This window comes from Hibiscus syriacus, unplaced genomic scaffold (assembly GCF_006381635.1).
Source record: "Hibiscus syriacus cultivar Baekdansim isolate YM2019G1 unplaced genomic scaffold, ASM638163v2 tig00110462_pilon, whole genome shotgun sequence".
NCBI classification, from domain to species: Eukaryota; Viridiplantae; Streptophyta; class Magnoliopsida; order Malvales; family Malvaceae; genus Hibiscus; species Hibiscus syriacus.
The window spans coordinates 1,147,859-1,201,489 of NW_024062747.1; the positions used below are offsets into that span (position 1 = coordinate 1,147,859).

Genomic DNA, 53,631 nt, shown 5'->3' on the forward strand with positions numbered 1-53,631 from the left:
CAGTATCAGTAAGACATCTATGATGTTTCTTTTGACGTATAGTGGCATGTATAATTATGTCAGTAGTTTCTAATTATCGTATTTATTTTAAATAAATTGTAATAGTAAACTAGAACTATTTTAGTTTATTTTACTTAGTTTAGTTTTATCGGTAACTATGTATGACAAGAATTTATTTCATTATTATGTTTTTAAAAGGTTTTACGAAAAGACATGGTTTAGTAAAATTACTGAATAAATAATGAATTTATTTTCATGTAATAAAGAAATAAATTATAATCTGAAATATACTTTAAAATAGATTTTTAAAGTTAGAACAAGAGTATTTTCAAAAGAAACAAATTTTTACGGAAATTTCAGTTCAGTAAATGTTTTTAGTTTGATGTGACATCTTTAACTTGTATATCGAGACATATACGGGTTAAGGGTGTTACATTTATTGGTATTAGAGCTATAGATTTAGCCGATTCTCGGCCTAAACCGAGCCTATAATATGTCAAAAATATGCACATGCCACTAGGATGTCGAAATTACTGACATGGTATGGTATGATGATTTTATTTATGATGCTGCTACTTACTAACGTAAATTTGTGCTTTTGTTTAGATGTCGGGTTCGGAAGGCATAAGACAGGCCACCGAACAAGAGGTTCCCAAGGGAACTGGTAGTGGGAGTAATAACGAAGTAGAGCACGTACCTCAACGTCAGGGAGAGCATGTACATCAAGGAGTACCCGCTCCAGATCAGGGAACTTTCTTACAAGCTCTAGAGGCTATACTAGCTCGATATCAGCCGACAGCAACACCTCATCTTCTTCCGCCTCCACCTCTTCCTCCAGTTCCGAGAATATCGGTTCCGAAAGAATTAAAAAGTTTAGGAGCTGTAGAATTTAAAGGCGAAGCAAACGAAGGCCCAGTAGAAGAAGATATGTGGTTGAATGATGTGAAATTAATGTTAGTTAGTCTTTACTGTTTCGATGATGAAAGATTGGAGGAGTAGTTTCATTATTACAAGGTCAGGCTCGTATATGGTGGACGAACGTGACGACACGTGTTCCTCCAGATCAGATCATATGGCGGTTTTTCTTAGAAGCATTTCAGAAGAAATATATTGGAGAGTAGTTTATTACTAAGATGAAGCATGATTTCTTTAATCTGATTCAGGGTGGTAAATCGGTGTATGAGTATGAATGTGAGTTTAATAAACTTGCTCGATATGCCTCAGAGATGATTCCCACTGAAAGAGACATATGTTAGAAATTTATTCGAGGTCTTCGTCCCAGACTCAAGGAACTTCTGTTGGCTGCAAACTTGACCACTTTTCAGGAAGTAGTGAACAAAGCAAAAGATTTGGAAATGGCACAAAATGAGAATTTTCTGATAGAGCAGAGAAGACAATCTAAAAGATCCGGAGCATCATCATCTATAAAAAATCTAAAAGTGGTCAAGGTTTCGGTTATCGATATCAAAATAAAACTGAAAGTGGTGCTTCTAGTCGTAAAGGATTTGAGGCAAAAAAAAGGCCGACAGACTCAGATGATAGTTTCAGGAGCCAATAGATCAGCTCGATCACAGGATCAGATATTGCCATGTTAGTATTGCAGTAAAAATCACCCTGGAGTTTATAGAATGAAGACTGAAGCTTGTTTCCATTGTGAAGATACCAATCACTTTGTCAGAGATTGCCCTTTAATTGGGGAGAGATCAGTGCAGACCGAAAGGTTTGTAGCAGTATCTCAGAGAGGCGGTAGAGGCAGAGGTAGAGGGAGGGGATATTCTGAGACAGTCTCCCAGTCCGACGTTCGTGCTCCAACGAGAATTTATAACATGAAGACTAATGCTGATCGTGACGACCCAGAGATCATAGCAGGCACTTTCTATCTTTATGATGAGCCTATATTTGTTTTGATTGATTCGGGTTCTACGGGTTCCTATATTAGTTCAGAATTAGTTAAAAATAAGAATATTCTGTTAGAACCCATCAATAGTGATATGATAGCTATAAATCCACTGGGTCATAGTGCTAGAGTCACAAGGATTAGTAGAAATTATCCGCTAAAGATTCAAGGGGTTATATTCCCAGCGAATCTTTTGGAGTTACCGTTTGATGAGTTTGAGATAATATTGGGCATGGATTGGTTATCTCGGCATTATGGTTGGGTAGATTGTCGCATGAAGCGATTATTTATAAAGGATGTAGAGGGTACCGATATAATAGTAATTGGAGAAAAAGCGGGGTCTTTGCCTAATGTAATATCAGCCTTTACGGCAATGAAAATGATGGAAAAAGGTTGCACATCTTTCTTAGCAAATGTGCTTGATACCCGGACATCTGAAATTCGATTAGAGAATATTCCGACAGTTCGAGAATTTTTAGATGTATTTCCTGATAATTAACCTGGATTACCTCCTGATCGAGAAGTGGAGTTTAAAATTGAAGTTTTCCCGGGTACATCTCCTATTTCAATGGCTCCATATAAGATGGCTCCAACGGAACTCAGAGAACTAAAGGCGCAATTACAGGAGCTATTAGATCGAGGTTTTATTAGACCAAGTGTATCTCCTTAGGGTGCACCAGTACTTTTTGTTAAAAAGAAAGATGGCTCGATGCGATTATGTATAGATTATCGTAAACTGAATAAGGTGACGATGAAGAATAAATACCCTCTTCCGAGGATCGATGATCTGTTTGGTCAGCTCAAGGGTGCTTCAGTATTTTCGAAAATTGATCTTCGATCAAGGTATCATCAGCTAAAGATAAAAGAGAAAGATATTCCAAAGACGACTTTCATAACTCGATATAGTCATTATGAGTTTGTTGTGATGCCGTTTGGACTAACCAATGCTCCAACAACATTTATGGATTTGATGAATCGAGTCTTTTAGCCGTATTTGGATCAATTTGTGGTTGTGTTCATTGATGATATTTTGGTGTATTCTAAGACTATGGAAGAGCTCGACACACATCTTCTTATCGTGCTACAGACGTTGTGAAATAAAAAGTTATATGCTAAATTATCAAAATGTGAATTTTGGTTGTCAGAGGTTACCTTTCTGGGTCACGTGATTTCAGCAGAAGAATTAGAGTAGATCCTAAGAAAGTACAAGCGCTAGTAGAGTGGAAACCTCCGAAAAATGTTTCTGAAGTCCAAAGTTTCTTGGGGTTAGCTGGATATTATCGGAGATTTGTGAAGAATTTTTCAATAATTGCATCTCCACTTACCAAACTACTTTGAAAGGGTGTACCATTCCTCTGGAATGAAAAGTGTCAAGAAAGTTTTGAGAAGCTTAAAAAGATTCTGACTGAGGCACCAGTATTAGTACAACCAGAGTCAGGAAAAAATTATGTAATCTACAGTGATGCATCCCATAATGGTTTGGGATGTGTTTTAATGCAATAAGGTAAAGTGATAGCGTATGCTTCAAGGTAGTTAAAGACGTACGAGCGGAATTATCCGACACATGATTTGAAGCTAGCAACTATAGTGTTTGCTCTGAAGATATGACGCTACTATTTATGTAACATCCCAAATCAGGGTCAGTGACTAAATTGCAAATTTTGTAAACTAGGTGCTCGATTTCGAAATAAGTTAAAAGTTCATGGATTTAATTGAAGAAAGTTGATGTTGGATTTAATGATTAAGTTTGGAAATATTAAGGGTACTATGGTAATTTTTCAGGGAAGATTTTTATTTCCCTTTATAAAGGGTAATAAGCACGTAGGAAGAAGAGTCCAGAGCATTCTTCAGTCTTCTTCTTCCTCCTCTCAACCGTGAAGCCTGGTATAAGGTAAGTGGGTCTTTAGTTGGTTAATTATTTCGTTTTAAAGCTTGTTTTGATTCTTGGGATATTAAGAAAGATTAAGGAAAGCTTTAGGTGGCTTAAACCTCAAAGATTAACAAGTTATGAGAAATTAAGAAAAATGAGTTTTTAAGTGAATTTTTGATATGGAAGGAGATAATAGATTGTGAAGTTGAATTTGACTTGTCAAGGGTTAAATTAAGAGATATGAAGTGATAGAATGGGTTTTAGAACATGTTGGAAATTTAGTGTGATTCTTGAATGCCATGTAAATGATAGAATTTTGAGTTTAAAGAAGTGATTATGGAGTAGAAATGAGTTTAAGTATGTGTATGAAAGTTAGGAATATTAAAGGGAATGAAGTATGATGTGTTAAGCTGAAAATGAAGGATTTTCGAGCTCAAAATATGATTTCTGGGCAAGGGGAATCGGTACCCATTCAAGGGGAACCGATACCCCTTCAAACGAACAAGAATTTCCAGTATGTCATGGGGGAATCGATACCCCCATAGGGGGGAACCGATTCCCCCTAAAGGAAAATTGGGAATATGGGTTTAATAAGTTCGTTTAAGTTGCTAGTATCAAATTACAAGGTGTAGGTATCTAATAATTGCCTTAAAATGTATAATTATGTAGATTCAGAGCTTAAACGAGTTCCGGAACCATTGACAAGTAAGATCGATCAAGGGGAAAGATAAGAGATTGGAATTGACTAGTGAGGCCAGGTGAGTGCATACTCAATAGTATACGATGTGCGATGGGAATAAGACTTGCGATGAGTCTATTTCCTAACGTGTTACACATGAATTCATGATTAAAGGCATGAGTGGAATATGCATGTATGTATGTTTGATTATATGGATTGATCTGTTCTTTTATGTGTTAGATGATAAAGTATAAGTAATTACATAATAAAGGTTATGAATTATATGAGATATAAACTATGTGATCATAGTAAAATATAATTATATTATTATATGATAAGTGAAATAAGCTGGATAATATTGATCTATAGGATGAAGTGAGAATAGTACACTAACTAGGAGATTTGAACATAAATGATAAGATGAACATATAAGATAAGCTAGATGGGAAAGATTCATATGTTTAAATAAAACTATAACACATGGGTTGTATGATAGAAATTTATGAAGCTATATGAGAAGATTATAGGAGTTATATGAAATTGAATTAAGTAAACAGATTAGATTATATATATATATATATATATATATATATATATAGAAATAATAGAAGTGAGATGTGTTTATAAGTCTGCCCTAGATGAATATGAATAGGAATTATAAGAGTGTTATATGATTTATATTAGGATAAATCTTGAGGATATATATATATATAGATAGAAATGAAATGAAATGAGTTATATGAATACATAATTATGTGATGAAATGGTGGATTACCTGAACATGTGAATATATATATATATATGTCTAATGGAAGGCATAAGATTAAGATATAAGCAATGTGACTATAAGTATATGTGCTCTAAGTGATATGACTTATAGGTATTTATATTATAATGTTACATGATATGTTATGTATGTTAAATGAATTATGTGATGGTATAAGAAATGATATGAAATATATATATGTGAAAACAAGTATATGTTATGAGATAAGACCTATGACTATAAGCTACGTGAAAGTGTTCTAGGTGTTCCTATATGTTATATGAAGTATATGATCTTATGTGAACAAGATAGGATAAGTATGTTTACATGAATAAAGGTGATTGGGTGAGAAATGATACAAATTATATGAAAACATGATATATGTGACATGTGAATTATATGGAAATGATCTACGTGTAAGTGAACTATGTGACTATGTGATAATATGAAAAGAAGCTATATGATACGTGATATGTGAAGGTGAATTACAAGTTTATGTGAATATTTGAAATGAAATAAATGATAACGCCCATGTTATGTGTCATGAGAGCTAGGGGTATAGTTGGCATGCCAAGAGTCGAGGGTCTACGCGGTCCTTCGGGACATATGTATATTCTTTGGAACATGTGTGAAGTCTTGAAAGACACATACTTGATCCCTAGTATATGTATATGATTCTTAAGGAATAATATGTGGTTCTTATGGACATTATTATATGGCACTACGGTGCAATTCTACGCGGTCCTTCGGGATATATATATATTCTGTGGAACATGTGTGAAGTCTTGAAAGACACATACTTGATCCCTAGTATATGTATATGATTCTTAAGGAATAATATGTGGTCCTTATGGACATTATTATATGGCATTACGATGCAATTCTACGATGCACTTCGGTGCAATTATACGAGCTGTGGTGACAGCATTAGTGCACAACCTCTATAGACTCACATATCGATAGTTCTCACATATGTACATGGGCTAATCCAGAGATATGAACAAATATAAGTTAGTGGTATGATAAATGCTATAGAAATGATATGATGTTGTGTGTGTATAGTGTTGGATTGAAAAAGTATGCGATTATATGATAAACTGTTAATGATGAATTATGTGTATGTATGTATTTACTGCAATTAATCTGATATGATTTTATACGATATGAAAAATGCATGGAATTGCTATAACATGATAGAACAGAACATCCATGTATCAATATATGTTTTAAAGTGCATTATAAGTTGTTATGCCTCACTAAGTCTTCGACTTAGCGTGTGATTGTTTCACACATAGGTTTCGAGAAGAGTAAGGAGTGATGCGGAGCAAGACATGTCAGTTTTCCTTACCAAAAGATCAGATCAGAAATATTTGACAAAGTATGTATTTGGTTATGTATAAAGTGTTGGCATGTAATAAGTCATTAAGTACGAGCACTCTGATAAAGTCTTTATTTTGATTTAAATAAAGTTTTAAATTTCTCGGGATTTTTCTTAAGAGTCAAGGTTTGAAAAGTCAATGTGACACTTCGGACTCGTATCCGGGTCGGATACGGGTTGGGGTGTTACAATTTATATGGTGAGCGATGCTATATTTATACAGATCATAAGAGTTTAAAATATTTGCTCACTCAAAAAAAGTTAAATATAAGACAAAGGAGATGGATTGAGCTTCTCAAAGACTATGATGTGATTATTGATTATCATCCTAGGAAGGCTAATGTGGTAGCTGACGCACTTAGCCGAAAAACCTTTGCTGCTATGAGAGCGTTAAATCACGACTATCAATGGAAGATAATGGTGCATTGATTGCAGAATTGAGATTGAAACCTGTCATATTGGATCGTATCAAGGATCTTCAGAATAAAGATATGAAGTGTTTAGATAAAATGGAGCAAGCAAAGAAAGGAGAAATGACATATTTTGAAATTAAGTCTGATGGATGTTTGTATTATCGGAATTGAATTTGCATACCCGATGACGAAGAACTGAAGAAAGATCTTCTTTCTGAAGTTCATTATAATCATTTCAATATGCATCCAGGAGGAAACAAAATGTATCAAGATTTAAATAGTCGGTATTGGTGGGCAGGTATGAAAAGAGCTATCCCGATGACGAAGAACTGAAGAAAGATCTTCTTTCTGAAGCTCATTATAGTCCTTTCAATATGCATCCAGGAGGAAACAAAATATATCAAGATTTAAATAGTTTGTTTCTAAATGTCTAACCTGTCAGCAGGTAAAAGCAGAACATCAAGTACCTTTGGGGTTGTTGTAACCTATCTCAATTCCTCGATGAAAATGGGAACGAGTTACCATGGATTTTGTGACAAGTTTACCTTTGACGCCTAGTAAGAAAGATTCGATCTGGGTGATAGTGGATAGATTGACAAAGACAACACACTTTATCCCAGTTCGAGAAGATTATTCTATGAACAAGTATGCTTAGTTATATATTAGAGAAATAGTACGACTTCATGGAGTACCCATTTCGATAGTTTCCGATAGAGATCCGAGATTCACTTCGAGATTTTGGAAGTCTTTGCATGAGGCATTGGGAACCATACTAAATTTCAGTACATCTTATCATCCTCAGACAGATGGTCAATCTGAAAGAACTATTCAAATACTTGAAGACATGCTAAGGGTGTGTGTTATTGATTTCAAAGGATCATGGGAAACGTATTTGCCTTTAGCAGAGTTTTCTTATAATAACATTTATCAATCAAGTATCAAAATGGCTCCTTTTGAAGCATTGTATGGAAGAAAATGTTGAACGCCACTGAATTAGTACGAATTAAAAGATCGAGATGTAATTGGTCCAGATCCAATTAAGGAGGCGGAAGACAAAGTGAAAGTAATCCAAGATAATCTCAAGATAGAAACAGATAGACAGAAGTCTTATGCTGATTTAAAAAGAAAAGAGATTGAATATCAAGTAGGTGATAAGGTATTTCTTAAGGTGTCACCTTGGAAAAAGATTCTAAGATTTGGACGAAAAGGGAAATTGAGTCCAAGATTTATCGGGCCATACGAGATTGTAAAGATAGTTGTACCAGTAGCTTATCAGTTGGCGTTACCTCCAGATATGGACAAGATTCATAATGTATTTCATGTATCGATGCTTCGAAGATATCGATCAGATCCTTCACATGTAGTTAAACGGGAGAAAATTGAGATTTAGCCAGATTTATCATACGAAGAGGAGCAAGTAAAGATTTTAGCACACGAAGTCAAAGAACTAAGAAATAAGACGATTCCATTAGTAAAAGTTCTTTGGCGGAACCATAAAGTTGAGGAAGCAACTTGGGAACGAGAAGAAGACATGAAGAAAAAGATTCCTCATCTATTTAATTCAGGTATGTAAATACATATGGAAAATTCGAGGACGAATTTTATTTAAGAGGGAGGAATTGTAATACCCCAAAATTTGACCAGTGACTAAAATGTAAGTTTTGAAAGTTTAGTGGCTAAAGTATAAACTTTGAAAAGTGTAGGGACTAAAATTTGTAATTTTTAAAAGTTATATATATTTTAGCCTGTAAATGAACAGTTTGGCCGAAAACAAGGATTTTAGTGGGAATCATATTTTCGGTACGAGATTTGTGTTAAAGGCTATAAAGCGGTAAAGTTCGGTATTAAATTGGATAATCAGATCGAATCAAAATTTCACAAAAATGTGAAGGATGCTAGATAAAGGTTGGAAATATTATTTATATATTTTAGAAAAGTGAAGTTTAACATGGATAAATGGAATTAAGGTCGATTTTCCATGTTAAGCCAAAATTTTGGAATTAGGTGACTAAATTGCAAATTTCAAAAATTGCAAGGACAAACATGAAAAATTAGAATCAAGATATTTTCTAAATTTGATGATGTAAGTGATGATGACATAAGTGGCATGGATGAAATTATTAAGTTTTATTAAGGGCAAAATGGTAAAATGTATTAAATGAATTTTAAATTCATTTATATTTTGTAGTGACAAGTGTATTAAGGGATAATGTTTAGTAAATTGAAGAAAATCTCAGCTTCTTCTTCTCCAGAGAGACCGAAACTTCAAGTTCAAAAAGGTAAGAACTCTAGTTTTATTTTTGGTCTATTTTTATTAGAATTTTATGTTAGGTTATTAAGGATAAATAACCTACATGAAATTCTCTTTCATTTGACATAAATATTGTTATGGTTTATGTTTAAATTCATCTTGAGTTGATGAAGAGGATGTTGAGTTCTTGTGTTTTAGGGATTATGAAGAGTTAAGTGATTTTAAAGAATTGGTTGTAAGAATTGATGAAGAATTTAAGGATGAAGTTAATGAAAACAGTTTAGATTTTGAATTTGGAAGTGAGTTTGAAAATTCACCAGAAATTCTATAAAAATTATTTGGAGGTGATTTTTATATATTATGTTATTATATTAATCTAGTTTTGTTTAAAACAAACGGTGATCAATTTAAGGGTGTATAAAAAATATATGATTTTTTAACCGATGAAAGGTCAGAAAACGGGCAGCAGATTATGCACAAAACAGGTTCTGTCAGTCAACTTTGAAAATTCACCATAAATTGTAAAGAATGAATTAGAATGAATTATTTATATGGATAGATTCGTATTCGAGTCTATTTTTCAATGGAAGAAACGGAATTAAATTTCAGTGAGTATATCAGTACAAAATATTGATTCTTTAAAGATAGTACAAGTTGTCTGAATATGAAAATTTTTAGAATTTAAGTTGAAATGGATTAGAATATGAAGAATAATGTTTAAATGTTGAGTATATTTTTGGATGCTTGGAATTGAAGTTAAATGGCAAGAGACCATTTTGAATAAATTGGAAATGTTGAGAAGAATTCTAAAAGAATTCATTTTAATGGTTAGATGGTGGAATTCGAAAGGTTCCAAAACTTTGGGGACTTGTTTACAAGTTCTTAAATGAAGAAGTATTATTTGGGTATTTTATTCAAGTGCTGGAATTTTAGTAATTAATGTACAATTATCATAATGGCGAAGGATCATTATGAATTAAAGGAAAAGCTGAGTTGAATTTTAGAAAGAATTCAAAATATGTGGGTTGAAGTTATAATGAAGTTATGAGTTAGGTTGATATCGATTTAGTTATCGATTTTATTCTATAGATTTTCAAATGTCAAAAAAATGAGTTTATGTTAGAATGATACTAATATGTAGTTTAAATATTTTGTGTTATAATTTGGTATTGTCAGATTACAATAAAACTAGCAATCCGAACAATCTGAAAGGAAATGACAAAGCTTGTGACTAGTATTATCGTATACAAGTTCTGTAGTGAGGCAAAGGTGAGTGCAGTTTATTTATTTAATTATTTGATCGAGGATGACTTGCAATAAGTCAACCTCACATTAGTTATTTCAAATATATGAATTATGTTTTGACTATGGAAGTATATCCGTAATATTGTTAATAAGTTTTATGAATGATTTTGGGTATGAACTGCCCATGTCATATTTTACGAATGTGAATTAAATATATTTCTGATTATGATATGATTTTTTTATCAAATGATTACGAAATGACTAAAAAGCCCACTGTATGTTATATGGAGAGTCATAGGTACAATTGACATGCCATGAGGTGGAGTGATTATATGTTCTGATTTTGATATACTGTGGTGTACCAAAGTGTACACTAGTATATATATTATGGTCTGAATGCACTTGGTGTGCATATTGTTTTTTCCGATGTTATAGCACTGTGTGTGCTTATCTGTTCCGACTCTGATGATCTGAGATCTGTATTGCGCACACTTGTCTGACTCACGTATCTTATATTCTCTTAAAATATACTTTGGGCTATAAAAATGAAATAAGAAAGTTCTGAAAAGTGTCTGACTACAAAGAATTTATGAACTGATTATTCTGTCTGATCTGATTATTTATGATCTTGTGAAAATTATCAGATGATTATTTTCAGGTTTATGATAAAGTTCAACATGAGATATATGGTTTGAATGTTCTGAAGAATTTCAGTCTGTTTTATTTTAATGATTTTATATATTTTGATATTTTATTTAATTATTCTCACCTTTAGTATTATTGCATCACTAAGTTATACTTAGCGCATGATTTTCATGCGTAGGTTCTAATAAGGATAAGTACGATCAGTAAGGAGCTATCAGAGCATCTTTTGGAAAGACATACATATCATCAGTATCAGTAAGACATCTATGATGTTTCTTTTGACTTATAGTGGCATGTATAATTATGTCAGTAGTTTCTAATTATCGTATTTATTTTAAATAAATTGTAATAGTAAACTAGAACTATTTTAGTTTATTTTACTTAGTTTAGTTTTATCGGTAACTATGTATGACAAGAATTTATTACATTATTATGTTTTTAAAAGGTTTTACGAAAAGACATGGTTTAGTAAAATTACTGAATAAATAATGAATTTATTTTCATGTAATAAAGAAATAAATTATAATCTGAAATATACTTTAAAATAGATTTTTAAAGTTAGAACAAGAGTATTTTCAAAAGAAACAAATTTTTACGGAAATTTCAGTTCAGTAAATGTTTTCAGTTTAATGTGACATCTTTAATTCGTATATCGAGATATATACGGGTTAAGGGTATTACATCTTACATTACCAATAGTGAATTTTTGGGGGTATATTACCGAGAATGTCATTAACTCCCTTTTCTTAGGTATTGTTGGATTACCTGCATTTTGGACTAAAATACCCTTTAATTTTTTTTCTTCAAAAATATCCTTATTCTGTCATTGAATAATAAAAATTCTACGAAGGTTAAATTACAAATTTATCCTTAAACTATTTTAGATTTATAAAAAAATTATAATTATAATTTTATATAAAGTTTAAGGGTTAAAATAAAATTTTACCCTTTTATTTAACCTTTTTATATTTTCAATTTTGTAAAAAATATATATAAATTTTATGAATTTAAATTTTTTAAAGAAAATATATAAATATTTTTCAACTTGTTAAAAAAAATAAATATATAATAAGGATAATTTGGTTAATATATATTCCAATAATCTTTTATTCTTTTAACCAAATACGGTAATCTTACATTCCTGCTAAACCAACCAAACACAAAATATAATATTCCCAGTAATCTTATTCTCTGATAATCTTTTATTCCCACTGATAATCTTACATTCCGTGAACCAAACACACCCTAAGTACGTGACAAATTGTATGTTACCTTACTAATGGTAGAAGTCAAGAAGAATAGAATCTAGAAATTGTTCATGATGTTTGTTAGGTACACCAAATTGTCCAGTCCTGTCCTGTCCTGTCCGGTCCGGTCCAAAACTTAAGTATCCAAGAAAAAAGCAAAAGAAAGAGGCAACAAAGAATCCAAGACAAGACAAGCTATTACTTGTGATTGATTCAAGCAAAGCAAAGGCAATTAATCCCAATGTCTGAAATACATTATTTCTTATTACTAATTAACAATACTCCACCAAACTATCATAATACCATTGTAACAAGCAGCATTGGAATATAGATAATCATTTCATAGCGACATACATGGATGTTGAATTGATTAATTTGATCATCTATTAGAAATCAATACTCATGGTTTGTCTTTGTTTATTTTATATAAATTCTGACATGCAATTTAAATTTTATGGTTCAGTTTATAAATTTAATTTGGATATTATATTAACATTTAATTATTAATAATACTTAATTAATTATCACAAATTGATTTAATTATTGATGTCTAGTATCAAAGAAACCTAACACGCCATTATTATTTATTAATCTATGGCTTTGCTTTACTTAGGCCTTACACAATATATACTACTATGTTATATGCTCCTATTATATGTATTATAGTATTATAGTATTATTGATTGTAATATAATTTCATTTGCCGATGGGGACCCGGTGGGCTACACCTCCAATCAAATCTGTATTTTAATTGTCACCATCTATTTTTAATCATAAAAATTACAAGTTCTGAAACAATTCATTCATAATTGTAGTAGAAATAGTGTAATGTTTAAGTAGATAAATAATACTATAAATATTAGTTTAAATTGACTAAATATTACGTTTTATCTTAAATGACATTAATTTTTAATTTTAAATATAAAATATAACATTCATATATAAATCTAAATATTTACATTAAATAACATATTTTATTCATTGAAAAATATCTTTCAGAATAATAAATACAAACAATTATATTTTCAAATATATAATATCATAATTCAATGTTATAATTATATCACATAATCATAAAAAAAACTTGAAATCACTAGGAAGCAACAAATATAAAACCGTAAAATTATTATAATTATATTAGTCCTTTAACTTGTTCATTCTTTACATTTATATTGGTACCAAACTTTTTTACTCACATTAGAGTACAAAGACTAAAATTACAAAATTAGAGTACAAGGACTAAAGCCACAATATACATACACTAGAAGGATTAATATAAGCATTTTAAATAAACTTTAATAATATAAGTAAATACCCAAATAAAAATTCCAAGTCAAAGTCAAAGAAAAAAACATGCCTTGTTGCCAACATAAGCCGAGAAGCGCATTAAGCACCGTCAAGCGCCATAAGCCAACGATTTTTTTCTCTGTTTGTCCATTTCTTCACCACTTTTCAAAGTTTTATCCTTTCACCTTTTGTACTTTTATTTATTTATTTATTTTCTATTCCTTTGATTTGGTGAGGAGCACTGAGCAACCACTTGACTTTCCCTTCCTCCCAACAAAGACATGAAAGAGAAATCAAGATAGATTTTTTTATGATACGAGTGAAGATTAAAAGAAGAGAAAATCATGAGAATGGAATGGGAAGGTGAAGAACGTCATCAAGAGAATCAAACCCAGAGAGATATCGTGAATGTAAATGTGAATAATGGTGGAGTAATGTATGTCAAAGTGATGACCGATGAGCAGTTGGAGACTCTCAGGAACCAAATTGCTGTTTATGCCTCCATTTGCGAGCAGCTCGTTGAGATGCATAAGAATCTCACCGCCCAGCAAGATCTTGCAGGCCTCTCTCTAATCCTCTCCCCCTTGTATCCATTATATGCTTGTCAAGCTCTTATTTATGGCTTCTCTCATCTCATATCATGGCCTTTTTCTCTTCCTTTTTGTCATCATCTAAAAGAAATTTGCTCAAAGGTCTTTCTTTTTTCCACTTGGATCTTGTGTTCTAAGTGATGGTGGAAATGGCTTGGCATTGGCTTTGATAGAAGACTTTTCTTCTGTATTGGTTTGGGTCAATCAGCACTGCTTTGGTTCACTTGGGTCAATTTCTTGTGAGTTAAAATACCCATTTAATGCTTTCTTTGTGAAGAACAATGATTCTTCAAATAAGATAGGGCCAACTACTTTTGTTACTTTTGAGGTTGCCAATGATTGATTCTTCTAGTATCCACTTTCTGATTTGTTTAATGACAAGGATGTTCTTAGTCTAGCTTCTTTGGTTGTCTCCTAACAATTGATGGGCGGTGTTGTATGTGAATATGTTTTTGTTTAACCTTCATAGCAATTTTGAATTTCTGGGAAATGATGGTTATGTTGTTTAACTCGGATGCTTGATCGTCTCTCTCGCAGGTGGCAGGCTGGGAAACCTGTATTGCGACCCTTTAATGGCATCTGCTGGGCACAAAATTACGGCTAGACAGCGGTGGACACCGACTCCGGTGCAGCTCCAGATTCTGGAACGTATCTTCGATCAGGGGACTGGAACTCCGAGCAAGCAAAATATCAAAGAGATAACCTCGGAGCTGATCCAGCATGGGCAAATTTCCGAAACGAATGTCTATAACTGGTTCCAAAATAGACGGGCTCGGTCCAAAAGGAAGCAACTGGGGTCATCATCCAACAATGCTGAATCAGAACAAGAGACGGAAGTAGAGTCACCGAATGAAAAGAAGAATCTTCTCTCTCAGCAGAACCATGCACCAAGTGCTGAAGATCTGTGCTTCCAGAACCTTGAGATATCCCCCGAATTGCATTTCTTGAGTGTCATGTCCAATCCAAATGCATACGATGGTAAGCACCGAGACTCCTATCTAAATGATGCTGTTCATGGTCGATTCTGCAGTTCTGCTACTGCTAGCTTGTAAGCACTGGTTTCATATTACATCCCTATGTAATGATGCAGGAGATGAACACCTGTCTGGAAAAATGGGAATGCCGGGGAACTACAATATTTATGACCAGGCAGAAGACTAACGCATGGCAGGGTGAGACTCGGATTGGTGGGCTAGGGTCGACAGTGGAGACGAAGAATTCGGTTTAATCATGGAACACGACCATGCTTAACATAGTAAAGCTAATACTTGTAGTTTGAACATGAGATGAGCCAGTTAAGCTGGAAATAGACTTCTTAGTATGATTTCTGTAGTGTGCCATTGTGTTTTGTCTTTGTTTCTTTTTGTTGATAGAAGGAACCCCATGAATGTTTTGGCGAGTTCATTGAAACTAGGATCATGCTTGATTTTGCCTTAGTTGATGATTCTTCGGTTTGAATTTGATAGTTGAACTTTGGACATTTTAACATATGTTGGTTGGATAAATTTGTGTAGATACATAAATGGTCACAAAATAAATAAACAATGAAGAGATTATATATATATAGAAAAAACATTAACGGGACACAGTTAGTTGATCAATTGCTTGGATATCGATTCATGCTTAGATTATATTACATCTCTAAGGAATGACGCAAGAGATGAACAGTTGTCAGAAAAAACGGGAATACCTAACGTACGGAGACCATTGCTTCCAACACATATATTCATTTTTTCCTCTCAATTTTATTTCTTTACAGATTGAGTCATGTCGCAAACTTTCTGAGTCGGATTAAGACGAAATTCGGGTTACGAAGTTCCAACACTAATATTATTAATTATTATTAGTTTAGCAAGATAAAGCATTATCATGTTTGAATCTTTATGTTATGCCTAAAATAAAATAAATTAATAAAATTATCTTATAATAAATCTTTATATCCGTCAATTTAAATAAATTAATTAACAAATCAAATCCATGTGATTACAAAACAAAATATACTTACGGGGAAGTCTCACGTCAGACAACCTAATATACGACTAAGGAAAGGCGGTACCGGAAATATTATTATTATTTTTAACATTTATGGTAAAAAATTACCTGAAACATTATTTTTTTCTACCAGAAATGTTATTATTGGACGCTTTATCGGGTTTGTTAACATATCCGGTAAAGCGCTACCTAAAATATTATTTTTTCTATTAGAAATGTAAATATTGGACACTTTACCGAAAATATTAAAAAATATTAATGTTTTAAGTAAAAAAATAATGTTTCCAGTAATTTTTTATCGAAAATGTTAAAAAATAATAATATTTCCGATAACGCATTTTTTTAACCGTATATTAAGGACTTATGACAGAATTTCCCATATACTTACATACCTTACTTACCTAGACTTTATTTTCTTAATTAGTTTTTCATTTTTATCCTTAGAAAAATTTAAGGGTAAAATAGAAATGAAAATCCAAAAATCTCATCCTCAGATTAAATCAATCTTTATATTTTATCATTCCTTTATATTTTATCATCCCCTTCACTTTCTCATTCCCTGTACCTCCTTCGGCCCGGAAACCATTTATCTCCAGAACCTTGAAATACCTTTTGGTATTTCAAATTTCCCCACACAAAAACAAACCCTAATTGCTATCTCCTCAACTCTATCTTTATCTACAATCCTAAAACAAAACTACTTTCTTTATTTTCCGGATATATACATATAGTCAGGTATTTCAATCAAAATTCAGTCATTTTACATTCCCTCTTTGTTTTCATTTACATCTCATCGTTTTCATTACTAATACTATTACTATATTACATCGTAATCATCCCTCTACAAACCCCGGATTTACGTTGTTTGCCTCTGTGTCTTTGTTTTAATCGCTCAGCCTTCCTATTTCAATTTGGCTATTCATGGTAATTGCGAGATCATCAAATTTTCCATTGGTTTTACTGGTAATTCTACAAAAGAATCTTTAGATAGGGTTTTCAGGCTTTCATTCATTATGTCATTATCAACGAATGAAGCATCTTTCAATGATCACCTGCTCGCATTTATGCTATTTCCAAACTGGGTTTTTATTTATTTATTTATCTGGGATTCTTTTTATTTGTTTTTTGGCCTTATAATTCAGATTTTCTTTTTGGGTTTTGTTTACCATTTAACACTGAATCCATGATTGTTGATGTTATAGAATCAATGTGAATTTGAGCGGTTGGATTATCCTTGTAAATAATTTACTCATTCTCTTGTACTTCAGATCATATAATAAGCTGGATTTAATGGAGGCTAACATTTGTGAAATTAATCACTTGGATGCCGATGTCCTTTTGCCTCCTCGGAAGCGCCTGTTGGCAGGTTTTAAGAAACAGGCTTCGAATGCAAATGCCACTTCAGATCAGCCAATAGCTGCTTCTTCCACTTCATCTCCTTCACCTCCTTCACCACCTTCACCATCATCTGCTACGTCATCAAGTGATGTTGATGCTCATCTTAATAACTTATTGAGTCCCCGTTTGAATAACCCTAACCTTTCTCCAGAGGAGATTTTCGAGGCCTCGAGAACAGCAGCTATTGCGGCCGCCAAGGCTGCTGAAGCTGCCAGAGCTGCAGCAGAGGAGAAGGCTGCAATTGCAGCTAAAGCTATCGCTGCGGCTAAGAGTGCATTGGACATGGTAGCTACATTTTCTGAAGATGCCGGTAGTAAGGATAGATACCTTAAAAAGAATAAGATCAAGAAGCATGTCCCAGTTCAAGTCTTATACAAAAAACACCAACCGATTGAGAATTCTAGGGTAGATGAAGATTTAGCCCAAAGGTTGCACCGAGCAATCAATCGTTCTTCGAGAATCTCAAAAGGTTCACCAATTTCTGAATGGAAAGGTCATCAACACAAAAGGCCTAAGAGCTTGCCAACTCTTGAGAGCACAAAGGTCCCCAATGGGGGCATTGTGTTGAGAGGAAGCCCCTCTTCCACATGCAATGGAAGTACTATGGAAGCCGAAATCAATTCTGATGACTTGGTTAGGGAGCATGTAAAGGTAGCCAATGAAGGAAAATCGGGGCAGTCGGTGTTGGATAATGGTGAAGCAGAATCGGGTTATTCAAAGGAAAAAGCTTGCAAAGAAGCATATCCTTCCGGTAAAAAGAGGGGAACATTAAAGCTCAAGAAGTTGCCCTTGAGCGTTTGTTCTTACAGGGATCGAGTGAATCACAAGGAAGAGATGATTACTGAGAGCTCCCCGTTGATGGAAAAGAACATGGGTAATCCGACCGTTGTTGTTAAGCCCGTGTTTTCCTCTGGAACTCTCTGCTGATGGTTTAATTTCTATTGAAGATACACCAATGTGGAAATACCAGGATTTCAAGGCCCCTGCATTTATCGAACAAAGCAAAGTCATGCAATCGTAGTGATCGGTTCGATTCTCGTACCGTTTGGCTACAATTTTAGAGCTGCAATAGCTGAGGTAGGATTCTCAATTCTCTTCTTATAGAAATGAGTTTTACTCCACTTTTATCTTTTTCTGCTTATCTTTGGTTTTGTAAGGAAGTTGAATTTGGCAGAATGTACATTTGAATGCTCCAATTGCTTGCCTTGAAATAGAATAACACCCAATAATTGAAGTTGAGATAAAGAGGAATGCAATGCAATAAGAATTAGATGGTTCTTTCCTGGTTAATTTTTGCGTATCCATCCTGCTTTCTGGGACGATACATAGATGTACTGAAACTTTAATGCCTTTGGTATTCCTTTTTCAGCAATAGATGTACTGAAACTTTAATCCCTTATTGTTGTTTATTGGATGCACAAATAATTCATTATCTAACGAGTTTTTTGAAGTTGATAATGTCTTTTTGATGGAATTCAAACGTTTCGACATGTAATTTCCCGGTTTTGTCCACGAAAACCCGGTTTAGTGTGAACAGGAGTCATTCAAAATGGTAAAAGATTCGAACAAGTTATTGTAATTATAAAGTGGTTCAGCCAAACTTCCAAATTTCGTGATTTTACGTATGGTCTGTGCACATGTTTCCAGCTGGGGCAAGTGGGTTGATCTGCATTCTACTCTGTGCTGTCCATTCCCTTTTTTCTATTCTGTTTCAGTTTATACATATGTAAGTCTAACTTCAACTAATCTGACTAATCAATTATCTATCAAACAATTGTTTAATTTAACCAATCATTAACCCATAATTAAACAGCATTAACCAAGTCTTAACCTATTTGTCTATGTTACTTGAATGAAACCTAATTTATACAACTTTGGTCTAACACAAATCGAGTTTAATGGATTAATGCTATTTGATGATTAAGCAAATTAAATAAGCCCGTGACTTAATAACTAAAAAGATTAAAAAATAAAATTAGAAAATCGATTAAAACAGTTGAATATAAATTAAATTAATAAACGACGGCTAAAATCTACAGTTGATTAAATTTTAATTCAATTAATATCATCGTCAATATTATTGTGTTTTTAAAGATTATATAGGTTCGAATATGCTTAAACATGTAATAAATTTTGAGTAACAATTATAATATATTTTGCTATTAGAATTTTAAGTAACTCGGAATATCGCTTAGTTTTTTCTTTGATGAAAGAAAAAAAAAAGATTAACTTGAAATGGAAGGAGGAAGGTGTGATTAATTGGCTGTCAAATAACTATCCAAAACCAGAATTACTGGGGCATTCAGTAATATAATCCCGACGACGTTGCTTGCAACATAATCCAATATCGGACAGTCGGTAATATTAATGGTAATTAATTAATCTTAAATTTAATTAATAATTTATAAAAAAGTATTTTTATATTTTTTTCAACACGGTATATGTCCGGCTCATGACAAGTTAATGGGCAGAAAACTCAATTAACAAAAAGACAAATAATCATAAATTATTTAAAAATAATATATTGTTAATATGTCATCTAAACTTTTCCTAAAATATATTTATAATTCATTAGCATGTAACCGCCCACAATTCTTAATTAACTTGCACATTAGCTTTTGTTAATAATTAAATTACCTAATATTATTTATTGGTTAACTGATATCAGTTGTGAGAAGAAATGCTATCTTTTTCTAATTAAAAACGAAATAAATAATTTTATATACAAATATCTTATCATCCTACTTATCATTATTTATTAAATAATTTAAAAAAATAATATTTGTATAAAATATTTTATTTATGTATATCATACATATACGTGATAAATTTATTCTTTTTAAAATATAAATAATAATAAATTGTTTTATGAATCCTTTCTATTACATTGTTTATGAACTCATTATTTGAAATCTTTAAACTCGTTTTTTATATATATTTGATAAATTATAACTTTTAAATAATCAACTACCCATAAAAAATTAAATGTGAAAAAGTAAAATGAATGATTTTAATTAGTAAAAAATATAAATGTAAATAAAAAACGTAAAATAAACGATTTTAGTTATAAAAATTATACATGATGTAATAATAATGAGAATAGATGAAAAAATAATTTTTGGTATATATATATATATATATATTAATGTATAAATTCTATAATAAATTTTAAACTTAATATATATTTTCCCGCAGGGGACACATATTCTAGTTTTAATAATTTTATCTATTAAAAAAAAGTTTTACTAATAATTTTATCATGACCATTTTTTTTCCTCCGGTGCACTGGGGCTGAAACAACAAACAACGAAAGCCAAAAGGGAAAAAAAAGATAGACATAAAAAAGAAGAGAAAAAAACAAGGGAAAAAGCAGGCAACTCTCCATCGTATTTGGCATCGACCTTTCAGGTTTCACGTTCCATGTTTCAAGTGTGGAACTGAATGGTCTATGGTTATTATTTCGATTTTGTTTCAGCTATTCGTGGATTTGAATACAGATTGAAATTCAATTTCCAGCATAAAATATTCGGGTTGACTGGAAATTGAAGAATGGCGGCGCAAAACCAGACCGATCTGTTCGATGCTTATTTTAGGAAGGCGGATTTGGACGGCGATGGCCAGATCAGTGGAGCCGAGGCTGTTGCCTTTTTTCAAGGCTCCAATTTGCCCAAACAAGTTCTTGCTCAGGTCATTTCCGTCTTCTCGTTCGTATTTTTTCATACATATTGACAACTTACCTTTCTTCTTTGGTGGCTCCTAAGGCATAAATCAGATTTGATTTTTTTCTTTCTTTCATTCCGCCAAATTTACAATGTTTCTATTTTATTAGGGTTAGGTGCTATTAATTATTGAAAATGTTGGAGTTCTTCAGATTTGGCTCTAATCGATCGCTTAACTGCTCAGTGGAATCTTTTCCTTTCAATCTGTTGCTTTTAGATGCTAGCAAACTAACTGGCGATTGAGAGAAAAGTATAATGAAAAACACACAATTGACATAGGGTTTACACTAATCTTAACAGCTCAGTGTGTGATTTGAATTCGTAATTGTTAGTGATTTTCTGTCTTTCCTTTTAACTGTCAAATCTGTTGAAATCTGAAACAAGAAGCAGGGTTTTGGTAGTTTTTTTAACCCGAGAATTCTTGTATCTGCTTTGCGTAGGGAGATCTTAGTATGTGGAAACATGGCTTTTTTCCTAGTCGTGTTTTTGTTTATGTTCTGTTCCGTGCAGGTGTGGATGTATGCTGACCAGAAGAAACTGGGTTATCTTGGTAGGCAAGAATTTTATAATGCCCTTAAACTTGTAACTGCGGCACAAAGTAAGCGAGATCTGACACCAGATATGGTCAAAGCTGCACTGTATGGTCCTGCTTCAGCTAGGATTCCTGCTCCACAAATAAACGTTGCCGCCACACCTACACCACACCCAAGGGTAGCAACAGTTACTTCGCAGTCCAGTGGCAACTCATCTGTGCCTTCCCAAAATTCTGCCCTCAATGGGGCACCTGGTCTTGGCAATTTGGGTGTAAACCAGCAGTATGCCCAACCATTGCAAAATCAAGTTGTGAGGCCACCTCAAGCCATGCCTCCCGTCACTTCATCACAAATACAACCAGCACTTGCTGCAGAAGGCGTGCTGAGAGGTGGTAACATGGTCGCTCCTCCTCGTCTTCCAACATCAAACTCCTCAACTAATTGGCAAAGTGGAAGCTCAGGTGGATTCTCAACGGGTATCAGTAACCAAGCTCAAAACCGAAGTGCTAGTCCTTCTGAAGGCCAAGGATTTGGACTTACAGCTTCGGGGTTGACACCATCTATGCAACCAATACCACAAGCAACCCCTGTGCAGATATCCTCTTCTGCTCCAAAACCGAAAGATTCATCCATACCATCCAACAAGTTAGGAGCAGGGGATTCCAAGGCATTGGCGGTTTCAGGAAATGGATTTACCTCTGATTCTCTTTTTGGTGATGTCTTCTCTACAACTTCATCGCAATCAAAGCAAACTTCTTTGGCAACCACATCTTCTGCAACTGACTCCATTGTCTCATTGACCTCTGTTCCAGCTTCTGGGCCCCATTCTTTTGCAAAGTCAAGCCCAGCTCAGTCTTTGCAGGGTACACTTTCTCAACAACCTGTGGGCGGCCAGTATCACCCAGGTCATCCAACAGGGAGACAGCACCAGCAGGCTGCAGCTCAAAACAATGCTGCATCTAGTTCAACTGGGTTTCCCGCTGGACCTGGGAACTTGTCTTCTGGTCAATCAACTCAGTCTCAGCCCCCATGGCCAAAGATGACTCAGTCTGATATACAAAAGTATACAAAAGTATTTGTACAAGTTGACACTGATAGAGATGGAAAAATTACTGGTGATCAGGCTCGCAATCTGTTCTTAAGCTGGAGGCTTCCAAGAGGTAGGCTATGAGCGACTGTCAGCTTTTGGTTTATCATCTAGTAGCTCAATTGTGTTGGTTAAGATAATATTTTCTTATTTTTGAAATCTTATGGTGATAGTGCAATAGATCATGTGGACTCTGCATGGATATAACTGGCAGAGCATTAAGTTTGTATTATGTTTTTTAGTTACTTTTTTGAACAGTTAGTCACAATCTTTTTAACTACCTTTAAGTAGAAAGATGAGCTATCAATGGACATAGCTTTTTTCCAGGCACTACCTATACAAGTACTTCTAATCTTGGGACTATTCTTTTTGTTTCTTTAGAGTGAATTTCTCCTTAAAACCTGAAACAAAATTTTTAGCATCTTTCAAATTTTATGACAGGTATTCATGGTAGAAGTGAACTAAAAACTTTGATGAAACAGAAACATGGTAAAATGAAAATCATGATAGTGAGACCAATGGAAAACAAGAGTTCATGTTGAAGTAATAGAGCCCAAGCCAATTGTAGGTCATAGAGAAGTAGATTTTGTGTGTAAACTTTTTCTTTGTTTCTTTTGAAAATTTCAAAATGAAGAATAAAGAAATATTAAAATTTGAAGCGCAGTTATTCTTAAACACATGGTAAGCTGGTAGGGCCGTAGGGGTGCTTGTAAAATAATGAAATCTATTATTGATTGATGAATTTTTAATCTATTAAAGATAAGCTAATCTCTTTGGTTTACATTAATCAATTTTATTGTTAGAAGTTTTATTGATCAATCATTAAGAACATTCAATGATTTGTGCGTCTTGTGTGTTTCCTTCATACCCTTTGGTTACTCAGTTTGGAAACCATTTTAACAAATTATTTTCATTGAATATTTAGTTAGCAATTTAATGTATTTGAAACCAGTTTGGTTCATTTCTTTTCTATTTTTAATTTTTTTACTACATTAACCTTTTTTTCTCCGTGTAAGCAGTTACAGCTCATTTTTAGAATCCTATAGCTCTCTTAAATTCAGAAATAATTTTGTGTTCCTTTTATAAGGCAATTGCTGTGCCACCTTATGACACAATGGTCATTCTGAAATTATTATTGGTGTTTCAGAGGTCTTAAAGCAGGTGTGGGACCTATCTGATCGAGATAATGACAGCATGCTTTCTTTGAGAGAGTTTTGTACTGCTCTTTATTTGATGGAACGCTATAGAGAAGGCCGCCCTCTTCCTTCAGTGCTCCCAAGTACTCTCGTATCTGATGAGACTCCATCCACTTCTGGTCACCCTCCAGTTCCATATAGAAATGTAGCTTGGGGGCCTGCTCATGGTATTGTTTTCCTATTGTGTCATATTTATGCCGTATTTTTCTTTTCCGTGTTTTCTTCATGGATAAATCTCCTTTTACAAAACATCTTTTATAGGTTTCCTGCAACCACAAGCTACTACTGCTCCACGGCCACTTTTACCTTCTGCTAGGGGAAGACCACCAAGGCCAGTGTCAGTTTCTCAGACTGATGCACAGATGCCACCCGCTCCGCAAAAGTCCAAGGTTCCAGTTCTGGAGAAGAACCTTGTAGATCAACTTAGCCAGGAGGAGCAAGATTCTCTTAACTCAAGGTTCAAAGAGGCAACAGATGCTAATAGAAAGGCATTTCCTCTTCTCTGAGACTTTCTATGAGAATTCCCATGAAATTTCTTTTATTTTTATTCTTCTTTTTCCCAATCAATGCTATAGATGACATCTCAGGTGTAGGGCTGCCATGTATGAAGTCGGTTAGTTCATCTTCATTTTTCGCTATTCCGAGAGATGGTTAAAGTAACCTAGTCTAGGCAATTGCTTGTGAAATGTGATATTATATTAACTGTTACCATTTTCTTTTCTTTTTAGGCTTTATTGTCTCTGAAGTCTGAAGTGCATGGTATTATCTATTGTAGAAATTTGAGTCAGCATCATTTTTCTTTTTGAAGGTTGAGGAACTGGAAAAGGAGATACAAGATTCAAGAGCAAAGACTGAATTCTTTCGTGCTAAGATGCAAGAACTTGTAAGTAAGCTCCTTTTGACTTTATGATTATTGCAAGGCCTTCATCATTCAATTACAGTTGACCTCTTTGGGATTAAAAAAACCCTGCTTTCTGTAATGCTAGTTTGCTAAAGACATAAGAATGCCTTAGACGGGAATCATCTTTGAACTAAATTCTTGTTAAAATGGATAATTTTTGCTGTCTTTGATGTTGCATCTTCAGACCATTGATTTGTTGCCCTTTTTATTTCCACTTGTTGCCACTCGGCAATAGATTTTATATAAAAGCAGATGTGACAATCGACTTAATGAGATTACTGAAAGAGCCTCTGCTGACAAAAGAGAGGTACACTGCCTTTTATTTCTATGTTCCACAATTCAATTCTACTTTCCCCGTGGTGTTTTTTGTTGTTGAGCAGTTGAATTATCCTGTATTTCAGGTTGAAGCATTGGCGAAGAAGTATGAAGAGAAGTACAGGCTGTCTGGAGATGTAGCCTCTAGGTTAACCATTGAGGAGTCCACATTTCGTGATATTCAGGTATTTAGGAGTTTTCTATGTTTTGAGTGATAGCTAATGGTTGATTGGCTTGATGGCCAAGCTTCAATTTCCTTTTGCTGAAAATTTCTTGTGCTTTGCTTTCATTAGAAATTTCTGTCAGATTGACTTGAATCACTTGCAGGAGAAAAAAATGGAATTGTATCAGGCAATAGTCAAAATAGAACAAGGAGACAATAAGGATGGAGCTCTCCAGGTATATCTATTTGTAAATAATTAGATTTGGTCATGGATACTGAAACATGTATGTAAGAGCGTAATTTCTGTTGGCTTGTGCAGGAGCGTGCTAATCAAATACAATCAAGTCTGGAGGAATTAGTGAAATCTCTTAATGAACGTTGCAAACAATATGGATTACGAGCTAAACCGACTTCACTGGTTGAGCTTCCATTTGGTATTATTTCCACTGTCTATGCGTGTGATAATTATTTTATGATGTATGGGCTTTCCCCTATGCTTTGGAGACAAATCACTAGAAACTCGGGGGTTTAGCTTGAGCTAATCAAAGATGGAGTATATAGAGTGTACATTTAGTAAAAGAAGGACAAACTTATAGATGTGGATATTCCGTCCCCAAGTTGGACAGCTCCCATAGACAATAAGGTATGGCGACTTAGGACACAAATTGAGGGATGCATATCTTAGAAGGATAGAGCAAACTATTGCACAGGGTAAAAGGTTGAATTGGAGACCAAAAAAAAAAGAGTTAGAAAGCTTGAATGCAGATCGAGGGCAAATGTTAAGATATGACCACATCGTTTGGAGGGGATAAATAATAATTTGAATAGATCTTGAAGAGAATGTGGTGTGTTGATAAGAATGATTGGGGGAGGACCTGTGTACTCGAGGCAAATATTTCTTTTTAATCTCCTCCAGAAGTTATCATATGTTACCAATGTAATCATGTCACACTTTTTTATTTGCTTTTTAATCTGCATTTTTGCTGAATGTGGTTGTAAGGTTTCCCCTCATTTTCTTTTTTCAAGATGGTAAATTTAAGATGTCTAGAGAGCTTTTATTGGATTTGTTTTCTTATTCAGGATACTTTTTTTTGTGAACATTTCATTTTTCAGCTAATCTTATGTGTTTTTATATAAGCATATACCTAAAGATTTCACTTTATTGTCAACTTTCTAAGGCTGGCAACCTGGAATCCAAGAAGGTGCAGCAGATTGGGATGAAGATTGGGACAAGTTTGAAGATGAAGGTATGTGCTTGTAGGGCATATCTTTTGATGTCCAACCCATTATTTGTTGACCTTTATATAATAATATTTGGCATGCACTTAACAATATGTATAGAATTTGATATGCTACTTTCTTCTGAATAGTCTAATTTGTATTCTATTCTGATGAATCATAACTTGATTCTCCTTGTAGGATTCACATTTGTAAAGGAGCTCACACTTGATGTGCAAAATGTCATAGCCCCTCCAAAACCAAAATCTTCATTAGTTCAAAAAGAAACAGCTTCTGCAACCCCTGACAAAGACATAGCAATTGACCAAAGTGACGATGACCTGGCAAAAACTCCATCTGGAAAACAGGCTGTTACAACTGATAAGCAATCTCAAGCATTCCAGGATTCCCATGGGACAAGTAGTAGTGCTGATGGTTCTCCCCACGCCAAGAAAACTGATGACACTGATAGCTCAGCTCTTGCTAAAGAATCTAGAAGGTGTGTTGTTTAGTTTGCAGTATTATGTAGTTCTCAAGCTACTATTCCTCTTGCATTATTTTCTGCAAGCAGTGAACCTGCAAATGGTTGTAAAGTAGGGATTTGTTTTCTTTTTTCTTCCTTTGTCTTTGATGTTTTAGGTTTAAGGTTTCTTGACCAATTGGTGATATACCTTTACAGTGATCAGGGTGGTGCTGAATCTTTATTTTCGGAGGACAAGAGTTTTGATGGACCTAGCTGGGGAAAATTTGATTCTCAGTTTACAGATCAAGTTTGGGGCTTTGAAAATGAACATGGCAAGGTAAGTGGATTTTTAGTCTTGCAGCACTCATTCAGATTAAATTGCAGGTTGTTTTCTTTCTGAAGCCAAATCAAGAGAATGAAACTGATTTTCTCTATTCAGATTGGTTTTCTTAGTAACTTAGTTGTTTCAGTTCTATTGTCAATGAAAAAGAATTATGTTTCAGTTATGATGAAAATCCTTTTGTTCGGTCTTTTGTCCAAGGCTGAGTATGCCTACAACTTTCTAGTTTAATATCTCAGGACCTTTTAGTGTCAAATTAGTTTATCAAAGACAACCTTATATTATTTTCTCTTTCCTTGAATGTCAAAGTTTCTCTCGTTTGTCTTGATTTCAATATATTTCTTAACAGATGTTTGTTTCTTGAAAAGATTTGTCAGGATTTTATTGAGAATCGCAAATTGGTCTAAAGAAAACTTCTCTTGCAGGAGATGGATCCTGAGAGGCATGATGATGACTCTTTGTTTGGTCTTGGTGGCTTCAATATAAAGCCCATAAAAACACAGTCCTCGCAAACAGAAAGCTTGTTCCCAGGGAAAGGTCCGATTGTTTTTGATTCTGTTCCGAGCACCCCTGCAAACGCTAGTGACGTGATCCATGGGAAGAGCTTATCTATTTTTGCAGACTCTGTTCCAAGCACCCCTGCTTATGCAGATAACATGCTCAAGGGTCAGAGTTCATCCTTGTTTGCAGATTCTGTTCCAAGCACTCCTGCCTATGCGGATAACATGTTCAAGGGTCAGAGTTCATCCTTGTTTGCAGATTCCGTTCCAAGCACTCCTGCCTATGCGGATAACATGTTCAAGGGTCAGAGTTCATCCTTGTTTACAGATTCTGTTCCAAGCACTCCTGCCTATGCGGATAACATGTTCAAGGGTCAGAGTTCATCCTTGTTTGCAGATTCTGTTCCGAGCACTCCTGCCTATGCGGATAACATGTTCAAGGGGAAGGGCTCTTCTATTTTTGCGGATTCTGTTCCGAGCACCCCCGCTTACCATTATTCCCAACAGAGTTTTGGTGAAGGATCAGAAGCTCATTCATTTGACAGCTTCTCTAGGTCTGATTCATTCAACATGCAAGACAGTGGATTGTTTCAATCCCGCAGCTTCGACAGGTTTGATTCCATGCGCAGCTCAACAGACTTTGATCAGGGTTATGGGTTTCCCCCATCGAGGTTTGACTCATTTAACGCACGTGATCAACCTGATAAATCACTGTCTAGATTTGATTCCATTGGAAGCACTACAGGGTTTGATCATAGTCACGAGTTTGCATCATTTGATGATAATGATCCATTTGGGTCAACAGGGCCATTTAAGACTTCACTGGAGAGTCGGACGCCGAGGAGAGATTCCGATAAATGGAGTGCTTTTTAGGTATAAATAAATATGATATAATACAATATAAATGCAATTAAATGGATGCTGAGGGGTGTTTCGCGTTATCATGCCTTGTAGGTCGAGATTTTGGTTTCTTGTTCGGCGGCTTTGATTCTTTTGTTAGTATATACAGTGACTCAATAAAGGAGTGGTTGTGCCAAAGTCTTTTTATTTTCTTCCCTGCATCTTTATACAGTTCCCGTCTTTTGGTTTAGTTTCTGTAGTTTTAGTGGTTTTTCTCCTGGTTTATGGATGGGTCTGGACTTACGGAATGTTGTTTCCAAATAGTCGGTGATAAATCATTGTATGCGATATGAAACGTAAAATTTGTATAAACTCATTTTTCATGCACTCATTGATCTTCTTATGGTTTTGATTTTATTTTTGGATAGTAATCCTTTTTCTTTCATTATATATATGTGTGTTGAATGTTTGTTTTTTGTCCTGATGGCATATGGTTGAGGATGATTTTGTTGGCAATATTTTGATTTCATAAGTTACAAACATCTCACACTTGGTGACAGAAGTTTCCTGCAAATGCAATTTCTGAGGCGGAGATTACAATCAATTTAGCTCCTCATTTTCTACTGAATTTGTCACAGGTTTAAAATTTTCTTAAAATTAATTACGGGGATCAAAATGAAATTTTAATTAGAATCGTAGACCAAAATGAAATTTCGATTAAATTTGGATCTAAATTCAGAAAGTAACTAAAATTAAAATTTCTCTTATGCAATTATATCATTTTTTCCAACTGCGGGTTTAAAAGCTCCAAAAACAAGAAACTTTCCATTTTTGGAAAGTTTAAACCTTTCTCTCTCTCTCTAACTTTTCCTCTTTTAGTAGGAAATCTTTAATCAACGTTTTGTCGTCTATCGTAGCTCCGTTTTTGACACCTTCACACCATCTTGTTTCTTATGTCATCTCGAGTCCACTGATGTATGTCTTGTTTTTGTTGCCGCCGGCGTGTGAAGTGATGAGGAAAGTCAAGTTTTCGACGCTGCGAAATCGAACTTTCTGTCGTTCATTGTTGTGAACCGAACTTAATAAGTATCTTAAAATCCTTTAAAAATGCATATAAGAATTTTTATAGAATTTTTCAAGCCCCATGAGCCCTGCACGCGTTGTTGTTGTGCATGGGAAAGGTCCACCACCCGGTGTGCTTTTAGAAACGGGTCGACCTAACTCGTCTGCCCGATTCGACCCGACCCTCCTGACCCGCTCAGCTCAACTCCTCTGGCCCAAGCCCAAACCAGCCCAACCGAACTGGGTCAACCGTTGATCGTTGACTTTTTCCGAAAACTTCTATATTGACGTTTTTCAATGTCTTGAGTTCGATTTTGTCAAATTCTAACCGAAAGGCTCGAATCGAGTCCGTTAATATGAAAATGCTTAGTATTTTCATATTTTTGTTTATTTATTTGAGATTTGATTATGGAATTGATTCGAGTATATATTTTTATAAAGGTACTCGTGTTTCCCCCGACCGAGGGTCTATTGATCCGGTGCTTTTCGTCCTTCAGATCAACACGATACGTGTTCTTCGAGAGTTACTCGTAGGTTTCGTAAATTGTTTAAATAGAGGTTATTACTATTCATATTAGGATTCTGATATAAATTTTCCGATTTGTATGATCTAGCAATGCCGTTGATTATAATCGACAAACCTAATATAGGCTTCCTTATCAAACTACTCAGACCGGTACAAATGTGTTTTCTTATGGTGTTACGTTACTGTTTTAAATTATCTATATGAACTGTTTTAGATTTCTGATGATACTGAATATTTTTATGACACGATACATGATTTTCTGACTACCGTTTATCTGATATATGATTTACTGTATATTTTTTTATATGATATTTGTTTATTGTATTTTTGTATATGATTTCTGAATATGGAATACTTTCATGTTTTAATGAATTAAACTATCGTTTTCACTCGAATACATACATGTTTTTTACTGTCATTGGGGGTATTATTGGAGGAAGTATCTGAGGCCTAGTCTATGACTTGTAAGACCTTACCGCATGCTTCTCTACTTTTGAGCACATGGTAAGTCCTTACTGCAAGTCCTTATGCTATATGTATAAAGCACTTACCAGGTGTACAAGTAGGTGTATGGTTATAGAGAACCTACACATTATGGTGATCGGATGGGAGTAGTGCTCATATTTTGAAAACATGTTTGATGAACTGATTTTTACTAAAGTATTTTATATGTATGTTTTTATACACCGCAATGAGCACACTGAGTTTTTTTTAGCTCATTATGTAAATTTTAACCTTTTCAGATAGTAACAGACAGTAGACTAGCAAACTTGGCATCAGGATGACCAATTACCCCTCATTTTTTGTACCATTGTATATCCCTATATGCCCTATTTGTTATACTTTGGTGACACGTGTTTTTGCTACTGTTTTGATATATTTGTATTATCGATATTTTGTTCTGTATATGTTTTATACGTTTTTTTCGATATATGTATATATATATTTATCATATGAGTCTCACTGATGGTAGTTTCATATTATATTGATATATGGATTTCAAAGTTATTTTAAATATGAAAAAAACTTCTGAATACGATATGTGGCTGCATAGATTTAGTCATAACGTATAGGTCGGGTATAGGGTTACAAAATTTTAAAATTTATTCCTTCAAATAGAATAAAGACAGTCAAGCCAACACTATTTTTGGCAAAATCCACGAAATAGGCGATCATAGACGACAAGTGTTTTGAATACCAACCGCTAACATTGAATTGGAAATCTTCACAGAAGGGGGGTATCAAATCCGGAAGCTAAATGAAGAGCTTCTTTCGAACGAGGCTGATATGAGTATCTTCATCCGGAGGCACGCCTAATGAGGTGGGTATTTCGTCGTGCAGTTCCTTGATAATGTCGAAAAGGCAAGAAGCAAAAAAAAATGTTGTACAACGCATGGTAGGAGTATGGCGAGTGGGTGGAACTTGGGAGTTTTGAAGCCTACCGAAAGGTATGTATGCTTGTCCTGATTTTCGGTCTCGCATATGCTCGTGACTTGGGACGAGTCTTTCCACTAAAACCCTGATGTACAAAATGACATACATCGTAGTGTTTTTTTTTCGTAGTTAAGGTTTGATAATACTTTAAGAAAATCTGCGATTCGTCTCATTTATTCTTTGTATACCACCTCAGAATTATTCTAATTAATAATTTGTAATATGGGGTTATTTATCTCGTCTGGTATATACATAAAAGTCTTCCCTGATTAAAGTCTGATAATACTTTAAGAAAATTGGCGATTTCGTCATTTTTATCCTTCATAGAGTATTTCAATATGATTTTTATATTTCGGAGTCATTAATCTCTTTCCAAATTTTTCTTTAGAACTTCCCCCCCCCCCCCTAATGAATGATTTATATACATTGTTAGTAGTCTGTTACATTCACAAGCATTTCGTCTCACTTTAGAATACGAAATGTGACATTCTCTTTTGTTCAATCTCGTAATACTCTTGTGACAGATCCACATCCGCATTTGGTTCAATCCGACTATCCAATTCATTGGAACATTTAACATGATATTAGTCGTTTTGTCATGAATTATCATTACTTCCTCTCAAAAAGAATTATTCTTACCATTTGAAGAACTAAATCTTACCATCACGAGTTATTCAAATTTAGCTGCTACTGTGCCTGTAACTCAATTCAGTTAAAGGTTTGAAGTTGCGTCTATACACAGTCTTTTTCCGGCCCAGGAGCTGCGGAAAGGTTTCAATCTTATGCACTGATAGATCTACGATTGCAAAATACTTTTAACAATTTGAGCCCTTTGGCTGGATTAAAACACTAATTTTTTTCTCCATTAATGTCCAATTGTACACAATTGCTTCGACAATGCAGCAAAATGATCTGCAAAGTTTAATAATTCTGTATCTAGGATTAAGTTTAAACTGTTAAATCTCCACCACCCAACACCATTTTCTTACAACCTTTTCTAATACACAAGTAATCGTGTTCTTTAGATGTGCAGACATTTAATCATCAAAGTATAACATAACCACAGTAGTAGGACTAGGAATTCATAATTATTAAACACCAATTCAGAAATGAAGCAGTGAATTGAAATAATCTTTGGAAGTTGCAGAAATCATCTAAACACGCATGTCAAGGTTTTCGCACACAGACAATACGTCAAACAGCAAAGATGCACCAAACAACAAAGCAGTAACATGAAGACCGTCTCAAGTTTTTAGATTGAAAAGAAAATGAAGAATCTAATCCAAGTCCTTGACCACTTTAATCCCCATAGTATTAGCAGTCCCGATACCCGCTGCCTTCTTCAGGTATACCACGTGACGGATTGCTTAATCTTGGCAATCTCATAAATGTGTCTGACGGACAACGTGGTGGCGATCACGTGGCCTGGTCGGATGCTTCCGGACTCGATACCCGCTGCCTTCTTCAGGTATACCACGTGACGGACGGAGACTTGACAGTGAACTCAAACGTGTTGTCTTTGAAGGCGGTGATGGTGACTGCCATGGGAGTGTCGGGCTTGTACTTTTGGGTTCGGGCATTGAAGTCCTTGCAGAAGGCCATTAGATTGAGCCGGTACTATACAAGGGCTGGGCCTACAGGCGGTGCGGGTCGCGCTCCTCCCGCCGGCATCGTCAGCCTGATGGTGGCTGCCACTGGTCGCCGTGTTAGGATCTCTTTCAACGTTGACATGCCTCTCTGATTTTGCTTACCCTACTATTGATCCCCTCAATTTCTCAGATGAAGCTCGTGGAAAGTGTAAATATACCGGTAAATCGTAAGCGGTTTTCGTTTAATTATGGTTTTAGTCCCTTATAAGTTATAATACTAAAGTTTAATATTTAATTTTTCAATGTTTTTAATTTTCAAATCCATTTTACTATCTACGAGTTTTAGTCCCTCATTATTCTAAAGTTAGTAATTAGTATTACTATCAATTTGTACAGATTAGGTCTCAACTCCCAGTCTAATAGAAGGGTTAAAACAAAATTTGACCTTTTGCTTTACTTTGGATTTCCTGAATATTTTGGGTAAACTGTGCATTAGTCACTCAATTTTTATCATGATCTGTTTTGATAATTTAACTTTTAAAATTTTCAACTTATTATCCAAATTTCATTTTTAGGTCACTCATAGTTAACCCTTTAATGCCATTTGATTTTTCTTTGATAAATTTATACAAAAGCTTCCTGCAACTTTCTTCTCGATTTTTAATTTTTAGACTCACCTTTAATTTATCGACGTTAAAATATTTTTAAAAATTTGAACACTAGAAGGTCGAGAAGAAGAAAAATATATATTTTAATTTTACATTGATTATACAGTAGATATTATAGATCAAACTTAAATAAGATTAAAATTTTGATTTGAGATTTATCACAAGAAATTTTTGAAAAATTCAAAATGAGAAAAATAAATAAGGGGGAAAGAGAAATATTTTAGTACTGATTAAGTCATAAACAATGGTTGGCAACATTCAAACAACGATAAATGATATAAATAAAATTGGTCACAACTTCACGTTTTAGTATTGCTGTTTGTAACTACCGGTTGAATGACCTAAAAAGTTAAAATCCAAAAGTTATCTAATAAATTAAAAAAATAAAATTAGGTAATTAAAATAGAAATATAATACAAAATAAGGGACTAAATGCGTAGTTTGTTTTTTTTTGAACTTTTAAAGAGGGAAATAAGTGGTTGGGCTGGGCTATTAGGGTTTAAAAGGAAGAATTGAGGAAGAAGTCGTTCATTTAATTTCTTTTATCTTATTCAACAACCTAATATCTTCGATTTGTTAGTAATTTGATTCTTTGCAGCCTCTGCACTCCAACTTGAAGTGTAAAAGAGAGGGGAGCTAAGCAATTGGAGGCAGAAATTATCAGTAAAGAAGAGAAAATATGTTGAAGAGCAACACGTTCAGCAGGAAGACCAAGGGTGGCAGAATTAAGAAGGTTGGTACACCCCCCTCTTCCTTTTTCAATTTATTCATATTTATTATATATAAAATGAAAAAGAATAGAAAAATGAAACCCTAAGGAACAAATGCATTTAGTTTAGTTTACAACGATGATTGTAGTGTATTTGATTTGTTTGTGGCATTGGGGTGGGTCAGGAAGTTAGAGAAATATATCTGAGAGACGACATTTACTGTGGAGCTGCTGTCTGCAAAACATGCGACACTTCCACTTCACGTGCTCCTTTGGATTCTGCTTGTCCCCTTCTCGTTCTCGATACTAATGTCCTTCTTCAACAGGTTTCTTTCTTTTCCTTTTGGTTTCAATGTAATTATGTTGATTATTTCAATGTGTTCCCAAATTTTAACATTTCATTTTCATTATTACTGTAATTATTGATTGATGTCCTAAGATCGACTTGCTCGAGAACCCTGCCATCAACAACGTTGTACTGCTATCCGTGGTGCTGGATGAGGTTAAGAACAAGAACACGGCCGTTTACAATAGAATTAGAGCTCTCTCCACCAATCCTAGCCGCAAGTTCTATGTTTTCAGTAATCAGTTCCATAAGTTGGTTTTCTCATTCTTCGAATTCTCTTCTTTTCACTCTCTGACGCTAATAAAACACTTTTATTTTCAAGCTCTTATGTCCACTATTTATTTTTGTTACCAGAGACACATTTGTAAAGCGCATGGATGGTGAAACCCCAAATGATTACAATGACAGAGGTTAGCTTTGCTCTTTAATCTTCCCCTAAGCATTTTCTTCTGAAATTCAATTTGTTTACTATGATCTTTCATGCTTCAGCAATTCGGGTGGCTACTCGATGGTATCAAACTCATCTTGGTACTGCAACAACAGTTTTACTTATAACCAATGACAGAGAAAATAAGAGGAGGGCCACCGAAGAGGGCATTTCTGCTGACACAAGTATGCACACTTTACTTGCTCCGAATCTTATATCAAATTGACATTTTATACATGGACTTAACATATTTTATATGTTGACTTCTAATGATTTATTATATCTCTTTTTCAAATTATTGGAATTATTCATGCTGCAGCTAACTGCTCAATGACCAATTTGTTTCAGTTCAGTCCTATGTAAAATCATTGGGCCAACCGGAGTTACTTGATCTGCTTGTTCACCCTGCACCTGAATCCGAAGATATTGTCATGGATGAAGTTGAAGATTTGAGACCTTCCAAGAGACAAGTTGTTTATCAAGAGGTATGCTTGCCAGTGCTGTTCGCCATTATTAATTGTAAACAACGAATTTGGTTAAGTTTTGTTTCCATGAAACAAATTGGTTCTCTAAGTCTTATTCTTTTATTTTCTTTTCTTTGTTCAGCATAAACCCATGTCTGAGATTACTTTGGGTTTGCATCGTGGAATATACCATCAAGGAAAGCTTCGGGTTAATCGTTACAATCCATTTGAAGCTTATGTTGGAAGTGAGAGCATAGGTGATGAAATAATTATACATGGACGTCAAAACATGAATAGAGCTTTTGATGGTGATATAGTAGCTGTAGAACTTCTGCCCCAAGATCAGTGGCATGAGGAGAAGAACTTATCCATTGCAGATGAAGGTATTAAGGTTTTTTTCTTCTAGGTTTGTTGGAAAATGTTAATGCTTTCAAATGTTTATAGGTGATTATGAACATGCTTTCTGTACACATAATGTTATAAAAGTTGTTTATATGTCTGCACTCTTAGTACAATGCTTGGTATCTTTATTGGTTCTTTTGTAAAACAATATTTTCATCATGGTCTCCCTTGCATAAGGGTATAGAACACTAAACATACTGCCTTTCACTTTCACATGCATGTTTCTAGTTTCTTATTGTTTTCTTTCTTACCTTGCAGAGGATAAGGAAGAAGATGTTCATTTAGCTCCAAGCAGTGCTGATGATGCCCCTAGAACTACGAATCTGGTATCAGGTTCTGCCACTGACATGAACTCCACTCCATCGCGTCCATCAGGCCGTGTTGTTGGTATTATAAAGCGGAACTGGCATTCGTAAGTTATCTTCCTACTATAATAAATAATTTATTTATATCTGTTCTTTTGCTGGTGTACCTTATATAACTGTCTCAACCAGGCAAGGGCTGAACTTGTATTAAATGAGCTTCACTGTGACTTGTGTTTTGTCTCCTAGTTCAGCCTGTTCAAGCTTTATTTGTGTATTTCTATCAGTTTTATCTTCAGCGAAGCTCTTTCAAATAATTGAATGAAAAATATTCTTCATATACCCTATGTAGTCATGTGGTAAAACTGTTATCTTAGTGGATTCGGTGCGTTCACTGTTATTAGAATCAAATATGTTCCTTATATTTCCCCCGCTTAATGATGTTGACAATGTTTTGCTATTTTACTTATAGTCTAAATGATTTTTCAGTTATTGTGGGTCTTTGGAGCCGATGCCTCTTCCTGCTGGTACAGGAAGCCTTATATCTGCCCTGTTTGTCTCCAAAGATTGTAGAATTCCTAAGATTCGGATTCAAACCCGACAGCTTGAGAATCTTTTGGATAAGAGGATAATAGTGGCAGTTGATTCTTGGGACCGTCAATCTCGGTATCCTTCTGGTCACTATGTACGAGTCATTGGAGAAATAGGTGATAGAGACACTGAGAGTGAGGTATGTGACAATAACTTCCTCCTCTCTCTATCTCTTTCCATTTTTGTAATGGTAATTAATGAAGTTAATGCTTGTGTATTGTGTTGCAGGTGGTCTTAATTGAGAATGATATAAACTCAAGGCCCTTTTCTTCCCAAGTTTTGGCTTGCTTGCCACCATTACCATGGTCTGTGTCTAGTGAAGATGTGACAAATTCAATCCGGCTGGATTTGCGATCTTTGCGTGTCTTTAGTGTAGATCCCCCTGGTGTGTATTCTTAATGGAATGTCATGAATTATGTATTTTGCCAATGCTGTACAGATAGACATGCCTTTTCTTTTGCAGGCTGTAAGGACATTGATGATGCATTACACTGTACAGCTCTTCCGAATGGAAACTATGAAGTTGGAGTCCGTATCCCATATAATTTGGCTATATTCTTTTACGAAATCAGACATACTTTTTATGTGAAGAGGTGAATGGAGTTGACACAAATATGCATCTTTTACAATTTACCTTATATAAAGCTTTAGGATTTGTGGGAAGGGTTTTTTTATTCAATTATGGGAAATAAAAATTTGTGTACAAAAATAATCATGTGCTCTGAAATATCTTAATGATGTGTAATACTTTTTCAACCTATTTTTTCTTTTTCTTTTAAGAAATCTCTGTAGTAATTTTATACCTCTTTGATACGTTGATACATCTCAATGTTATGTGCTAAACAAGTCAATCCTTTTCCTTATATAAGGGAACCAGAAATATGACCCCCTGGGGGGTATACCTAATTTCTGATCCATCTTCATGAAAGGCTGTGTATTGTGAAAATTGGACAGAGTTGCAACAATTACATCTGCCTTATAGAAGGGCTTTTATGTATTCATACTTGATGTGGTTGAATGTTCCTTAATAATATCTGATCAGACATTGCTGATGTAACAAATTTTGTTCACCCTGGCACTCCTCTGGATGATGAAGCTTCCCAGAGAGGCACATCTGTCTACCTTGTTGAGCGCCGGATTGACATGCTTCCTAAACCTTTGACAGAAGGTCATTTTTGTATTTCTTTTACCCCTTTCAAATTTGTTATAGAGTTGCTTATGATAATAAAAAGGTTTTATTGGATTCTATACTTGATTTTTAATTTTTTTTCTGATATTAAAGTACTAATGATCAATATTTGCAGATATATGTTCACTTAGAGCTGATGTAGAAAGGCTAGCTTTCTCGGTTATTTGGGTATGCACAACTAAATTATTCAAATAATTCTATGCCTACGTTTCTGTATTCATTTCAATAAATAAAAACTTATATTCACATCAATTCCAGGAAATGTCACCTGATGCAGAGATTATCTCAACTAGATTCACGAAAAGTGTTATCAAATCATGTGCTGCATTGTCTTATGTTGAAGCGCAAGCTAGGATGGATGATAGGTGCTCTAATGTAGCTTTTCGACTAGTTTTCATTGATGATCATTTATTTTCTTCTTGCTTAGTTATTGTGATAACTTGTCTTTTCCATTATACAGCATTGGTTCTCTCTTAAGATAAATTTCTTTGCCAGTTTCTGGCCCAGTAGATTATTTTTCATGTTGCTTCAACAATTCAACTCTTACATCTGTAATCATTTCTTGACTGTCCATGGCCTACAGAATAACAACCTAGCCAGACTTGCTACTTTTAGAAAATTGTTAGTGGGTATGGCTGATTCAAAATTTGGGTGACTCCATCGGGACTCACGGATGAATAGTAGCTGAAGAGTTACGTTTTGTTATCTTTTTTTTCTGAACATTGAAAGATCTTCAATGGATCTAGTTGCATCAGTATGTAAACAATTCTGATTCCATAGGAAAAACTAACCATGCTATATAACTCAAATTTCTTCACTGACTAAACGATTGTTGTAACAGTCTGAAGCAGGAAACCTAACCAATGGAGTGAAAAAAGGACCATTTCCCTTTATGATGTTAAGTTTGGTTCTTGCAATCTGTTAGTTTACTAATTTTGAGAGAGCTATTATTTTGCTTGAATTAGGAAGCATGCTGGTTTCTAGGGTTTTGGCTGTGTTAAAGGTTGATAGCTGTCTAAGTTTCTCAAATGTTATTTGCTAGTATTATTATTTTCTGTGGTTGTTTTGATGAATGTATGATCTATTATACACCTGGTTTAATTTATTCCCTTACACTGTCAGCTACTCCAGGCAAAAGAACTTTTTTCATTTCCTTTCTTGCTCATCGGTCAAAAAATGTGAATACATTATGTGAAAATTTCATTTTAGCACATTCATGTATTTCTTTCTATTTCTTACTTTTCATTTATATTCTGCTGTGGATATCTGGTTTCCTTGAACCTAGTAGAATAAAATCTTGAGGTTTATCTGGCACCTGAGCATTCTGATTGCTTTTGTACTTCTGCAGTCGATTGATGGACCCATTAACTACAGATTTGAGAAATATGAACTCTTTGGCTAAGGTCTGTTATGAAAGAGCCTGTTTCTATCCATAATCATACTACAGCTGGTTTAATTTGCCTTCAGTTTTGTTTCATCCATATTTATTGTCACATGTGAAACTGCAGATAATGAGGCAGAGACGCATTGATAAAGGAGCCTTAACTCTTGCTTCCGCTGAAGTCAAATTTCAAATTGATACTGAGACTCACGATCCTCTTGATATTGGTCTGTTGCCTAATCCCTTTTTTTGAACTCTTATTTTAAAACATGAATCAAAGATAGTTTAGCATTGATTCAAAAAAAAAACCTCAGTCCATCTGCAAAATTATTAGTAATTAGACATGAACCTGAATCCAGTAGGGTTCATTTGTGGTTCACTAAGATTTTACAGTTCCCCATAATCTGCAGATTATGATGTTATGTTTTAGGAACCATCTGATACTAGAACATATTTTAAAACTTTATCTGTGTAACTCTTCTTGTTTAATTAAAAGATTTACATACTCTGGTTTTCTTCTATTAGTTCAGTGTTTTTGCCCTTCCGATTTTCTTCTATGCATTTAGGCTTTTCTTCATTTGTCCAATGGTGAATGGTTGTAATTAATAATTATGATTAAGACAATGCCAATTAAATTAAATGGTTTTGAGATCCCAAAATCCAGAAAGAATGTGTTTAACATTTGCTCATGCTTTGACTTTTGTCTGATGTCTGTGTTATTCATTCAGGCATGTATCAGATTCGAGAAGCAAATCAAATGGTTGAAGAATTTATGCTTGCTGCTAATGTTTCAGTTGCCAAACAAATCCGTGAATGTTTTCCTTCCTGCTCGCTGCTAAGGTAAACTTGTTTTTTACATACCGCTTTGCTATGACAATTTTCTTTTGGGACTTGCATTTCTTCTGTACATTTTCTTTCATTCACTGGTTAAACTTGGCTTGTGGTTATGATTTAACTATAAGGTTTATCCCCTCAGAAAAACGTTTATGTTTTCTGTCAATGCTAGAGAAGTCCAAAAAAGTAGATGATCCTGTGTGAATTTATGTCACTGGTTGCATGATAGTATATTTAATACAAATCACTTGGTCCAAGATGGTTTAAATCATAAAATGCATTAACAGGTGATAATTGTGAATATTATACACCATCTGATCTCTTCAAGAGTCCATAGTACTTTTAAAGTTCATAATTTCGGGCAAATTAGTTACCATCTTGTACAGGCACCTTTTATGGAAAATTCCGGAGTTGTGGCTGTTTCTTGATAATAACATTACTGTTGTTTTTGAAACCTTGTCTTGCCTCACTGGATTTTGGATCAGGCGTCATCCAACTCCTACAAGGGAGATGCTTGAACCTTTATTGTGCACTGCTGCTGCTGTTGGACTTGACTTGGATGTTTCTTCATCAAAAGCATTGGCCGACTCCCTTGATCATGCTGTGGTAAGGTTCCTTTTCATGATATATATATGTCTGACAGAATAGCTGATGTACCGCCTCAGATGATTCCTTTTGTAGACATTCCTTTTTCCAACTTCTAGCTTGTGAGGCTTCTGGTTTTTATTTTATTTGTTTATTTAATTTTTAGATCTTTGTGACTTGGGGTCATGTTCATGTATTTTGTTGGGCCTCTGTCTTCAATAGTTGATTTCTTACTTCTGGTAAAAATGTCTTGCAGCGTGATGATCCTTACTTTAATAAGTTGATTCGGATACTGGCAACTAGGTGTATGACACAGGTAAAGTAAGCTAGGAAACTATTTCAATCTCCAGATGATTTTGAGTGAGGCACATTTTAACTTTATACTAATTTGCCTTGGATTTCAAATTAGGCTGTTTATTTCTGTAGTGGGGATCTCAGCCCTCCAGAATATCATCATTATGGGCTTGCAGCTCCCATGTATACTCATTTCACTTCTCCTATTAGGAGATACGCAGGTTTGTGAATAGAAATTTGTTTGTGGCTTTTCCTTTTCTTCCTGATATATACTTGATGATACTATTAATCGAATTCGCGACATTCCTCTCTTTGCAGACGTAATTGTGCACAGGTTGCTTGCTGCATCCCTAGGGATTGATAAGCTTCCACCGGTTTTCCAAGACAGAGCTCAACTAACTAGTATTGCTGATAGTAAGTCTTGTATTCTTTCAGAACTTTTTTCAGGCTTCGATGGATTCGGAAACAATTTTTACATGATTCATGTACCCACGATATCCATTCACAACTTCCAATGCATTTTACCTGTTTCAGATCTGAATTATCGACATAGGAATGCCCAAATGGCAAGCAGGGCCTCAGTGGAGCTCCATACTCTCATTTACTTTAGAAACCGGTACATATGTTGGCCTCTCCCATCGATTCGAAACAACCTTGCATATACCATCATGAATAATTGCACGTTTTGATTTTGTGTGTGGTGCAGGCCCACCGACACAGAAGCCAGGATAGTGAAGATAAGGTCCAACGGGTTCATCGTTTTTGTGCCCAAGTACGAAATTATATCTTTTTATGCTGGATTATCTCTACACGTTCCTTGCGTCTTTCTATTTCAGTCTCTTTCTAGGCAAGAAAAAAGATGATGTTTTGCCACTTTTGTAATACAAAACAAACAGATATGGTATAGAAGGACCGGTGTACTTGACAACAAGGGCAGAGAAGGGAAGCGGGGAGTGGCGTGTTGACGAGCAGCAGCAGAAGATTATAAAGATGGACAACAATAGCCTTTCCTACAGTGTACTGCAAGCAGTGAGGATCCATATGGAGGTTGTCGAACCCCAACCGAACCGCCCTAAACTGCAGCTTACTCTTATTACCTAGAAGGAAAAGATAACATTCACATACACAAAGGAGGAAGAAATGTTGTATGACATAAAGATAGGGATGTTTGATTTCTGGATCTCGTGGTTCAATTTACAGCCCGTTTGTTTTGGTTTGGGTAACATTATAGTTGTTACTTTAAAATATCTGTTTCTACCAGTGTTACATTTCCTTTCCATAATATCATGAATGGGGTAGAACTGACTCATTGAGTGGACTTGTTTTATATATTATTTTTATAACGAGGAGAATAGATAATTAAATTAAGGGTAAATTACAAATTTGAACATTTTTGTTTCGAGTTTATAAAGCTTATGGTCATTGGATTAAAAAAACTTAAGTTTTGATCACTTATATTATCGTTTTAATATGATTTAGTCATTTAGATGTTAGCTGATATTAGTTGGATGATGTGGCATGTTAGTAAGAATGTTTAATTTTTATTTTAACCCTTGAATTTTAGATAAAGTACTAATCATGTGTTTTTCTTTAAACCCAAAATAATCATAAAATATCAATTTACCCCTTTTTTTTCCATATGTTTTCTTCCCCTGAACCTGATATCTTCTCCGTCGCTTGCGTCGCACACCTCGTTGATCCTTTGTTTTCATCGATAATTGTCCGAACGGTAGTGGCTGTGACTCCCAAGTTGATATCAATTCCAAGGCAATGTGCTCGACCATTGAAGTTGGGAAGATAGAAAGGATCAATATTCAATAGATTTATCTTGGGGATCAAATATCATCTTATCCTGGTCCTTTCATCATCTCTATATTAAATGATTTTTTATGCCTCTCTTTCCATGCTCTCTGCATTTGTAGACATCTACATTAAGTCCGCACATCTTCATTCCTCCAGTTTCAGACGCCATTGATATTGGAGAGTCTAAATCATCCAACCTAGAGTCAAAGATACATGCAACAATCATGCATTAGTTTAGAGATGGAGATTGTAACAATAATAGCCTAAAACTAAATCCTTACTAAAACCGTTTTCTGAACCATAAATTCAAACGAAAAACAACAACAGATAAGAAGAAGAAGAAGAAGAAGAAGAAGAAAAGAGGGAAGAAGAAGAGATTGAATTCCAAAAGCGAAGAGGAAAATGGGGAAGAAAGGTCTAGCTTTTCGGAGGACGATAAGAAGAACGGGGAAAAAAGGGAAGAATCGGGTCTCGGGGATCTGGGTCTTGTTTGCCGTGAGGTGTGCGGCGGAGAAGATATCAGGTTTGGGGGAAGAAAACATATGAAAAAAAGGGTGATAAATTGATATTTTATCCTTAAATTATTTTGGGTTTAAAAAATATTCATGATTAATAATTTATCTTAAGTTCAAGAGTTAAAATAAAAATTAAATTTTTTTAATAAAATCTTACTAATAAATGTGTCACGAAAATTAATATCTCAGTGATCAAATTTTAATAAAACGATAACAGAAATGACAAAAATTTATATGTTTTAAATCTAATTATTATAAAATTATAAAATTTAAACAAAAGTAACTAAATCTAACATTTTACCCTTAAACTAATACAACTTAATAATATAATTACTATTAGAAAATTGCATTGGTTGGGCAACAAACAACTAGACCTAACCCATAAGCCAAGCTTGATTCTTTTATTCACGGAACATGTGGGACCCAAAAACTAGTAAGAAATAAATGTCCAAAAGTGAACCTTAATTAACGGCCCTAACCACATCTTTCCCTTTTCTCCTTTGCTTTGATTGATTCACATGATTCCTTAACGTGGGTCACATGGCATTGGCAGAGAAGAAGAAACCCCCCCCCCCCATTTTACCATCATCATATAACATGTCATCTTTCAATGTTCAATAGTCAAATTGTAGTAAGAAATGCAGTGTAAATATATTTACATAAAATTCGAAATCTGAACATAATATTTTCAAAAATAATATGATTCGTTGTCGCTGAATCAGTAATTTGTTAACTTCATTTTTTTAAATCTTAAGAGCACAATAATTATCATTAATGGGGATAATGATGGAAAAAGCATGAATGCATGCATGATGATTTGTGGAGATGGGAGTGTGAATTGTGAAGTGAAGGACCTGGGGTTGCCTGTCCTTTTCGATCTGTGAATGTGAATGCATGTGGTGCTTCTATTGTATCAAATCAAGTATAGATTATTATCTCTTGGACCGGAAGTGGAAAAAATAAAATAATTATAAGTGAAAGTTTAATGTTATTAAATGTTTCATTTAATATTTATTATTTAAATTTAAAATAATGTATATATTTGATGATATTCAAATTGATTGTTTTTGAAAAAAATAATTTAAACTTATTTTTAATTTTCTTAATATAATTATAAAATAATATTAATATCTGATTTTAAATATAAAAACATTCTTTAAAAAATAATAACTTTTTTACCACTAAAATCTCTCCCTCAGTTCTCACTTAAACTCATCAACGGTTAGTCAAAATACACAACTGAAAGCCCATTTCTCATTTTTCTCTCAGTCAGTGTTTTCCGATGTCAGAAATCCAACACGTAACAAATATATAAAATAAATAAACAAAAAAGAAAGACAACGACGAGAGCAGAGCAAAAGCTAGAGTCAGAAATCTGGAGCACAGATCAAACACCACCGTTAACCCATTTCCCGTCTACATTACCATCCCCATTTGGAGACCCGCAGCCGCGCTGAACTCCTAGGCCCCATGGCTGCAGCCCTCGAGTGCTGGTCCAGCCGAGCCACCACAACCACCGATGACGACATGGTCGAGCAGGTTCTGATGCGCTCCAACGACCGATCCGAGGACACCTCTTCCTCCTCTGCTGCTTCGGCCAAGCTAGAAGCGCCATCCGCCAAGAACAAACGGTTCCAGAGGTTGAGCAGGAACGTCTCCGAGGCCATCGCATCTCTCAAGAACTCTCTCAATATCGACACATCTTCCCCGCGTGATCAGCCTCCTACTGTTTCTTTCGTCCCCTCTGCTTCCTCCAAGGCCGATACTTGCCGGAAAGTGGTCTGGGGTACCGTTGTACGGAACTTGACTCAGCTTTATCCTGGAAGTCAGTTGCCTGAGAAGCTTGTCTCCAATATCCGCAAGCATTATGATTCCTTGCCTCTCAGGTACCCTTCCCTTCCCTTGCATGTTCTTTTTTTCCTACTCAGTTTTTGGTTACTCTAAAAAAAATGCAGTAACAATCAACAGAATTCTATAAGCAGTTTCCTTTTAGATATGGGTTTTGTTTTTCTTGGCTTTTAAACAGGGGAAGTTTGGGTTTCTCATAATTTTTTATTAGTATGATGCTGAAATGTTCCTTTTTCTTCTCCCTTAATTTCTTCTAATTTTATTTTTTGGGGTATCATGTTGACAGTTATGCACAAGCGGGATTTGATATGAAAGAAGTATTTCTACATGTAAAATTGATAGAGCAAGCATCAGGGGATGACCATCCTGCTATATTTATTCAGCAAACATCTGATGATGATGTACAAGGTTCGGTGTTTAAGCTCACATTTGCTTGCAATTCTTCCTTTTCATGGTCTACCATGTCTGGTGCTCTTGATACTGCCTCCATCTGTTGCAAGAAGATGCAGATATTCGAGAAGAAAGGGTTCACCCTTGGAATTATTCTCTTCTTGGTTCAGAATACCCAAGACAAGTCTTTTAAATCCCACATCGAGAATGCCCTCAAATCTGCTCTCAGGAAGCCCAAGACGACCACTGTGAAGCTACCCTTTGGACTTTGTGGTTGTCAGGAGGAGAGTACTAAAGGGAGGGACTTTGGGGAAATTGAGGAAGACCCAATTGAGAAAACTCAAAGAAGTGGGGTTGAAAATCTGAATACCAGAATTCAGCTTCCAATGCCTCTGCCCTCCTCGTCGTTTGTTGTATCGGTTGATGAATGGCAAACTGTCCAATCAGGGGCAGAAGAGATAGGGAAATGGCTATTGAACACCGACAGTCTTGAGTTTATTGATCAGATTGCTCCCAGCTCTTTTAAAGGTTTCTACAAGGGTAAACGTGTTGGAATCGAAAAGCTCAAAGGATGTGACAAGGGGAATTCTTATGATTTTGAACTTCGAAAAGATCTCTTAGAGCTTATGACTTGTGGGCATAGGAACATTTTGCAATTCTATGGTGTTTGTGTTGATGAAAATAATGGCTTGTGCGTTGTTACCAAGTCGATGGAAGGTGGGTCAGTCCATGATTTGATGCTAAAGAACAAGAAGCTTCAGATTAAGGATATAATGAGAATTGCTGCTGATGTAGCAGGAGGAGTCAAGTTTATGAACGATCATGGTGTTGCATACAAAGACCTTAACACACAGAGGATTCTGCTAGATAAGCATGGGAATGCATGCTTGGCAGACATGGGTATAGTCACTGCTTGTAAGAGTGTTAGTGAAGCAATGGAGTATGAAACCGATGGTTACCGTTGGCTTGCTCCCGAGGTTTGCATCACCTTACTGTTCTTTGAATTAATGTCATTATGCAGTCATAACCTCATTCCCTCCCATCGCCCGAGTGCACAAAATCGTTTTGCTAATGTTGGTCATAATTCAGAACTCATAACCATCACGTGCAGTGCAGTCAACTCCATCAATCACACGGACCAGCTATTATAAATCAATTCACCTAAATAAACCTCTTCAACAGTTGATTAATCACTTATGAGCAATTCAGATTGAATTTTGTCATTTTTATGCGATGCTATTAATCTAACCTTGCTAAAGGAGTCGTTATGTCACAACTTAAAACGTCATTTTTTGGGCATGCCTAACCTGTTTAAATTATTGTTTTTGCTTTACACTTCAATATTGTGTTTTATTTATGCACTACTTTATTCGCAATTAACAAAGCATCAATACTGTTGAAATGCCACATTTATCAAATTGTCTGTGGAGCCTTTTAACTTTAGCATGATTATGGTCCTTTTCCATACCTAAGGCCACTTTGTGATTACTACCTTCCTAATTGTTATTGATATTGATGTGGTGATTATCTTTAAAGCAAAATTAGAGGCACTAAGTTATTATATATTTCAGTGACCATATAGTGATGTCGTACTTTATTGTTTGCATTTGTTTTTCGGGCGAGCATGGCCGCCTACAGTAAGAGTTCTTTCGGTGAAAATTTGTTTCCTACTGGTTCTCTTTCTATCTGCAAGTTATATCAAATTTCAATAATAATATGTTAGTGTATATAGCTGTTTGTATTTTGGCATAAAATAACATGATAAACGGGACTTCAAAGAGTTTCAATGCAACATTTCATACGTGCACAATAATATGTTATATCTACTTTATCTATTTTAATTTTCATATTCCATTTCTGTACAACTTACAGTTGCTGGCTGCAACATTTCTTGGAGTGCAGATCATTGCTGGGGACCCAGAGAATGTTACCGAGACATGGATGAGTAATTCCTATAGTTTTGGGATGGTGATTTGGGAGATGGTGACAGGTGAGGCAGCCTATTCCGCATGTTCACCGGTACAAGCAGCAGTAGGAATAGCTGCATGCGGCCTAAGGCCCGATATCCCTAAGGACTGCCCCCAAATCCTCAAATCTCTGATGACCAAGTGCTGGAATAGTTGTCCAACAAAGCGACCGCAATTTTCCGAAATTTTATCTCTGTTGTTGTGGACCAATTACAGGTAAAATATACCCCAACCCCCACAATTTTTTTCCCATAAACTGTAATCCATTCATGCTAAATTTCTGTTATAGTAGACTTCTTATGATGTCTTGCTAGAAAAATGCATGACTGTAGTTTTCGGAAGTTCCTACACCAGAAAAAAGAAAACTCTAAATGCCATCTCAATCTAAGTTTATCTTCTTTCATTCACCTTTTCAACTCATTTTTTTTTCATTTGGCACCCAAAGAACACGTGTGAGTGGAGCATTCATGATAGGCTACGAGTAATTGATTGAAAATGAGGAAAAAGAAGGGGAAATGAGATCTTCTGAGCCCTTTTTGTGTCTAAAGTTTTGGAGTGAAATAAGGAATAATTGCATCATGTGTTTTCTTGTCTCTGTGGTGGCTGGTTCAGGGACCCGGAGGTGGTCTGTCTTGTTTTTTTGTCTCAGAAAAAGGTGAGAATTCATCAATCAAATACCACAATGTTTTCCACCTATTGGAAAACTATTAGTATAGGATCTCCACTTGGGAATTCGACTATAATTTCTTACACGTGCCAATGATTTCAGACGTTTTAATCATAAGAGAAAAAAATGGCATTTGCATGTTGAAACAACAAGAGCTGGTTGGTAATGGTGGCGTTAAGCTTGATGGATGTTGAGGATCATGTTGTTTTACTTCTCAAATACTCTTCTAAGTTTGAGTTGGTAACTTGTAGGACAGTTTGAGTTGATTTTTTGGGGACTCTGCTTCTCCCGTTCTTCATTTCCGATACGAATGTTAGTGTTGGGTTACGTTTATAGAAACTGGTGATTCTTTGGCTGAGGGTAACGTTTAACAATAAACATTACCATCTTTTAACAGAAATTGAGCCCAAACAAACATCTCTGCTAATTTCTGTATGATTCTTGCTAATGATTTGTATAAAAGGGCAGGTTGCCCACTGTTGCTTGTTGTCTCTGGATCTTCAACAGCATTTGTTGCCGCAGTTGTCATGGCAAAGACTTCCTCCACATTTTCTCTTTTCAGAAGCCGACTCTTGGCTGTGGCATCCGATTCGTCGTTAGGTTCAGCTTTCAAAACTAATTCATCGGAAGCCAAAGATTTTACCATTTGGTAACCGATAGTTCATACGTAGAAACCACCAATCTGCATTAATTTCCCAGATTAAAACCAGACAATAATCTGCCCGGGAAGCTTGAAAGTAACAAATAAATTAATTTAAGGCTAAGGAGAAAGATGCATAGGAAACTCCAACACAACGGTTCCCAAATGGGCTTCCGTCCTTGTTACAGGTTGCCTGGGACAACTATAAGGACAAGAATTCCCTTATCCAACAAACCACTGCAAACTTACTTCATGTAGGCAAAGTTGAAGGGGCCTTACCAAATGACATTATACCTTTAATTTTTTTCCAATTATTCTAACTCTTCACTTCATCTGTCTGTTTATTAATTCTCTATAATCTCTTTATGTTCTATTTAATAATAATTAAGATCGTATTTTTATTAAATAAAAATTAGTTAACAATATTATTAAGATCATATTTCTCTTAAAGCTTTAATTATTTAAAATTATTTCCTATTAAATAATAATTAAATTTAATATTTATGATAAAAAAAATATATATATATATTCACTAGATTATGATATAAAAAAACAAAATTTTATATCTCCAACATGATAAAAAATTTATTTTAAATTGATGAAATATTATTTTCGAATTGTTCTTATCAAGACCAACTTGATAAAATTCATGTTTTAAAATGAAGAATTAATTTTGCAACTTGTATTTTATATATCCAATGAATTATTGATTAATAAATATTAAATATAATTATTAAAGAGAATTTAAATTCCAACATTAGAAAATTACAGTATTTTTTATTCAAGCCTTGGCTAATATCCTTCTTCATGGACCCTACATGTTTTATCGTGTTCTTAATAAATAATTGTAGGACATTATCCCATTGAACAAGAGAAGCGCAACTATTGATGGAGACCGAACTAAATGTTAACAGTAAAAAAATGACAGGGGATTAAATATTGGACTATTTAAAAAAATATAAAGATTTATTAGGTATTTAAACTCAAAATTCAACACGAATTAAACGATTTTAGTGATTAAGAGATTATTGTTATCATTGAGTTTGAGGTCTTGAGTTCGAGCACTTTCTATGTAGGAGTATGAGCATTCATTATCAAATAGTTGAGAATCTTTGTATAGATATTACCTTGTATTCACCAAAGATTTTTTTCTTAAAACCCCCCCTCAAAATTCACAATATAACATCTAATTTATCTAATATTTAAACTTACAATGACCTAAAGTGTTATTAGACCAAAATTTTTTAGAATATGAGGTTATCATTCTTTAGTTCGGTCCTCACTTGATTAAATATTTAATAAATTGTTATATTTTTAGTTTAAATACTTATTTTTACATAAATTAAAATACTATTAGACCAAAATTATATTAAATAAATAAATTTTAACAGTGATAGGGTCCCTTTGGTCCTCACTAAGCTCCGCCCCTTGGTGCAACTAATAATTAATGAATTGAAAGGTAACGTGGCTATCTACTTTCATTAAGTAAGCTCTATTATATTAACTATATATGGTCTGTATATGTTGTTTTTTATTAGAAGATTATAGTTCTATTTTCAATGACTTGGTGTAATTGGTTGAATGGAAAATTAAAATATAAAAAAGGAGAATAAGAAAATAAGATTATTAGAGATGTAAATGAATAAAACCTTCTATAAATCATTTGTATAACGTTCGTTTATGTTCGTTTATTAAGTTAAATAAATTAATATAAGCAAAAAAATTGTGTTTATTTAATAAACGAAAGAACGCGAACATATGTGTGTTCGATTTGCTTCTATTCATTAATAAAGCCGTTTATTGACTCATTTATAAAAATATTTATCGACTCTTTTAATATGTTATCTTTTCCTTTTCTTTTTTTACATTTTGAATACAGGTGAATGTATGGACTAAATTGAACACATGATGAATTTTGAAATTCAAATCCCAAAGCCTAAAGAGCTTAAGAACTAGTAGTGTAATTTCACAATTTAAACCAACACGAACTGAACATTAATGCAAAAACAAACAAACAAATACATAATATTATGTGTTTAAATCTGGTTTATTTATACCCCTAAAGATTATAGTTCTATTAATTATGACTCGTGTGGAACTTAGTTAATTAACCGATTGATTTGGGTTCATCCCGCTCACACAACTCATATATCTTCAAGTCACTATAGCATTGCTTGTATATGAACAGAAATAAGATTCAGTACTGATGGTCATGGTTAGTATGCAATTAGTTGCTAAATTTGGGATTCTAGCATTATTTGCATACATGGACGGTCCAAAATCATATTTAATTTAAGGAATAATATGAGATTTATATTCTGTTGGTGGAGTTGTTGTCTCGTCAATAATTTAAAATCAAATTCATATATTATTTTAACGGTGAAGGAAATAGAGTATTATTAACCTTACAATTCCTTTTTTGGGGTGGCACTGACATTTAATTTAACAGTCCCCATCACCCACTTCAGTATATTTCATTGTATATTAAAGGAATATTAATTTAATTAATTGTGTACATTTTCGTTGGTATCTAATGAATAACTTTTTCTATCAATTATTTTTTGTGTGTAGTTGCAATTTTTTTAATTAATTCGTTTGTCTCATGGACTCTGAATTGAAATAAGAATAATAAAAAATTATTTGGGGACGAAACGCTCATTAAGTTAATAAATTAATGGAGCTAATTGCACATATGAATAATTAATATACCTTTCTGCATATATATATATATATATATATATATATATAATGTGTAGAATATCTTTTTATTAGTTTACGGTTAATACAAAATAATATATGTTTAAAGATTTTTAATATATTGAATGTTTATATATATTAAGATTATTTGAATTGTATTACATAGAGTAATTTTGAAAACAAATATTTTTTAATTAATCTGAGATAAATATATTTTTTCACATTAAACGCTCTCACATTTTATATCTATATGCTCGAATTCAAATCAACAATAATAATTCCTTCACTAACATAGACCACTTAATTCGTGCTCACAAATGATTAGGTTTGAATGAATATTATCAAAGAAACATAATAAAAAGTCAGGCGGCAAAAGCAGACCCGTGGAGGCGGAGGCGGCACGAGGGTCAAAACTATATAATCTGACCCGCGGCCACCCGACCCTAGCCCGGTCAAGCCAGGCAGTAAAAAGGATTTAATGGCGTTGTCCCGCATGGATTACCTTTATGAAATTTGAAATTATAATTATGAATTTTAATATATGCTATAACTTTATTTAAATTTAATCGAATTTAGCTTAATCATAAATATATTAAAACTTAAAAATTTAAGATAATTTTATTTCTGATTTTAAAAAAAATAAAAATAATATTAGTTAATCTTATATTTAGTAAAATATAAGTATGGGAAGAGCAATTATATAAGCAATTGCCGAGGAAAGATAGAAGAAAGAAAATTGGGAAGTGGGCGGGGGTAGCAAGAATGATTCATTGGGCAAGGTTTTTCTATTTTTCTAATCATTTCATTCGACAACTTGACTTGAGCATGCCTAGGTTTGGCTGCGTTGATCGATGCCATACCTCTAGCAAGAGAATTCCCATGAATTTTCTATTTTTGTTTAATCAATTCCCTTTGGGACCAATGTACTTGTGAACTCAAAACTGAAATGCTTGAAACTGAAACATAAACATTAAAATTCATTGAATTTCACTGCCCCCCATAATTTAAAGTAACCTCAACTACCCAAAGATGGAATGATAATACTGGCTGGCTGGCATTGGAAAGCTCTCTCTCTCGTGGTGAGAGAATTTGTAAACGTGTTAATATCCATGGTATTTGACTCAACTCGAGGTGGTGGAGCAGAGCAGAGCAGATTCTGAACCTTCTTCCTTTCTTCCAAATCTCCAGTATTTATTACTCCTTTTTTAACAACGCCAACAAATATTACTGCCCCTACTGTTTTCTAAGTTCCTGCAAACCCAAATTAATATTTTGTCTTCAATTACAGTTTCCATTCCTTTTGATGTCATCTTTTAGTCTTTGCCTTCTGAAAAAGGAAAAAAAATATGAAGCCGTTGTTACTATGGT

At 34.3% G+C, this 53,631-nt stretch overlaps 5 protein-coding genes and 1 pseudogene across 8 annotated transcripts; 5 read left to right on the plus strand and 1 right to left on the minus strand.

The window, feature by feature from the left end:
• Window positions 1–13,906: 13,906 nt before the first annotated feature.
• On the plus strand, window positions 13,907–15,603 carry LOC120126971 (WUSCHEL-related homeobox 13-like). The gene is made up of 3 exons (XM_039144994.1): window positions 13,907–14,239; window positions 14,806–15,246; window positions 15,359–15,603. Exons 1-3 carry the CDS (start codon window positions 14,023–14,025, stop codon window positions 15,427–15,429), a joined length of 729 nt encoding a protein of 242 aa, XP_039000925.1. The 5' UTR covers window positions 13,907–14,022; the 3' UTR covers window positions 15,430–15,603.
• A 1,599-nt stretch (window positions 15,604–17,202) lies between these two features.
• On the plus strand, window positions 17,203–19,028 carry LOC120126774. The gene is made up of 3 exons (XM_039144869.1): window positions 17,203–17,223; window positions 17,463–18,532; window positions 18,606–19,028. Exons 2-3 carry the CDS (start codon window positions 17,551–17,553, stop codon window positions 18,677–18,679), a joined length of 1,056 nt encoding a protein of 351 aa, XP_039000800.1. The 5' UTR covers window positions 17,203–17,223; window positions 17,463–17,550; the 3' UTR covers window positions 18,680–19,028.
• A 1,940-nt stretch (window positions 19,029–20,968) lies between these two features.
• On the plus strand, window positions 20,969–29,348 carry LOC120127026 (epidermal growth factor receptor substrate 15-like 1). Of its 3 annotated transcripts, none has more exons than XM_039145035.1 (14): window positions 20,969–21,345; window positions 21,888–23,070; window positions 24,145–24,360; window positions 24,455–24,681; window positions 25,002–25,076; window positions 25,330–25,401; window positions 25,496–25,594; window positions 25,737–25,808; window positions 25,892–26,006; window positions 26,751–26,819; window positions 26,992–27,289; window positions 27,470–27,590; window positions 28,019–28,318; window positions 28,457–29,348. In XM_039145035.1, exons 1-14 carry the CDS (start codon window positions 21,208–21,210, stop codon window positions 28,964–28,966), a joined length of 3,495 nt encoding a protein of 1,164 aa, XP_039000966.1. In that variant the 5' UTR covers window positions 20,969–21,207; the 3' UTR covers window positions 28,967–29,348. The 3 variants fall into 3 exon arrangements, with proteins under 3 accessions (XP_039000966.1, XP_039000967.1, XP_039000965.1); XM_039145036.1 differs by having other exon boundaries at window positions 20,970–21,345; window positions 28,019–28,249; window positions 28,526–29,348; XM_039145034.1 differs by having other exon boundaries at window positions 20,972–21,345; window positions 28,019–29,348.
• A 3,727-nt stretch (window positions 29,349–33,075) lies between these two features.
• LOC120126950 lies at window positions 33,076–33,713 on the minus strand (annotated as a pseudogene).
• A 989-nt stretch (window positions 33,714–34,702) lies between these two features.
• On the plus strand, window positions 34,703–42,959 carry LOC120127027 (exosome complex exonuclease RRP44 homolog A). 2 transcript variants are annotated; one of them, XM_039145037.1, is made up of 24 exons: window positions 34,703–34,945; window positions 35,107–35,247; window positions 35,361–35,518; window positions 35,622–35,677; window positions 35,757–35,879; window positions 36,043–36,179; window positions 36,301–36,541; window positions 36,819–36,972; window positions 37,352–37,592; window positions 37,682–37,838; window positions 37,917–37,985; window positions 38,496–38,621; window positions 38,758–38,810; window positions 38,901–39,007; window positions 39,991–40,045; window positions 40,151–40,250; window positions 40,752–40,863; window positions 41,343–41,463; window positions 41,699–41,758; window positions 41,852–41,957; window positions 42,055–42,150; window positions 42,271–42,352; window positions 42,443–42,508; window positions 42,633–42,959. In XM_039145037.1, the coding sequence occupies exons 1-24, from the start codon at window positions 34,892–34,894 to the stop codon at window positions 42,835–42,837; spliced, it is 2,820 nt and encodes a 939-aa protein (XP_039000968.1). In that variant the 5' UTR covers window positions 34,703–34,891; the 3' UTR covers window positions 42,838–42,959. The 2 variants fall into 2 exon arrangements, with proteins under 2 accessions (XP_039000968.1, XP_039000970.1); XM_039145039.1 differs by lacking the exons at window positions 34,703–34,945; window positions 35,107–35,247 and having other exon boundaries at window positions 35,432–35,518; window positions 36,048–36,179.
• A 2,397-nt stretch (window positions 42,960–45,356) lies between these two features.
• On the plus strand, window positions 45,357–48,500 carry LOC120127181 (serine/threonine-protein kinase TNNI3K-like). The gene is made up of 3 exons (XM_039145166.1): window positions 45,357–45,940; window positions 46,189–47,269; window positions 48,195–48,500. The coding sequence occupies exons 1-3, from the start codon at window positions 45,525–45,527 to the stop codon at window positions 48,477–48,479; spliced, it is 1,782 nt and encodes a 593-aa protein (XP_039001097.1). The 5' UTR covers window positions 45,357–45,524; the 3' UTR covers window positions 48,480–48,500.
• Window positions 48,501–53,631: the final 5,131 nt, after the last annotated feature.

Coding starts and splice junctions, on each gene's coding strand:
- LOC120126971 (XM_039144994.1), top strand. CDS start 14,023: ATGAGAATGGAATGGGAAGGTGAAGAACGTCATCAAGAGAATCAAACC. Junction 14,240..14,805: donor CGCCCAGCAAGATCTTGCAG/GCCTCTCTCTAA, acceptor TCTCTCTCGCAG/GTGGCAGGCTGGGAAACCTG. Junction 15,247..15,358: donor CAATCCAAATGCATACGATG/GTAAGCACCGAG, acceptor GTAATGATGCAG/GAGATGAACACCTGTCTGGA.
- LOC120127026 (XM_039145034.1), top strand. CDS start 21,208: ATGGCGGCGCAAAACCAGACCGATCTGTTCGATGCTTATTTTAGGAAG. Junction 21,346..21,887: donor CCAAACAAGTTCTTGCTCAG/GTCATTTCCGTC, acceptor TGTTCCGTGCAG/GTGTGGATGTATGCTGACCA. Junction 25,402..25,495: donor CCTCTGCTGACAAAAGAGAG/GTACACTGCCTT, acceptor CCTGTATTTCAG/GTTGAAGCATTGGCGAAGAA.
- LOC120127027 (XM_039145037.1), top strand. CDS start 34,892: ATGTTGAAGAGCAACACGTTCAGCAGGAAGACCAAGGGTGGCAGAATT. Junction 35,880..36,042: donor GGGCATTTCTGCTGACACAA/GTATGCACACTT, acceptor AATTTGTTTCAG/TTCAGTCCTATGTAAAATCA. Junction 41,759..41,851: donor CAACTAGGTGTATGACACAG/GTAAAGTAAGCT, acceptor ATTTCAAATTAG/GCTGTTTATTTCTGTAGTGG.
- LOC120127181 (XM_039145166.1), top strand. CDS start 45,525: ATGGCTGCAGCCCTCGAGTGCTGGTCCAGCCGAGCCACCACAACCACC. Junction 45,941..46,188: donor TATGATTCCTTGCCTCTCAG/GTACCCTTCCCT, acceptor TCATGTTGACAG/TTATGCACAAGCGGGATTTG. Junction 47,270..48,194: donor ACCGTTGGCTTGCTCCCGAG/GTTTGCATCACC, acceptor CTTGGAGTGCAG/ATCATTGCTGGGGACCCAGA.
- LOC120126774 (XM_039144869.1), top strand. CDS start 17,551: ATGGAGGCTAACATTTGTGAAATTAATCACTTGGATGCCGATGTCCTT. Junction 18,533..18,605: donor GTTGATGGAAAAGAACATGG/GTAATCCGACCG, acceptor TTTCTATTGAAG/ATACACCAATGTGGAAATAC.